Source organism: Miscanthus floridulus, chromosome 12, assembly GCF_019320115.1.
Source record: "Miscanthus floridulus cultivar M001 chromosome 12, ASM1932011v1, whole genome shotgun sequence".
In the NCBI taxonomy this organism is placed as follows: Eukaryota; Viridiplantae; Streptophyta; class Magnoliopsida; order Poales; family Poaceae; genus Miscanthus; species Miscanthus floridulus.
Window position 1 is genome coordinate 68,014,087 of NC_089591.1, and position 70,265 is coordinate 68,084,351.

General features: G+C 46.1%; 5 protein-coding genes, 2 long non-coding RNA genes and 5 pseudogenes across 7 annotated transcripts in view; 5 read left to right on the plus strand and 7 right to left on the minus strand.

Annotated features, from left to right (window-relative positions):
* The first annotated feature begins 7,693 nt into the window (after positions 1–7,693).
* LOC136497752 (pentatricopeptide repeat-containing protein At5g13770, chloroplastic-like) lies at positions 7,694–9,961 on the plus strand (annotated as a pseudogene).
* Positions 9,962–10,076: 115 nt separating this feature from the next.
* LOC136497753 (uncharacterized) lies at positions 10,077–12,799 on the minus strand. Its single transcript, XM_066493597.1, has one exon. The coding sequence runs from the start codon at positions 11,684–11,686 to the stop codon at positions 11,273–11,275; it is 414 nt and encodes a 137-aa protein (XP_066349694.1). The 5' UTR covers positions 11,687–12,799; the 3' UTR covers positions 10,077–11,272.
* A 2,913-nt stretch (positions 12,800–15,712) lies between these two features.
* Positions 15,713–17,001, minus strand: LOC136497351 (protein OXIDATIVE STRESS 3-like). The gene is made up of 2 exons (XM_066493149.1): positions 16,652–17,001; positions 15,713–16,513 (listed from the first exon to the last, which is right to left on the minus strand). Exons 1-2 carry the CDS (start codon positions 16,858–16,860, stop codon positions 16,216–16,218), a joined length of 507 nt encoding a protein of 168 aa, XP_066349246.1. The 5' UTR covers positions 16,861–17,001; the 3' UTR covers positions 15,713–16,215.
* Positions 17,002–17,544: 543 nt separating this feature from the next.
* On the minus strand, positions 17,545–18,894 carry LOC136497353 (uncharacterized). The gene is made up of 3 exons (XR_010769283.1): positions 18,389–18,894; positions 18,071–18,214; positions 17,545–17,721 (listed from the first exon to the last, which is right to left on the minus strand). It is a non-coding gene; the product is annotated as an uncharacterized lncRNA (long non-coding RNA).
* Positions 18,895–26,031: 7,137 nt separating this feature from the next.
* Positions 26,032–29,477, plus strand: LOC136497462 (expansin-A10-like). Its single transcript, XM_066493268.1, has 3 exons — positions 26,032–26,325; positions 26,605–26,920; positions 28,885–29,477. The coding sequence occupies exons 1-3, from the start codon at positions 26,175–26,177 to the stop codon at positions 29,192–29,194; spliced, it is 777 nt and encodes a 258-aa protein (XP_066349365.1). The 5' UTR covers positions 26,032–26,174; the 3' UTR covers positions 29,195–29,477.
* A 655-nt stretch (positions 29,478–30,132) lies between these two features.
* LOC136498455 (histone H4-like) lies at positions 30,133–30,664 on the minus strand (annotated as a pseudogene).
* Positions 30,665–47,915: 17,251 nt separating this feature from the next.
* On the plus strand, positions 47,916–50,197 carry LOC136497385 (pentatricopeptide repeat-containing protein At5g13770, chloroplastic-like; annotated as a pseudogene).
* Positions 50,198–52,224: 2,027 nt separating this feature from the next.
* Positions 52,225–52,986, plus strand: LOC136496053 (patatin-like protein 2; annotated as a pseudogene).
* A 3,967-nt stretch (positions 52,987–56,953) lies between these two features.
* Positions 56,954–58,242, minus strand: LOC136497380 (protein OXIDATIVE STRESS 3-like). Its single transcript, XM_066493171.1, has 2 exons — positions 57,893–58,242; positions 56,954–57,754 (listed from the first exon to the last, which is right to left on the minus strand). Exons 1-2 carry the CDS (start codon positions 58,099–58,101, stop codon positions 57,457–57,459), a joined length of 507 nt encoding a protein of 168 aa, XP_066349268.1. The 5' UTR covers positions 58,102–58,242; the 3' UTR covers positions 56,954–57,456.
* Positions 58,243–58,785: 543 nt separating this feature from the next.
* Positions 58,786–60,064, minus strand: LOC136497381 (uncharacterized). Its single transcript, XR_010769311.1, has 3 exons — positions 59,630–60,064; positions 59,312–59,455; positions 58,786–58,962 (listed from the first exon to the last, which is right to left on the minus strand). It is a non-coding gene; the product is annotated as an uncharacterized lncRNA (long non-coding RNA).
* Positions 60,065–65,421: 5,357 nt separating this feature from the next.
* LOC136497377 (expansin-A10-like) lies at positions 65,422–69,513 on the plus strand (annotated as a pseudogene).
* A 635-nt stretch (positions 69,514–70,148) lies between these two features.
* Positions 70,149–70,265, minus strand: part of LOC136497712 (histone H4) — a 590-nt gene continuing 473 nt past the window's right edge. The window contains exon 1 of the mRNA XM_066493559.1: positions 70,149–70,265. This exon is cut by the window's right edge and continues 473 nt beyond it. The gene's annotated coding sequence lies outside the window, so the exon portion shown is untranslated.

A 70,265-nucleotide genomic window follows, 5' to 3' on the forward strand; every position in this document is an offset into this window, starting at 1 on the left:
GGTGCTCGCGCGCAGCCGCTCGCCACTGGCTCCCACCCCGTCGGCCAGAATCGACCGGCCTAGGCCTCTCTACCCCTATGTTGTAAATGTATGTTTCAATTATTTTAGACGTTTCAGAGGCATGTTGCAATATTTTCATATGGACGTTGCAAAATTATATCGGGGGATGTTGCATATGTTGTGTCGGTGTTTTGTCATTCGACGAGTGAATTTATACGTGTGTCACGCTGCTCTAAGAAGACGATGGTAGCATCCAAAGACAATGAATTATACTGGTTCAGGCTAAAACCCTACGTCCAGTCTCAAAGAAAGATCGAGTGCGTGTTCCTCGGTTGAATACTCTGAAGTACTTACAATAGGGTATACAAGAAGAGTGAAAGAGTAGGAGAGTGGAGAGGGACTGTCCAAATGGAGTCTCGAGAGTTCATCCCCTTAGAAGGGTGCCCTGGCTGCCCTTGTATAGAGTCCGGGGTCAGGCCACATACAAAGAGATAGGTTCTCCCAACCGTGCAGTCGTGAGCCTGAGGAAGGGAGAAAAACTAGTAAACTTGGCTTGCAAAGAAGGCAGTCTTGTCTTGGCGTTGGAGCATGTCCCGGCGTGGCTGTCGTCATGGCCTTGTGCCCACGTCACGGTATGGTGTGACGTGATGCTACAGTGTCGGTCGTGATGGTACTGTTGGCACGGTGTTAGTTCGCCAGCTGTCATGTGCGACGTGGGCTTACCGTGGCCTTCGTCATCGTCTTTGTCCCTCTGGAGGTGTCAGTCCGGGAGCAAGTGGCTGCCCCCGGGTCATCGGTAGTCTTGTTGGTCATGGAGCCGGTGACCATGATCCGGAGTTTTGTGGTCGCGGCCTTCGTTGGCTTGGTTGGCCTTGGAAGTCAAGACCATAGTCGTGAGCCCCATCCCATAGTGGGTGGGACCGTACGCCTATCCCACTATTCCGTATTTGGACGGTGGTTCACCGTACCTGTCGTCACCGCTTGGCGGTCCTGTCTTGCCTACGGCATGGCGTAGGGATTGCGCCTGCTCCGAGTTGGATGTCCCCTTGGTCCTGGTGAACTATGCAGGCATGCCTATCCTTGTCAGAGACAGGTGTACTTGGTGCCACTCGGCCCCTCCTCATTCCTCCCAGTGGTCGGGACAGAGGAGAGGCCGTGTGGCATTATGCGATGTGTGGTGAAGGGAGAAGGGGGAGGTCGTGGCCGACTCCCTGTCTTAGCGCTAGGCCAAGGCCTGTGCAACTTAGTTGGGCCACGGTTGCTTGGGCTTGTACTAGCTTGGTCGGCGTGGGCCACCCGAGGGGCTAACTAATTGATGTCTTGAGATACCCGGGGTATTATAACCCCGATATGTTGCAAGTGTTTCAGATGCATGTTGAAACGTTTGTTCAAACTGTTTTATTTGTTTCCAGACGTATGTTGCAAGGGTTTTGGTCTGAATGTTGCATGGTGTTTTTTCCAAGTGTTCCGTACGCATGTTTCGAGTGTTTCAGCTGTTTTATATGTATGTTGCAAGTGTTTCATCTGGATGTTTTATAAGTAGATCTGGTGTTGCAGCTAGTGTTTCAGATGCATGTTTCATCTGCTTTTAGACGTATATTACAAGTATTGCATCCGGATGTTTCAAAAGTAGATCAGGTGTTGTATCTCTGTATTCGCTTTTTTGCTGCCTCACCTTCGCCTCGGTATCTCTTCCTCATCCTCCCGCAACCGGCTAGGCATCTGCCGCCTCTCCCCCTCTTCTAGATGCAGGCTTAGCCACCTACTGTATTGACCTGTTGTGGCTGCTGGCCTCGTGCATGCGCGTGAGAAGCGGAGGGGATGCGAGCGGGGGCTCCCGGGAGTAGTCGGGCGGTGCGGGTGGGTCCGGGCGGTGTGGGCCCCCACGTGGCGGGCGTGGGATGCAGGTGCGCGCGGGGAGACAGAGTGCAGGCACCGGCTCCGAACGCGGGCGTCCATCCGGACGTTCGGGCGCTAGGAGTGCCGTTTTTTTAAACTTGCACACCATGTTTCTTATGTGACCGTGTTGGACTCAATTGCCAACCGTTATTTTAAGCTTACAACGCTATTTTCTTTTGTTTTCCAAAAATGAAGGATCTAGGGATTTTTTTAAAAAAATTGTAAATTTTAGGTAGATGCTAAAAACCAAGCACATCATACTTTGTTTGCATTTAGCATCATATCATTTATAATGACCCCGTTCGCTTCGCTGAAAAAACAAGCTGAAACACTGTTCTGACTAATTTGTGGTGAGAGAAAATACTGTTCCTGCTGAAAAAAGCATGCTAAAAAGATGGATTATAAGAGAAGTAAGCAGGGCCAATTTTAATATTATTTTTCTCAAAATGTTATTATATTTAATTTTCAGTTAAACTGTTTTATATGCTACTTCCGTATAAGTGCATCGAGACTTTTCAGCTCTCTAGAATCATCAAGTGTGTTGGTGGTCACTATTGCAAAGATTCGGTCATCAAGTGATCGGAATAAATAGCGAATACACCAAAACTTATGTGCAAATTTATTTATTTTATTTACAACTAATAAGGCTCTCACATGCACGTGGAGAGTATTTGTACGTAGCGATGTACACGATGAAAATAATGCAGAAACAGGTTACATGGGGGAGGGGGTCAGCCAACCCTTCTTGGATCGGGTGGCTGTGCCCCGAGCCCAAACAAGCTCAGTCCAAGTTCAGCACGAGAAAACACGCTCATGAGATATCATATGTGTTCGATCAGCATTGTTCATTTCCAAAGGACGAGATGATCGTCACTTGATTCATGAATCCACAACGGCATGCAAAGAAACATAGACATGTCTGGCGCGTCTGCCGGGGACAATAAGGGGAGAGGACCTATCTCTTTAATTTCCTAGAGTTTTTTTCCAGTTGCTTAGGGTTCAGTCAAAATAAAATCTTCCAGCGAAATCAGATGATTTTCCATCGGGATTATGTTTCCTGCGAAGACTTCGATGATTGCGACGACGAGATCATCGTTGCAGTCTTCGCTTTCATCGGCAGGCGGCCAAGCTGTGGCCATTATCTGCAAGGAGAGAGGTGCTTCTAGGCGTCCCGAACGATGACAGCTACTCCGGGTTATCGATCTTATCGTCGTTGGTTGTGGAGAGGAATTCAAGATTGGAAGGTGATGAATCTGCATCCTATGCTGCTCCTGACGATGCAACTGTTGATATTCTTTCATCGACAGATGCGTTTTGAACTGGTTCCGAAATGTTGGATCTTGCGGCATGTCTAATGTTTTGGAGTTGGTCGATGGATTTGACATAAGGACTGCACTTTGGCTTCGGCGTTCAAGGGATGCCATTGGGAATAAGAAGATGGAAGAATCTAGATAGAATATTATGTATTTTTATTTCAGATTTTTCCATATATAATTTAGGGATGTACTGTGCTCTCCTACGTCACTATAAATAGGAGTGTAGCACCATTTCTTAAGACACACAAAGGAAAATTTAGTTTCAAACTCTCCACTTTACTTACTAGTAGTTAGAATAGTTTAGTTGGGAGATAGAGTGAGTTGAGCTTGCCTCAGTTTCACAAAGAGTGTTCGGAGTCTAGTATAACACCTTGTATATCCTTTTCTTTGTAAGACTTTGAGCTTCAATAGATTTATCTTCACTATTTGCCAACAAAAACAGATTGGTTAATATTATTTGATATAGTTACTATATATAATTGATAAAAAATGATACTTACACCAACTTTTGAGTAGAAATAATGCTTGTAAGAATCCTTGGCGTGTTTTCTATGGGATAACAGTTTGCATAATGCATTTCAAACTTACTCTGAACATTCACTTTCTGACATCCTCTATACAATATCATACACTTCAGCATCGAGATTGGATACTTTTATCTTCGAACGAGGAGTGATATAAGAACTACACTTCTATTTACTCGGGACCACAAGCCTCTTGGAACGATGAACTGCTAGTTTTGCACCTGGAAGAGTACTAAAAACCTTTATCACCATCTTCATTAGACAAGGAGTCAGAGTCATTTGATAGATCATTACTTTTTATAGAGAAAGAACTCCCACCAACTACTGAAACATCTAGATGCCATGGAAGAGGTCTTGCAAGAGGTGTCGGGCCAAGCAGAATCTGTCATTTCTTTCTGAATTCTTAATTGATCCTCTTTTGACATGTGGTAGGAAGAAATTGATGATATTGACGTTGAGAGGGTGGAGCAGTTAACGTCAGCAACAACTTGGTTTTAGCTGCCGCCAAAGAAAACCCTACCGACGACGAGTTCATGAGAGTAGCAGTGAAAGCAAGATTAAAACTTACAGCTGTTGTCCTCCAACCAGACTGAAGCCCTGGGTACATGGTTTTCTTTTTTTTAATCTGTGGTGTTGATTTTGTTATTGTGTTTCCTTTGAGGAATTTGTTAAAATTTGTTTCTGGAACTTGTTTCCTATACATTAATGTAGCGATATGGGCCTATCATCTCTATAATCCCCCAGCAGCTTTCTAGTTTCAGTTCAACATTGTTCTCCATGAAATGATAAAAAACAATTGTTCAAAACGATAAAATTAGAAAGTCCAAGTTACAATTTCATGGTGTTCTCTAGAAAGACTGATAGCAGTAATAGGAATAGCAGAATTTGAAGCTTCAGAGTCTCACAATCAGTCCAAGGTAAAGACACCGTATGGATACGGTCCTAATCAAAATATTATCATATTTGTTAAAGAAAATAGGACACAATATATTCTGTTAAAGAAGCTTACATTTTCAATATGGTCACAGATTAAACCTATCAAAATTGCAAGTAAATCAGGTGCTAGTAGAAACAACAGGACAAACGCATCAAAATTGCAAGTAAATCAGGTGTTGGTAGAAAAGACAAACACAACAATAAGTAAAGTGAAACATACATTTATAGGGACACCTCCATGGCATATAATGGCATCATGATTCTGATTTGAGAACTGAGGTACAAGTTGTTGTGAGCTCCAACAACACAAAGTAAATAAGTAAAAAATCTATATACAAATATGATGATTTAGCATGGAAAGAATAGAAATGGCAAAAACATATACCACATAATTGGCTTCTTGATGCATATCATTGGATACAACACGTGGAATCACATAATTCACTCCATCATTGGGACAAGTTGTACCAAACACCGTACCAACAGGACGCCTCATTTTAGCATCTTCAACAAAATTTCCCAAGTCATCTTCATCATGAAACAATCTAAATGAAGGTACACTTGGAGTATTAAAGTAGGGAGTCTTTTTAGTACAAGGTTTCTTAACAGTTGCTTTCCTGCTCAATCCAAGTTCAACACGAGAAAACACACACATGAGCTATCATATGTGTTCGATCAACGTCGTTCATTTCCGAAGGACGAGATGATCGTCACTTGGATTCATGAATCCACAACCACATGCAAAGAAACACAGACTTGTCCAACCAATGTCCATGAGATCATCCAAGGCGTCCATCTCTGCACACAACAAAAATGGATGGCTAGGGGCAGGGGAGCACTATGGAGGTAGTTCGACAATGCATAGGGTCGACCGACCCCACCTTGGTGTCCAATCCACCGTCACCGACCTCCTTAACTTTCAACCAACATCAGGAGACAATCTAGAGCATTGGGGAGCTAAGGTGACGTATCCCATGGTCGACAGACATGGCAAAGTCCCCTCACCCTTGTGGGCTCTCCTACTGTAAATAGGAGTGTAGCACCATTTCTTAAGACACACAAACGAGGATTTAGCTACAAGGTCTCCACTTTACTTAGTAGTAGTTAGAATAGTTTAGTTGGGAGTTAGAGTGAGTTCAACTTGGTTCTCAAAGAGTGTTCGAAGTATGGTATAACGCTTGTATATCCTTTTCTTGGTAAAACTTTGAGCTTCAATAGATTTATTTTCACTATTTGCCTTTGAATCAATTTTATCTTTTGAAATCTACATCATCCTAGTTTTATTACCTTTTGTTTTAGACCTTAGTTCGGCGAGCTCTTAGTTTAATTTATTCAATCTTTTTTTCTAGCATAGACCCTGTTTGCTTCGAATGTTCTAGTTCTAGTGTGGGATTATTACTCAATAGTGTAAAAACGTGGTGTTTAAACTTTTTTTACCTAGGATTGCATCTTGCCCCATAGATCATAGTGGTAGCCGACAGGTGGTGGCAATGCAGCCCAACCTATGCATTCCACCATGTTCCCATTAGTCTTGTCTAACACCATTCTCATCTCATTCCATTGTTACACAGTATAATGTCGTGAAGTGCTAAATTAAGTTTTGTCACATTTTAATAGAGAAGATCATAAGAATTTTTATACTCACTCGTTGTCCTCGACTGTGCTATACCACAACTTATCATTTCACTTAGTTTGTATCCCTTTGTGTCATATTGTCTCCTTTTTACCATTAACCTCTATTAGACCTTGGTTGTTAATTGAGATACATTTAAGAATCATAGCCACAGTTTTCTCGAGGATAAAAATACAACACCCTAGGCCTGAAAACTGCAAAGATATTTTTTTTTCTTGCATAACATGCTGCATCGTGTCCTGGGACTAACTGTAGAGGAACCTCTACCACACAATTGTGAATTGCGCGAGTTCATTCGGTAATACACAAAAGGTGAAAGCAGTGAAGTCCTCTAATCTAGCTGCAATGCAGATCACATGATATTTGCTTTTATGTAATTGCTTTTTGCTATTTATATGCACACGGCGCTTATGAAGCCTTAGGCCTTGTTTGGTTTCGCTCCGGAGGGCTCTGGCTCCGTCTACGCATATCATTGTGCATCACTGTACAGTCCTGTAGTAGCCATTGCAGCAGCTCCAGGCTCTGGCAATTTTGAACTGGGAATGGGAGGAGCTAGGAGGAGCCAGTGTTCGGAGGCTCCGACGCATCCTCCGCATTGGTGCTACAGTAGCCAGAGCCTAGCCCTTGAAACAGGCCTGAAAAACTGTAAAGATATTATTATGTAACCTGATTTTTTTTTGGATATTATGTGGTCATATTACAAAGCTGAATTCCGTCTGCTTCTGGATATTTAGCCTGTTCGGCTGGTGCTGAAACGACCGTATACGATCATGGATTATTACTGCTGGCTGGTTTAGTGTGAGAAAAAAATATTGTTCTGACTCAAAATTTACGATCGTTTACGATTAAGCGAACAAGCTTATTATGTTTCCACCTTTTCTTTTGGTTGGTAGGTAACCACAACATTGCCGGACCACTGACCTATGGCTCTCGAAAGAAGTTGGTTTTCCTCAAAAGTGCAGCAGCCAGCACCACGGCCCACGGGTGATAGTTTGGTATACGAAGACAAAGCTGTTGGTTGCTTTCTAATGTCTTTCAGTCCAATTTCGCCTCCTAACAGTTCAGATCTTTTCCCCTGCTTGCTCTGTGGCGTCACAAGTTTGTTTACTGGTGGCTGTCCTCCGTGCTCGAGCTAAGGATTTTACTCGAGCTACGCGGATCGAGCGAGCGTCTCCAGAATCCAAATGAGGCAGGCGATTTTTCACCGTATTTCGCCCAAAAACCGTGCTGCTTCCACTTGCAGGGTAACTGCGACTCCACGTAACAAAATGCTTTTGAATTTCCAGTGGCTCTCCTGAGCTTTCTGTCTGAACCCACGTGGCCACACCCTACCCATGCATAAGCATAAAAGAACGTTTCAACCAAGAGGGGCCAGCAGAGATAAGGTGCCCCGGGCGTAAACACAGTGGTTCTTCCGCTCCCAGCCTCTAGTTCTTCCTCCTCCAGAGTGATGGCCAAATGCTACTCAGATTGGCCCCCGATTCCGCCTCTCCATCCGTCGCGAAGAACGCCGCCGCAATCCCACGCCTCCCCGTGCACGATCAGGCGGTCCTTCGTGCTCCACTGCTCCAGGTCCTTGTGCTCCTCTCCTCGAGCCCACCAAGAACCTGCCTCGCCGATGAGTTCGAGGCCGTGCCGGCGACGCCGGTGTCGCCGCTGCCGGACGCCGCCCCGAAGCTGGGGATATCCAACAAGTTCATCCGAGGCCTCTGCTGGCAACCCGCAGACCGAGCAGCTGGCCTTTGAGGGCTACAGGAGGGCGCTGCTGCAGCCGGAGTTCCGGCTGGAGAAGAAGACGGCCAACGCGCTGACCCTGCAGCTGCTCAGGGACAAGCAGTGGGGCTCGCTGGAGCTGCTGGTCGAGGACTTCAGGGCCTACGGCGTGCTCCCGGAGAAGCGGACGTGCGCGCGCCTCGTCGCCTGCTGCATCAGGGCGAGGAGGTTCGGTCTCGCCGACGCCGTGCTCGGAGCCGTCGGAGCCGTCGGAGCCAAGAAGGGAGCCGCCGCTGCCATGGCCTTCAGCGCGGCCATGCAGGCGTACAACAGGCTGCACATGTACTCGAGCACGGTTCTGCTGTACGGGCGGGCGAGGGTGGCTCGCCTGCCGCTCAACGCCGACGCCTACCGCGCCGTGATGGCGGCGTGCGGCGCGCTGGGCGAGCCGGACATGGTGGCCTCGCTGTTGAAGCTGTACAGGTCCCACAAGTGGTACCCCTCCGACACCTGCGTGGAGACGTATGCCATCGTCTGCGACGCGCTGGGAAAGGCCGGCAGAGCCCTGGATGCTCTGCGGTGCCTGCGCGAGATGGAAGCGGATGGGCTCTCGCCCGACGCCGCCATCTACTCCTCCATCATCGGCGCCTTGGCAGACGCTCGAGAAAAGGCGGCGGTGGAGAACCTGTACCACGAAGCGTGGCACAGCAAGATGCTCGGAGACCCCGACATGTTCTTGAAGTTGACCATCATGCACGCCGAGGCTGGTCTGGTTGAGTCGACAATAGAGGTCGCGAAGGACATGAGGAAGATCGGCCTGAGGGTCACGGACTGCATCCTCTGTACTATCATCAGTGGCTTCGTGAAGAGGAGAGGCCTGAAACCAGCCATCAGAGCATATGACAAGCTGGTCTCCATAGGGTGTGAGCCTGGCCAGGTCACCTACGCATCAGTCATCAACGTGTACTGCCGGCTTGGGCGCAGCGACAGAGCAGAGGCCGTCTTCTCAGAGATGGTCGAGCGAGGCTTCGACAAGTGTGTGGTCGCCTATGGCAACATGATCTCGATGTATGGCAAGATCAGGAGAGCGTCGGAGGCCATGAGGCTGCTGGCCCTGATGAAGCAGAACGGGTGCGAGCCCAACGTCTTCGTGTACAACGCCCTGCTCGACATGCACGGCAGGCTGGGGAACTCGAAGCAGGCCGAGAAGATCTGGAAGGAGATGATGCGGCGCAAGGTCCGGCCTGACCGGATCAGCTACACGGCCATCATCCTCGCGAACAACCGGGCGGGGGAGCTGAACCGGTGCATGGAGCTGTACCACGAGTACAGGGAGACCGGAGGGAAGGTGGACAAGGTCATGGCTGGCCTCATGGTTGGGGTGCTCTCCAAGAGCAGCCGGTTCAACGAGCTCATCGAGCTGCTCAAGGACATGAACGGGACAAAGCTGGACCGGAGGCTGTACATGAGCGTCCTGAGAAGCCTCCGGGATGCCGGGACTGGAGGTTCATGTCAAGTGGCTCCAGAGTAACTTCACCTTCATGAAGGAGAAAACTTGATGCCAGGTGCCAGGAGTTCTTGCTGTGCATATTCAGCACCCAAGTAATATCGGGCGCCTGAAAAAGTATTGCTCTGTAAATGGAAACATAAAAAAACCAAAGGTAAATATTTGCTTGCCTCACTGCTCTCTTCCGAAGCTTGTATGCTATTGCTGCACATTTCCGACATTCAGTAGCTCAGGTGAATAGCGATGTAAATGTATTTTAAGGGATGCCAACTTTGTACCAGTAATGATCTGATTCCGAAATTCTTGAACAGATTACCTTGTTCAGTAGCTCTGCATGTCAGATTTACTGAAACTGTTGTACCATAGCCACTTTGGGCAAATGTAACTTTGTATCTATAATGAAAAAAAAATCATATTACTTTGGTACTGCTCCTATTTAAGTGCCGATACTCTATAGAACATTCACATGTTTTATCTCATGAATGTCATATCTACTACTCAGAGTAGCTCCTCTTCCTGCTGCTACTTGCCAGCAGCTTTCACTACCAAGAATAAGAAGCATCGCTTCTCTGTTCTCTCTGTCTAGCGATGATGAATGTTTTGACGAAACTGGAGGGGCCAAAGCCCCTACAGGGATTTATTAAAAACCAAACTTACAAGTTACAAGTTTACTAAATTAAAAAAACAACAACAACACTTCAAGAGACCCAAAAAGAGAGGAAGAAAATACAAGTACAAAAGAGGACTATAACAGATTCTGGATCCATAGGTCAAAGAGAGCTGAGTGTTTAGCCTTTGCCCTCAGAGTGAGCAACTTCATCTCTTTTCTGAAGGTCTCTTTCACAGAATGCAAGTTGGTTTGAATGTTGCTGAAAATTAGATCATTCCTCGCATTCTAAATGGCACAAGACAACAGGATTGCCACCATCATAAAGAACTTTGGGTGGGACTGATTTCTGATAGCTTGCAAAGCTTCTGGAAAAGGTATGTCTTCTTCTAGAGTTATATGGACCAAATTCCAACAACTTTTGGCGAAAGAGAAGGTGATGAACAAGTGGTGAGCAGTCCCAAATCCATTTGAACTCTTGATGAACTTGTTCATGTCCAATTAAGTCCAATCAAACTCAAGTAGGCCCTAGCAGCTGAGAAATTCCTGAATGGTGTATGATTATGGAGAACAAGAACCCAACCATAAAAAATAATCCTAAATTCTAGTAGCAGCTGCTAGTAAGTAGTAATCCAAGAGCCGGTGAGGCGGTGATCGGGACTCCGGCAGGCGGCAGCACTTTGCCCTGCTCCAACCAACATTTATCTTCATGTCTCAGTTGCCTTGGCTGAGCAGATTGCCGAAGAACTCCTAGCGCTTGTCAAAAAAACATGGCCGATTCGTCAAAACATGCACGTCGCCGTGCCGAAAGCCAGGCCACCGCCGTCCGGGGAGGACAAGACCACCACATCTTCACCGACGCCATCGCCTGCCTCCGTCCACGGCCGCCCCCGCTCCACGCCGCCATCAGCAACTCGCCACCGTGCCGATGGACGAGGCACTGGCCGTACCACGTGTGCGCGAGGGCGTGGACCGCGTCCCGGCACATGGGCATCTCGCGTAGCGGTGAGATGAGATCGAACGCCGCGACGCGCCCGTAGTGGCTGGCGAGGTGGAACACCCCGTACTGGTACGTCACGTCGATGGCGCTGAACGCTCCCGACGCGAAAGCGAGGGTCGTCCACGACATTTCCGCCGTTAGTTTGCAGAACACAGCCTCATCGGAGGCGAGAAGGACCATGACGGTGCAGTGTCGCCGTCGACGGACGGGTCCGACGACAAGGCCACCCTGCGCACCTCCGGCTCCGACAGCGGGCGGCGCAGGGCGCGGTAGGCGCAGTCCGCCCACCTCTCCCTAGCACCACTCTGCATGAAGCGAGTGCACTGCCACGTCTCGCCACGGCACGTCAGGGGCGGGAGCTGGATGCACACCCGTGTGGCCGGATTGAGCAGCCACACGTCAGGCCACCGCTCCAGGATGAACCACCCGTGCGACGAGCCGCAGCATCGCTTGCCTCTGGTCTCCGGCAGATCAAACTCGTGCACGGTCCCATCAGAGACGTCCAGGAACGCCCGGGTGCAGCTCTCGCCGCGGGGGTCGTACGGGAGCATCAGCTACGACGCCATGATTTGCACACCGCCCGGAGGCGGACGTAGTCCTTTGATGGCGGGCGTCCTCTTCGCGACCATGTCCAGCAGGTCGTCCGGCAGGTCTGCCCAACCTTGAGTCATGGCCATCGAAGGGTATGAGGTAGGCAGAGAAGCTGGGCATTCCATGCTTTCTTAGCTCAAAGTTAAGGAATCACCCCATTTCTTGCTGCTTGCTTTGGAGACTGAAGAATCAATAGATTTATTTTTGTAGCGTGATCAAACATTTTGAGAGACACTTTTTTTTTGGATAAATAACTTGTTCCCATGAAACTTACTTATAGGCGTCGATGACCATTGTTCTGATGACGACAGTGTTGAAGCTTGAAGCAAACGTGGGTATGCAGTGGAATTGAAGTGTAACATGGTGTTATCTGCAGAAAGAACACTAGAAAGTTCTTGCCTGGTCGATCGGACGAGCTGCCGATATTTCGAATCACATGTTTTTTCATGCGAAAAAAAACAGTTGACGGACCGAAATTCGTGTGCGGAAACAAGGATGGAGTTACCCACGGTCATTCGCTACTCTAAATTCCTCTGAAGAAAAGGCAGAGCTTCACTCGCCTTTGTTCCGCATTTTCCTCTTAAAGGCATGCATTCCAACCAATGGTGTAGCTTTTTTTTTCTCCTCCTTTCTTTAGTTGCAGTTTGAACTCTTGTGGAGTTGGAGCTTATGTGCTTGATTTGTATTGAACAGCCGTGTACTTTCTCCTCAGAGAGTAGAAGCTGGAACCTTGTTTCATTATCTTAAAAAAGTGTATATTTAGTATATAGCAAAAGCTATATAAAAAGGTTAAAATAACTTAGAATTTGGAATGGAGAGAGTAGATTTTTTTTTTTAGAGAATGGGAGGGGTTGTCCCCTACTGAGATTTTATTCAAATAGATGTTATGTGTTGTCTCAAATCAAAATAAATTAAATAGTGAACTACTTATGTTATGCGCATGAAAGTTTTGCCCTCAAGGAATGCAAAGAAATGTGATAGACTATCTCGTTTGATCAAAACAATTAGAGCATGGTTGATAATATATCATAATATATTGTTATATCTATTGTCGATCTAGTATTCCATACATATGATCCCTCCTCTCTAAGGCCCGTTTGGTCAGGCTCCGGCGGCTCCGGCTCCGGCCTGTCGGCTCCTGAGCGGCCGACACCCGGCTACTGTTCACCGGAGCCGTTTTTCTCTCTCATCCTTTCCTCTCTCACTGACACCACCGGAGCCGAAGAAGCTCGTTTTTCTGGCTCCGCGGCTCCAGCTCCTGTAGGTACCTGTCGGCTCCTAGGTGGCCGACACCCGGCTACAGTGTAGGAGCCGGAGCCCACGGGAGCCCGGCCAAACGGGGCCTAAATTAGAGTTCGCATTAGCTTTGTTATAAGTGAAACCACTTTTTCAAAATAAAACATATTGATGTATATAAATCCAAATGAATATACTATAAAAAATCTTTTATGAAGAATTTAATTAAAAAAAATTGTGTGCGTGCGCGTGCCAGACAGGTATACGCATATTTGAAGACTTAGTGAAGGGTTTGAGGACATTTCAAGTCAAGAAGAATGCTTGTGACTTATGTGCATCTTTGTCCTCTTGCCTTAAAGCTTGATCAACCAAAGAGTGAATGCTAGTTACTCTTAGAGTTTGTCGGCTCCTAGACGGCCTGGTGGAGGACTATGTGACCTTATCAGGTGAGTTATTTGTTGGAAGGATCCTTAGTATGAGACCCGCCAATCTGAAGTGGAGAATGAGTACTCCACTTGAGCCTCTCTGACTAAAGAGACCGAGTGCTCCAGTATGGACTAGAGGGTAATGGCAACTACTTAATACCATGGGAAAAATCTGATTATCGCTTGTCCGCCTCTTTATTTGAAGAATTTTACTTCCATTGCTTATCTTTTTTTATGTGCTTAAGACATTGTGTGAGTTTTTTGCTAGACTCGATTTTGTCTTAGTGATGGTTTCTTTCTTGCAAATTCCCAATAAGGACTCTTTGATAGTGTGTTCTAACTGGACACAACTTAGTGCGATGGCCCTGGGGATCTTCTTTAGTTTGCTTTAGTAGTTGTTCTAGGGCTAGTTCGTGCCTAGGGGGTGTAGTAGCTTTAATAGGCTGAGGTTTGTTGTTCAAATTTTTTAGAGCTGCAATTTAAACCCTCCTCTTAAAGTCATCTGATCCTTATAGTTAGGAATTACATACACATTTAATATAATGTGCTAAAGACATTTTATGACTAAAATTGCTTCCACACGGCCAGCAAACAACTTATCCTTGTTTATGGTGTTACGTCATATTTTTTTCCAAACTTGCAGACTACAACACGTGCTCACACTTTCTATTTCCATCTACAATTTGGTTCCATATAATTTAATGTTGCTCAGAAAATGGAGTGTTTTTTTTTGTGCGATTGAAGATGGAGGTTGTTGTTGAGTTCCTAAAGGACTTCTAAGAGTGTTTGGCCTACGTGTTCCCCAATTGATTAGTAGTGATCTGTGCATAATGGACTTCCACTGATTAGTAAATGAGACATTTATGTTTTATTATTTCTGGAAGACTTTAAGTAACTTTGTAATACTCTGAATTTATTTATTTCATGATATTAATATTGGTATTCTTATGGTGTACACAGTCTTTGTTCTTAAAACTGGATGTAACATGACGCGGCAGTGGCGGTTGCGCTTAACGGTCTACATGGTTTCACCAATCCTTGGAAGCAACAGTCTCTCCAAAGGCATTACTAAGATCTAAGGGCACATGGTAATTATGGTGGTTCGCACATCGGACGACACATAGTGGGGTTATATGTTGTTGTCTGACGTCAAAGTTGACACTTTTACTATAAGTGTGGTGGTACCCCGTGTGTCACCAAATGTTTGGTGCCTAGCTTCCTCCATTTCCCATTTATGTCTTCTCTCCCAAAACCTACCCCATAGGGAGGCCTTGGGCATTAAGGCCCTAGCATGACCATGGGTTCAGTGGTCAACGTAGAGTTGATGAAGATCAGAGAATTTCCTATTTATATCTTCTCTTCCAACATCTGACCCGTAGGGAGGCCTTGGATGTTAAAGCCCTAGCGTGAGAAGAAGCTCAAATGTCACCACAGAGTTGACAAAGATCAAGGCAAAATCTATGACAACGATTCCTTGAGTATCGTTCCAATGGAGGCATCTTTGATGTGCCTCCACATCCTACCTTTGTCGGAATCTCGAGGTGAAAACCAAGCTCAGTTCTTGCGCCTACAATGTCAATGTCATTAGATGCTAGTGTCATGACCTTTCCAAAGGCATCACTGTGATTTGGTGGTTCTTAGACAAGGGTTGTGTGTTCTGTGGGCACAAATGTGGTATTTGAGAAGTCCGAGCTGCTTCATCAAGGTGTTCGATGAGTAGTTTGTAGTGGTGCTTAGTCACAATTGGTGTTTGGTTGTTGCCCACTATGGGAAGTCGAAACTACTACGTGAATACAAGCTCGACAAAGATGAGTCCAGTCAAACACTGTTATTTGGGCTTTTCTTCGGTGTGGAGTAAGTAGTCGTGGTGGTGTTCTCAATTGTTCTGAGATTTTCCTAGTCATTGCACCTCTGATCATAGGTTGGGCAGGTCCCTTAAATGACACCATTCAATTATTTTTTAATTGATGTGGTATTTCTTTAGTTGTGGGTTTTGCAATTATATTTTAATTGGTATGGCATTTCTTTAGTTGTGGTCTTTGCGTTTTCCTACTTAAGAGATCTTCAAGAGTATTTTTATATCATTTCTAATTGATAGGAATGAGATTTTAGTAAAAGAAAATACTCTCCAATAACTTTTTTAATTAGATCTCTAAATCTTTTATTTCGGATTTTTCGCTAGACAAAGATGGGAAACGTGGCTAGATCTCTAGAGTCCGCACGAGATATACAGAAACTGTTTGGACGGTAGAAAGATATAAAAAAAACGATTTTATTCATGACTCATGATGATTTAGAGTGTGGGTTTAAGATAGACTCTCTAGGATCTAAGAGATGCTCTGAACCACGTAAATGTTTAGCTTTTTTGCCCTTCCTTCCGAAAGTTCAAGCAAAGCTCTTCTGGCCCTTGTTGGGGAGGAAAATGGGCTAAGCTCACTGCTCACCTTGTGTTTGTATACTTGTCAATAGTCAGTGCACCGTCACTAAAACCACTAAAACTATCAGCAGCACATTGATCAGGCGTGTTCTGAATGTAACATCTACAGGCTCCAACGAAATGCAGAGATGTGGAAAGGACAAATAGGAGATCACAGGAACGGAGTTATGGAAAGGACAAACCAATTTGATGCAAGCCGGATCAAATCCAGAAAAAAAAAACACCTTTGTAACATGTTAGCTCTCTTGCAAAATATTTACAGATGCAAGGTATCCACAATTCCACACGCGCCTAGTCCCCAAATCTCTTTTGGCCATTTCATTTTCAAGTTCCACGCAAACCAACAACCGTATTATGTGGCAGTGATTTTACTGGTAGGCGGGTGAATCCCCTATGCAAATAACAGGGGCTTCCCGGCCGCCGCCGGTCTCGCCGTTACAAGCGGCCGCGCTCGCACCAGTCTTCTCGCCGCCGAGCCGAGCGCCGGCTGCGTCAGCCGCGCCCTGGACACCTGCTTCTTGCCGGTCGCAGAGTTAGGACCGCGGTGCGCGTCCTTGAGGCCGACGCCGCAGCTCCGTGACGTCTTGAGCCGCTTCGCCGGCGGCTTGGGCAGGTCCTCGAGGCCACCCACGGCCGCCAGCGACGCGAAGGACTGCGACTTGCCGTCAAAGAACTTGGACAGGCCCCTCCTGCAGACACCGAAACAAAGTAGCGCGGCGTCGTCAGATCACAGCACCACACCCGCCGCCAAGACCAAAATCTTTGTAAGCCGGAAGGGACGCACGCGGCAGCAATGCCCGGCCGGCCGGCCACGCGTAAGTACGTACTTGATCGGGAGGTGCGTCATGAGGGAGGCCATCTCGAAGTGGCAGGTGGACCCGGACGAGCTGGCGTCGTCGGCGAGGTCGACCCCGTCCGACGACGACGACGTGGAACGCGCCGCGGAGGACTCGGACGGGCAGCCGATGTCCTCCTCCTGCTCCTCGAACCTGATCACCTCCTCCTTGCCGCGCGCGAACAGGACGTAGGCCTCCATTCCCGACTCCCAAGCAGATCACGCGAAAGAAAGAACGAACGAACGGTGGAACGATGAAGTGCGATGCTCTAAGTTAACGAATGCTGCGGGGCTGGAAGACGACGAAGACGAAAGCATGGGGATGGAATGGAGGAAGGAAGCCAGAGCTATAAAGGTAGCGGTGGCGGAGGGCGGGGGCAGGCGGATAAGAATGACGACGGGTAGCGGGAGATGCGCGCGGGAGAAGATAAACGAACCCGTCAGTCAGCTCGCGGGACCAAAAAAAAAGAAGGAAAAGTGTGGTATTATCTACAGCAGTCCATCTCGTTCTCATCCGTTCTACGGCGAGCGACACTGTCGTCCTCCGTTTTCTTTTTCCTGTCGGATCGGCCGGAGAGGATAAGGCCTCCACATCCGTTCTGCTGCTGCTGCTGCTGCTGGTCCTCCTCACTCTGGGCCCTGGCGTGCCGACCAGCCCCGGCCCGTCCTGCACGCTGCAGCAGGCCAGCAGCTGCCCTTGCTGACAATTTTGCCATCAGATCTCTTGCTTGCTAAATAAAATAAATAAAACGTTCGTGTCAGCTGCGAATGCTCGGATTGTGTTTTATTGAAAACGTTGTACCATATGGAGACGAAAAGGCTTGCATGTAACGTGATAACAACGTCGGTCTTCTTTCTTTTGTATGAAAGGGAGGGTTGCTTGTGAGTTACCATCAGTGTCCCCGTGGAGGCACCACACGGATGGTCGGTCGGCCGAGGAGCCCCCCGCCGTGCGTGCCAGATCAGCGAGGCATCAAGGCGCCAGCGGCAAGCTAAAAATACGGCCTGGCCTGCGGGGAGCAATGAGTCCATGAGTAATCGCAACGAGGAGCAGATGCGTGGCTCAGGCCTTCCACAGCGTGAGTGTTGCCTAATACTGTTCGTTTCTGCCGACTCACAGCGATCTTCGTTCAGTTCCTTCCTGCAGTGTGTAGCTTCACTTCCTACTGTTCTTAGTGGATCCCACAAGCAATAAACAATAGCACAACTACGTATGCTGCATGTGGCACTACACGAGAGAATCAATCTGCAATGAATAAAATACTTCTTTCGACGGTTTGGGCACCGACGCACGTACTTGCTTCGCTCCCTAATTTTCTGGCGTTGGCAGCACTCCCTGCAGTGTGAGAGGTGGTGCTTAAAAACTCTCTCTCCACTTGAAGCAGCACTCAGGCGATACACTGCAGAGGGCCTCAGAGCTGCCCGCTTGTCCACGTCAAGCAGCAGGCTGCTGATGTGGCTCCACTCATGCACACCTAACCCGCACATCGTTTTCGCCTTCAACCGCAGGATCGCGGGCGTCAAATGCTACTATATGGTGCGCTTTGTACTAATTCTGGTGCAAGTACGACGGTTGAAGCGGCATTTGATCAGACTTGGCTCGGGACAATAAATAAAGAACTTGGAAAATGAAGGGAAAACGTTTGCTCGTTGTCGAGCCCATGCTTGTTGGGTGTATGGGTCATAGTTATCGATTCCGTTCCGGTACCGCCCGGAATGGCCGGTATACCTCGTGCCGGCGTGCGGACCGGAACAGAAGAAGCTGCGTCCCGTACCGGTCAGGATACCGGGTGATTCCGGCCATCCGGGCGGGATTTGAGAGTTTTGTCGATACCGGTACCGTCCTGGAGGAGGATGACGGTCCAGCGCGAGTCCTGTTCTTGCGCTCCCGCTCCCGCTCCCGCTCCCGCCCCCGCTGATGCCGAACGACCAGGCACCATGGACGACTGCTCGAGAAGACAGTCTTGTTCCAGCACTCCGACCCCGCTAGCTTTTCTGCCTTGGTCGAGTAGTCGCGGCCACGCCAGCTTTCGTCCGGAGTTTTTTATTATGTGGAAACTCAGCACTCATGGCTGCCTTGCTGGTTGGAACCGGAGATCTAGAGGTAGGTGACGGCGGTGCTTGTTGAGTGTTCCTAAAGCCTGGACGTGTGGCTACATTAAATTCAATTGAATGAATGAGGTCGGTTCCATGTGGTGAGTTGGGTAAAAGCCCAATACATACCAGCAGGCCGGCCCAAGCTGCAGTTCTTCTATTTTCATTACTTGTGAGTGATTTCTGATATTTTCGAAACTTGTATATTCCAAAAATATATAAATTGATAAAAACTGGAATGGTACACCGGAATGCACCGGTATCGGAATATACAGTTCCAAGATCAAAACCGGAATGGCCACCGGAATGGAATTGACAAGTTAGTTATGGGCTGTAAACATTTCTGTCTTAGCATACGACGGAGCGGGTCGGGGCCACTATTCCACGAACGTTCACTCGTCCCGCATGGAGCGATAAAAAATCTGACAGTCGTCACTTTCTGTTTAAGGAAAAAATTCATTCCCGCAGCGCGCTTCACTTCTCATGCAGTCTAGCGCATCCGTGTTCCTCGTTTCTCTGGCTATGATGTAAGCCCAATGGTTGAAAAAAAGATTTATTTCAAATTGCTATAACTAATGAACGGTGTATCCATTTTTAATTCTGTCTGAACTGGTGCGTTCTACGCGACGAGTTGAACAAAACTAGACTCCACTTATATATGTTTCGAAGAATTTCATTCTAAGACAATTTATGTGTACTAACTTAGAACATATAACTTATGTCACATAACTTATATGAAAAACTTAGAAACACAAGAGTTATGAAACACAACTTATTTACAAAAAGTTATTAAACACAGAAGAACGAATTAACTTATAACTTATGCCAAAACTTACAAACACAAAGTTATTAATACACAAAAGAACAAATTAGTTTTTAACTTATACTAAAACTTATCAAGTTGTCGAAGGGTGTTACAGAGAATATTGATCGGCGGGCTAGAAAACAATGTCTTTGGCGAGAAAATGATGAGCAGAAGATAGGTGGAAATCTAGTAGCATGGCCAAATGTGATGAAGCCAAAAGAAAAAGGAGGGCCAGGAGTCATCAACCTCTGCCTACAGAATGATGCTTTGCTCATGAAGCATCTCGATAAGTTCTACAATAAGGCTGATGTCTTGGGTGCAACTCATCTGATTTAGATATTACACGACCAAAGTACCACATGCAGCGAGAGAAGTTGACTCCTTCTGGTGGAAGGATGTGTTCAGGCTAAACACCATCTATTTAGGCTCCGTTCGTTTCTCACGGAACCGCTCCCTGGAACCTTTCCTGGCCGGATTGTTTGCCATATTTACATAAGCTATCAGCAGCCGGAACGATTCCCGGGCCAATCCTTGCCTAAACGAACAGGGCCTTAGGTATAACCAAATGCACCATTGGAGATGGATCGACGGTTTGATTCTGGGAAGATTTATGGACAGATTCCATCTTGGCGCACACATACCCGAGGCTTGCCTCCTTTGCAAGATCAAATACCATGTCAGTTTACGAAGTTACGCAGGCACAAGATCTGGACACCTTATTTATACTACCTCTATCACAACAGGATTTGGAGGAGCTTGATGACCTGCAGAATCATTTGCAGGTTCTACCCTACGCAGCAGACATCCAAGATCAGTGGTCACCCATCTGGGAGAATGCCTACACGTCATGACGTTTTTATACATACATCTTTAGTAACGTGGAAGCCCACCAGATTTTCAAGGAAGTTTGGAAATCATGCTGCACTCCGAGGGTAAAGTTTTTTGCATGGCTCATACTGGTGGACCGTCTAAACATGAAGTCAATGCTCCGTCGGCGTCATTTGAACATACATGATGATGATCTATGTGTGATGTGTGGCTCAGGAGAGGAAGAAACCATCGAACATCTGTTCTTCACCCGTCCCTTCGCTTTGGATTGTTGGCAATCAATTCATATTAACTGGGACATGTCCATGGATCTTATGGACAGATTCAGCACGGCAAGGCAAGTTCACAATATGGATTTCTTCACAGAAGCCACTCTAATTGCAGTCTGGGAACTGTGGAAGCTAAGGAGTGACAAGATCTTTCAGAGGAGACAGCCAAGTAGATTCATTTGGCTTTGTAATTTTAAGAATCAATGTTTACTTCAATCGATTAGATTCAAAGAGGACCTTAGGTCATCCTTCTGCTTCTGGTCAGATGCTTTAAGTTAATTTTGTATTGTAAGTACCTCCTCCTCTTTTAATTTTATAAAAAGTTTTCACACTGTGGGGATCTCCCCCATAGTCTTTGACTTAAAAAAACTTATACCAAAACTTAAAAACACAAAAGCTATGAAAACACAACTTATGTGCTGTGGGGGTAGGTATTAACCCCTATACCCTTACGGCTAGGCTTGGGCCGGCCCAGATCAGAGGGTCCGGTCCACCAAAAGACGACGCGTGACCCGACCAACCTGTTCGGAGTCCCGCGCAAGGAGTCAAGACAGATTTGGCGATCAAGCAAGATCCTGGTCGGTTAGAATAGGAATCCTTATCCGGCCACCTATGGCAATTGTAACTGGCTAGGATTAGTTTCCAGATCTGTAACCCTGCCCCCCGGACTGTATAAGGCGGACAGGGGACCCCTCTAAAAAACATCTCTCATTGACATACAGCAATACAATCAGACGCGGGACGTAGGTATTACGCCTTCTTGGCGGCCGAACCTGGATAAAACCTCGTGTTTGTCTTGCGTTACCGTCTTGTTTGTGGCTTGCGCACCTGTCTGCCGACAATCTACTACCTTGGGCATACCCCTGGGTAGGCTGCCGACCATATTTCATCGATAGTGGCGCGCCAGGTAGGGGGTGTGCGTACTGCTCTCCAAGCGAACAAGACGGTCATCATCCCGGCTCCATGGCTACACCGAACGGCCTCACGTTCACCGTCGGTCAGATCACCTGGATCACCGACTCCGACGACTTCATCGCCATGACCACGGAGGAGGCGCGGATTCAATCTGTGTCGACCACTGCTTCACCTGCATCGGCTACGTCTCCGACCACGGTGGATACGGCTCCGACCACGGTGGATACGGCTCCGACCACGGTGGATACGGCTCCGACCACCGTGGATCTGACTCTGACCACGGTATATCTGACTCCGACCACGCCCGCGTCATCTTCAGCCACGCCGATCACCCGTCGTCCGCTTCTCCGCTACAAAGGGAAGCAGATCGACAACACCGACCTGCTTGACTCCATCGATCGGGTCGGCACCAAACTCGCTGAAACCCTAGCTCTGGTAAGTTCAATTCAAAGTCAACCTAATGAGCAGGTAACCGCTCCCCACAACAGATCTACCCGACCAGCTCGGGCCAGTCGTCCTGCACGACTTGGTACAGATCTCGTGGTCATATCTACTCCTGAAGGGTGCTCCGCTCGTCGCCGGCCAGCCTCCGCGACGGGTCTCTGGCTCTCCGAGTACGAAGCCTCGACGGAGAATTACCAGGCCCAGCCCTACGGCCTGCGAAACGCCACCTCCAACTATGTGTATAATATACAACGCCGCTCGGATCTGTGTTTTATACATCGACCTCGGCCGAAGCCACGCAACTTCGTCAACATGATCCGGATTGAGGATTATCAAGAAGGATCCGTCCACACAGTCCAAGAGGGTGACTCTAGTTCCTCGTCTGGCATCGCATCTAATGCCTCCGTCCACACTGAGCTCCAGCATCACGACGATGAAGGCGTCGAATACGATCTGAATATCCCAGACCACGCCCCGGGGTTCCCACAATTCCCGTCTTTCCCACCAAGGCGAGGGGATTTGATCAATGTTGTCAGTAATGATGAACCACCAGCAGTCGGCGAAACAGAACAAGAAAGGATTGCACGCGAAACACGCAATATTGACCAGTTTAATCGCCGACAAATCAAAGCCGAAGCAGAAGAGCAGGCACGACGCATAAGGGTCCAGCCACGCGACCTTAACAATGCCTTCGACAGGGTGAGGGACTCCAAGCACCCCCAAAGTTATCAAACACAACTAATGTATATAAGTTATTATATACAACTTGTGTACATAAGTTATTATAATAAATTATTCTATATAACTTCATAAGTTATATGTTATAAGTTATTTGTTATAAGTTAGTGCATATAATTTGCTATTAGAATATTTTTTTTTCCAAACATATACAAGTGTGATCTAGTTTTGTTCGTTTCGTCACGTAAAACACACCAATGCAGATGGAATTGAAAATGGATACACGGATTGAAAGTTAAAGCAATTTGAAATTAAATCTCTTGCTTTTTTAAACTGATGTCAGCAACATGCAGCGTTCGCCTGTACGCGTGCGTCAGACTCGGAGGCACCGTTGGATCGTTCGATGAACAGGAAACTGGTGAACGCCTGTTGGAATGGATTTGGGGGAGCGGGTTAGCGGGATCTGTCATGGAAGCCCCCGAAATGTTACCCAACGTTGTTTCCTGCCTAGGCTTCAAGCCCACCTGAAAACTAAGCTGGGTTTGCCGTTGCGCGGTGCGGTCCGCCCAGCCCTGGATCCATGGGCTAAAGTTTAACACACCTCTTTCAGTTGTTTTTAGCTCTCACGGATCCAAACAGGAGGGTTAAAAGTGGAGGCTAAATTTTAGCCCACCATTTTTCTATTAGCCCCTAAAAGGTGGGCTAAAGAGGATTAAAAGTGATCCTGTAGGGCAAACGACTCATATTTCCCTCACCTACCCCTTTGAGTCTTGTGCATGAGTATTAATTAGGGATAAATAAGTCATAGTAGGGTACGTAGCTAATCTTTAGCCCCTGGATCAAACAACCTATAGGCTTAGGGCTAATCTTTAGCCATGAGCTAAAGTTTAGCCCATGGATCCAAACAAGGCCTACCATACAGGCAAAACAAACGGGCTGATCCCGGACTGAGTGTGAGGGGCCCTCCGACGCACGGGCACGGTTCACGTTTCGCTTTGGCTGCTGCCATGACAACACGCGCTGTGCCAACATAGTGCACGCCGGCCGAGCCGCCGAATGCCAGATCGCGGCGGAGCACGCACGTTCTCCTGTTCCAAAATAAGTGCTCTTCTGGAGTTTAGGTGAAGAGATCAATGTTAGTGAGAAATTACATATATGTCTTTATAAAAATGTAATCATTATGTCTTAGGAAAAGAAAAGGTAGAAAAAAACAAGTGAAGTTAGTTTGTCTTATGTGTAGAGGTGTATTTATTTTGAAAAAAAATAAACTCTAGAAATACACTTGTTATGGGACGGAAGAAGTTAGCGTAGCCGGCAGGCACGGGCGCACCGCCGGGCACGTCTCGATCCGTGGAGCTCAGCTCACCACCTCCTGCATTTGCTTGCTGATCTCTCCCCGCGCGCGCCGCTCGATTCGCGCCGGTGCCTCTCTAGGGCCATTGAGTGGTGCAGGACACGTGGTGATGAGATCACGGCACAGGTTTGCTTCGTTCCATGACTGTTCCTTGTGTTAAGAATTGTCCTACAGTTCCTGTACCTCCATAGATTCCCCAGGATACATGGACTGATCGACACGCCGTAGCCACCGCGCCTGTACGACGCCCGACGCCAACACATGCACATTTAACACCGAGTCGTCGCACGCGGTGAATAACATGGGAGCAAAATCCCAGTCCACTCTGGCATTCGACGCCCCCATATCCAAATGCAAAAAATACATCGGGAGGGAGCGAGCACAGGCACGTTGACCAATCTTCAGGAAAATGCAGGCGTATCTTGTCATGATACGTCGAGCCACTGCTGCTCGCCTACAGAAGCGGATCTTGCTGCGCGCCATCGCCGTAGTTGACCGCAGCCGAAGCAGGCGACGGATCCGTCGAGATCGAAGCGGCTCCATCTCCATGAAATTTTCAAGGCGTTCGGCCGGTAAGGTCCCGGCTTGTTTCAGTCTGTTTCAGCTTATTCTCTTTTACAGAATACTATTTAATTATCCAAAACCATCTAAAATCTACTGTTTGTGCCTGGGCCTAATCAGGGCCTGGATGCGCGCGTCACGGAGAATCCCCAGGGTCACAAGGGGACAGAAACGAGAGGGGTCACACCACGTCACATGCGTACGAGCGCCGTGGCGCACTGGCGCTGGCGCCCGCCTGTGGAAGAAGTCCAACCTCTGTGTGTGTCCCCGCCATTATCGGTGGCCCGGCCAGAAGCTACCTGAAAGAAGGCAGGCGGCAGGCCCGTGGAATCAAAAATGTTCCGGTGGGTCGCTGGGATGGGAGAGCACCCTTGTTCCAGTTCCGGGCCTTCCTTCCCCGGTGCGCGCCTGGTTTATACATGCCTCCTCTGGTTCTTACCAGTACCAGTAAATAAGCCTCTAATTAGAGCGTTAGGGAAGTGAAGGTGAAACAGTGAAGGTTGTGTGATTGTCTCTGTGGAAAGAGATCCTCTGCCGTAATTTCACCACGACTTGTCAGTTGTCACTGACATACAAACACGCTAGGCATGAGTTTGAGTTCCATTGTCATTTACAGTATCACACTGCAGTTACGCAAGAGGAACTACATTCGTCTAGTGGTCACATATTCCGGTTGACATAACTCAACGTTTGCCAATCTCTTGGCCTAATATTGTTCCTTAGATGACATTAAGAGCAAATCAGTTTGACAATATGTAGTACACTCTGTAAAGCTATAATAAGAGTTCATGACTTTCAGCCTGTTCGTTTGCTCGTATACGATCGTAGATTATAAGCTGGAACAGCATTTTTCTCTCACATCAAACCAGCCAACAGTAAATAATCCACGATCGTTTACGGCATGCTCAACAGGCTGTTTGTATTGTGTTCAATCTACGCTACTAGTACCTGTGTACTGTATGCTCAAATGCGACTGTCTAAAGGACAACTAATAAAAATTGGAATGGATTTGTGCAGCACAACAAAGTTATGTCCATTTTTCCAACAACAAAAGGTAAATAAACGAATAAAATTTCTCTACAAACAAATGTTCTGAAATTAAGAACTCAACAAGAGCTAATCTGTGGAACCCAGCTTTCTGAATACGCAGTACATCTGTACGCGTCTACGGGGAACTGATTGATGTTTCACCCCTTCAATAAGCATAGACAAATCTAGGTTCATTAGTTAAACACCATTGCTGCATTGCATCCTTCCCTCCCATCCAGCCTTTTGATTCCTTTCTACGTCAACTCCTTTCCACTCACTATTCAGTCTATTTATTATCCACAGAAAACAAAAACATGCAAAGGCTAAGCACTTCAAAAGAACTCTCCACTAAAATACCCTTTAAAAACATCTATAAAAGCAGGAAGGCCCCAGAAACCTGCAAAAGTACCCAAGCTGAAAGCACCACACTTGCAGAGTTCCTCCTCAGTCCACACTTCTTCCTCCCCCACTCCCCAACTTCACCGAGGCATACCATACCGGCCCCAGCACCGGCACCGGCAGCGAGCAGTCGGGAGCCATGGCTCCGCCGCTCCTGCTCTTCCTCCTCCTCCTCCTCCCGGCCCTCTCCACCGGACACCAGCACCCGTCCTCCTACGGCTCCTCCGCGCTCTCCGAGTGGCGCCCCGCCAAGGCATCCTACTACGCCGCCGACCCCGAAGACGCCATCGGTACGCTTCCAAACTTGCCTGCCTCATTCATTGTTCACCCCCATCAACCGCAATTCTGCCAGCCGTCCTTGGGCATCTTTAATTCGTCGTATCAATGCTGCAAGCCCGCATAAAGATTTCTCCTTCAGGGTGCCCCTGGAACGAATTTTTCCCCCGAACCGCACGTTCGGTTACCGGAATTGTGCGTCCGTACGATTCTTGATTGATTCCGGCCGCATGGTGCTACCCGTATAAGCTTTTGTTCCTACCTAATTCTTTGCTCTGCTATGCGGCGTGCAGGTGGGGCGTGCGGGTTCGGGGATCTGGGGAAGCACGGGTACGGGATGGCGACGGTGGGGCTGAGCACGGCGCTGTTCGAGCGCGGCGCGGCGTGCGGCGGCTGCTACGAGGTCAAGTGCGTCGAGGATCTCAAGTACTGCCTCCCCGGCACCTCCATCGTCGTCACGGCCACCAACTTCTGCGCCCCAAACTACGGCCTCCCCGCCGACGCCGGCGGCCACTGCAACCCGCCCAACCACCATTTCCTCCTCCCCATCCAGTCGTTTGAGAAGATTGCACTCTGGAAGGCCGGCATCATGCCCATCCAGTACCGCCGGTACGTGCCACTGCTTCTTTTGCTGCTGCTAGATCTGAGATTTTTTCCCCCCCGTAATCCACTTTGTGTGAAACTGTGAAAGCGCTTGCTGACCTAGAATTGTGTTGGTTAGCGCAGTGTGGAACCCAAGAAAAGCTGAATTGCTAGTGTCCGCTGGTGAGGAGAGTGTAGAGGAGGTGGGGGTGGAAGTGGACCCTCTTTGTGTTGTCAACTTGTGTGAGTGTTTCAACCAGAGCCAGATACATCAGTTAGCATGACCCTTTGGGTTTTGGCTATCAACAAAATTACATGGTCCCTCAAAACAAAAGTTTACTCAGTACATGGTAGTGTGCATGAGTATTAGAGATCTATTTAATTGCTCTACTTCTGACCCAGGGCTGTGAAATTTCTAGGTTGGGTTAAAATAGAGCTTACTTATATGTCACCAGTGATAACAACATTTGTGGTGCCCAGTGGTTGCCATCCCAAATCCTTCTTCGTTCTTTCGTGCTATGTTTCTTGACCAGTTGAGTGGTCATTAGAACGTAGGATCAGTAGGATGAGTTGCACCAACACACCAAATTCAAAAACATAAAACAAATGCTCATAGCTGAGCTAGTCTCTGGGTTTCGCCAAAAACGAAGTCTACAGTACCAAATTTCCAAATTCGCGAACAACACAAAAAGCCTAAGTCAAAACTTCAATTCTGATATTCTGAGCAGCATTATTTGGAGAATATTATTTTCATGGGTTGCCTCTGATGAGTTGGGTGGGAGGCATACTATCATGTAAGCCAGAAAGAATGTGTACAAACAACATCTGAAACTTTGCGCACATGCATTTAAAAAAAAAACACAACCCCAGTTTTATTATATAAAAAAACAACGCACGGTCAGTTGCTTCCTTGGGAACCATGTCTACATGGGATGTCCCTTTTAGTGCTAATGACCTCGTTTAGATTGCTAAAAAATTACAAACCGGATGAATAGTACACTTTCGCTTATTTGATAAATATTGTTCCAATCGTGGACCAACTAGGCTGAAAAGATTCATCTCGTGATGTTCCGAACGAAACTGGGCAATTAGTTATTTGTTTTAGCTACATTAATACTCCATGCAAGCGTGCTAAAAATTGAGTGTGATGGAGTGAAAAAAACTTGATTTGATGGCATCTAACAATAGGCCGTAATTCCAAAGCCAGCCTGTGAATTAGTATACTGCTGTGCTACTTGTAGTTGTCCTTAACCTTGCTTTCTGTGTTTGTGGTAACATTTTATGATGATTGGCACTTGGTACGTCCTTTTCAGTCCTACAAACACTGTCTGAAAGATGACTGTTCGTATTAGTGCCAGTCGGGCCTGTTCGGCTTACCTAGAAAACGGCTGGTTCGGTTTGTTTTTTCAGCCGGAACAGTGTTTTCTCTGATAATAATTCAGCCAGAACAGTGTTTTTCAGCCAAGTTTCGGCAAGCCGAACGGGGGCACATGCATTCATAAATTAGTGAAGTACTAATCTGATATTTCAGCGCCATTGAGAAAATAATTTTATGAATTTACTTATATGTGCTGCCCAATACCTTTACAAATATTCTATTAATGTTCAATCAACATTATGTGAATCTAAGTTGACACTCTGCAGTGTAAGGTACATGTTGCTATGATTTCCTACTTGGCTTATTGATAAAATATGCTGCTATCAAATTTATTTCCTGAATGATCTATATTTCAGAGGACAATAGGCCTGAGGATATATGGCTGAAATCATCCACACTGTTGTGTCCTTAAGTTGTTTCAGACTTTTATTCCCAAAACACTAACAGTGTTTCCATACAAATATACACTTATATCCAACTGTTCTTTAACCCTGCAACATATTTTAATATAGGATACAGCTAACCAAAGCTGTATATAACATGTTAAAAAGAACGCAATAGCGACTGATGTCAGACTGAGCTTACATTGACATGTTTCCTTGCTTGTTTGCAGTGTTAAGTGCCTCCGTGAAGGTGGTGTCAGATTCTCTGTCAACGGTCAGCACTTCTTCTTTACAGTCCTAATCAGCAATGTTGGTGGCGCGGGTGATGTTAGATCTGTGAAGATCAAAGGAACAGAGTTAGGATGGCTCTCGATGGGCCGCAATTGGGGCCAGGTGTGGCACATCAACTGTGACATGAGGGGACAACCCCTGTCATTTGAGCTCAGCTCAAGCGATGGCAAGACACTGACCAGTTTCAACGTGGTGCCCAAGGATTGGGAGTATGGCAAGACATACACGGGGAAGCAGTTTCTTCTGTAGAGAATGAGTGCCACAAGATCAGCTTACAGTTTCTCATTTTTGTTCTGATCCTACGAGTTGGGCTGTGGTGTATATTCCTCTGCAGAACAAGGAATATCATTATTAGGAGAAAATTACTTAGTGCAGGGCCTCAGATAGTTACTCTGGCTCATAAATGCTTTTTCATGTACCCTTCATCACCCTCAGATAGTTGTTCTAAAGAGGCTTGATGTATCATTCAAAATAGAAGGCCGAATTTGGATGTCTCCGTTGTATTGCAATATTTTACCTGGCAAGCAATGATAAAGTGTATGCATTTCTGTACTTGCAACAAGGGCAGCAACTGCAACTCGTTTCTCTGTTTCATTTTGTTTACCACTCACAATGTCAGCTTATGCTAAACTCTGACACTGGTCTTTAGAGAATGTAGAATACATGAAACATATTACCAAATCCAGGCACTCATTTTCTCATTACAGATCCAACCTTGCAGATGGAATCATGAGGAGAATCCATTCTTCCATTATCAGTTTTCAGTTTGCCGCTCACCACCATACTCATTATTTTACATTGGCTTCATGGTTTCTTTGCTGACTCAAATGATGTTATTGAGTACAGGGCAGTGCTGTATTACAGGGGTGCGCCCATTATCAATTAACTAAGAAAACAAAAGCATGAAACAGGCAAATTGTAAGGCAAAGAAGCAAATAGCAAATTGCCCAAACTGAAGCGGAGCCTGAAACAACAAGCAGAGATTTGAGACAAACATTCACCAACCCAAACGAAGAGACCCAAGCAATCGCAAAACTTTTAATGCATCATACAGAGAATCCTTGCAGCTCTCTGAACAGAATAAAAATTGCAATCCAACACATCATAGATCTATAGGAGCATGAGCAGCACTGTATACATCTCAGACGAAGAATCCTGAAACTGAACAAAACACAGAACTAGAAATATTGAGGCTAGAACCGAGGGTTTTTCCATTGATAATGTCAACTAGATGTTACAGGAAATGGACTAGAAAACACCCGAAGCGTAGATAGAACACAATCACCACAGAATACAGCACCGATAAAGAGAGCACAGACTACACTAGACTAGGTACACAACACGACCGCCGCCGCCACCACATGCAGTTGGCCGCCAGATGAGGAACCGACCTAGCCGCCGAAGCCGTAGAGGGTGCGGCCCTGGCGCTTGAGCGCGTAGACGACGTCCATGGCGGTGACGGTCTTGCGGCGGGCGTGCTCGGTGTAGGTGACGGCGTCGCGGATGACGTTCTCGAGGAAGATCTTGAGCACGCCGCGGGTCTCCTCGTAGATGAGCCCGGAGATGCGCTTGACGCCGCCCCTCCTCGCCAGCCTCCGGATCGCCGGCTTGGTGATGCCCTGGATGTTGTCGCGCAGCACCTTGCGGATGGCGCTTGGCGCCACCCTTGCCCAACCCCTTGCCGCCCTTGCCGCGCCCCGACATCGCCGAAACCGAGAGCTGCGCAGCTGGAACTTGGAGTGCGGATCAGGAGGATGCGAGGAAGAGGAATTGAGTGCGTGGTTGCGGATTTGGGGTGGGAGGGGTATTTATCGGTGGGGTTTGGGAGGGAACGCGAAAGTTTTGAGGAGTGCGGGCGGGAGGTGGTTTGGGTCGATCCGTGGGACGGTGGAGCTGGCGCGTTGGATTGGGATCAGAGGGGAGGGATGCGGCGGGGGATGTTGGCACGGATCGGTGACGTGGCGGGGAGCGTCGTGGGGAAATGTTGGGATGGCGCTGGGATCCGAGAAGAGAGCAGAGGATTTTGGGCTGGACTGGACCAAAGCGATGTAAAGAAGACAAGCTCGTGGACCGACAGAACTGGGCCAGACTAGAGGAGTAGAATTCGGCAAAGTGGGCAACATGTTAGTTCTATCGAACGGCTCCTAAACACCTGAATCGAGACCGAACGCGAACGGCTCCTAAATTTTATCGAAAACCGATTTTCAGTTAATTTGATTCAGTTCCCCTTATGACCAAACAAACATGTGTTTAATCACAAATTATCATGAACATAGGGTTGGCTCACTACTAAACGCTTTTAGATAGTTTTTTTTCCGAATACGTAAGAGCATTTTCTTTTTTGGGTGATGAATACACAAGAGCGTTGTGTATCATTATATTAAGAAGAAAGAGTCGTTGATTTACAAGAAGACTGCCTTTCAGACGGCCGGGTTACAAGAAACGCTACATTTTGCTTACACAACGTGGTGCTGGCACAGGCGGAATAACAATAGGTGCTGGCACCATAATATCTTGTATTGTTGGTGCAGCGACAGCCCACTATGGTAGGAGATCAATGAGGAGATTGTTAGGTTGATCTCTAATTCCAAACTGGGTCCAACGGCTCAGTTGGGCCTTTGATCCGCTGTCCTGATCGGGGGCGTCCAGCCCACTATGACTGGAGGGCCCCTGTCACACTGCGCAATAAATAGAGGTGGGGACCGGCGGCTCAAGTCACGAGGTTCGCCTGAGCCGAGCTTCCCACCGACAAACTCTAAACCCGATCTAGAGGGCGCGCAACTAGTGACGGGAAGCCACCAGCCGCGCCGCCACCGGACTGCGTCACCGCGACCACTGCACTGCGCCGCCAGCCAGTCTTCCCCGACCGTCGTTGCCCTAGCCCAGACATCGACTCCATGGCAGACGCGAGCAGATCTTCCTCCACTGCGGTGTCAGGTTTGACACGTCCATCTTCTACCTCTCCCTTTCTCTCGTTCTACCTACTGTTACTGCACTAGTAGACGTTCTAGGATTCATGATACTATTCAACAGCAAGTACCCCGCTAGATCTATGCTTCTAATGATCCTATAGGTATAACAGATTGAGGTTAACGTTGTCCAGGGATGTCTCAGAGGATCAAATACTCAGAAATGGTGGGTATCGAGAGACCCCGTGAGAACGCTTTTGGATAGTTATAGCTAAAGTCCAAGAGGGTGAACTTCACTTTGTTTGTTTTAGACTGCTTCACAAACTCTGCTCCATAAAAAACTGGAGTTGGTGGAGCACAACTCCACTATTTTTCCTCGAATATAGTGTGTGGAGCTAAAACCGTTTGGCTAAAAAACGTGGAACGGGGCAGTCCCAAACACCCCCCTTAGTACTGACTTAGATTTCAAAAACTTCCTCCACGTTTTGATTTTTTTAAATACATTAGTTTTTACTATGTACCTAGATAAATATATAACAAAAATTATGTATATAGAGAAGCCAAAACATCATATAATTTTAAATAGAGTGAGTATAAGTCTATTTAGTTTTGTCCCGAGGCAAAATATTCTATCTTTGTCCATTAGGAACTAAATATATATATAAATAGATAACCTGAACTTGATGTTAATAGATTCAACATGAAACATTACTAGAAAATAAGTGATTCTTTTGGTTCTACATAGTATATTCTTAAAGATATTAGGGTAACTTCATCTGATTGAAAAAAGGACCCCTTTTCTTTGAAATGTGCCTTATAGGAGATATAGAGGTAAAAACCACTCTCCATAAAATTGAAAAAATGATCCTATTTCCCTAAATTTTTGCATCGATTGAGAAAAATTATTTCTCAGTCCCCTTTAGAAAGAGGGTTTTAAAAAGTTTGTTAGTTGTGAACTCTTATTTTGTAATGTCGTTGTTTGATGTTATAAATTTTGAATTGAGATCGTGTTGGCTGTTATTACATATTGGCTAATAACTTTTCATTTGTGAGTGAGGATAACTTATTAAGTGTTAATTGTGCCTACATCCCTGTGTTAGGATATAGGAGAGACATTATCTACTCTAATATGATGCATTTTCATCCCTATAACCAGCCAAGCAAGCTAGCCGTTGAAAGGTCCTAATGGCTAGAGGGTGGGGTGAATAGCCTATTGAAAATTTCTACAACAACACTTAGCAAATATGTTAGACAATTAAACGACGAAGCGAGTGTTGCACTAGCCTACTAAAAGAGCAAGCCACATACCATAATTCTAGTGACTATGACCACAAAGCATATAATTTGCTAAGTCACTACACTAAGTTAGTGAGCTCTCAAAACTAATTATACTAAAGAGCTTAGCTATACTAAGAATGTAATACAAGAGAGGTGATGATGTTTATATCGACGTGTCGAGGAGTGTGTGTAGGGTCGAGATGGCAGACTAGAGGGGGGGTGAATAGTCCTTTCTAAAATTAATCGTGTCGGCTAACCGAAACAAGTACGGAATTAGAACTATCGGTCTAGCCAAGACTACACCCCTCTATCTATGTTCTCTAGCACCTTCCAAAGATACTAATTAAGCAACAAAGGTGCCGGGCTAGCTAGAGCTCACCTAACCAATTTTAGAAACAAGGTCACACAAACCTATGCCACTAATACTTTAAGCAATAAGGGAGTTCCTACACATGCTAGTAAGCAAAAGCATAAAGCCACCTAATGATCACTAACAATGCTCAATAACAAGGCAACCAATGCTAAATTAGAGAGCACAATTACTTAGCTACACAAACTAAACAATGCGACTAACAAGGTTACACAAACCAAATTAGCCACTACAAGAGAGCTACTTCTATGCTACACAAGCAAGAAGATAACTAGTAAGCTACATAAGCTAACTAATTACAAGAGCAACTACACAAGCACAATGTATATGAAAGTAATTACAAGCTTGTGTAACGAGGATGCAAACCAACAGAAAGAACAAGCTTGACATGGTGATTTTTCTCCCGAGGTTCACGTGTTTGCCAACACGCTACGTCCCCGTTGTGTCGACCGCTCACTTGGTGGTTCAGCGGCTAATTGGCATCACCCGCCAAGCCCACACATTGGGCACCGCAAGAACCTACCCTGAAAGTGAGGGTAGCTCAATGACACGCTGAAAGGTCCTTGTTTGGTTTTGGTAATTGAGTGACAACTTAGGTAGACTAATTGTGTTTATGTGAGATACACAGGTGATTAGTCCACAGGTACATGTGTATGAGCAACATATGCCATGGAGGTGAAAATGGCTTGGAGATGTTGCAAAGCTCACACATGTGATGATGAAGGAGCTTATTGCACATGAGACATGACATTGAGTCATGTGATCAAGGTGGAGAAGATCAAGACAAGACTTGGCTTGATGGACCGGTTGCAAGCGTGAAGGGCAAGTCGAAGGCTTTGGAGTGATGGACCGCGTGGCGGTGAAGCTTGAGCAAGACTTGGTGCCGATGGACGATGGCAACGGTGAAGAGCAAGTAGAGTCAAGATCGATGAACCAATATGATCATGTGATGATATGAAGTGGATCATATCATTGTTGATCGTATTGGTGCATGTGTTGCATCAACATTGGAGGAGATGGAATGGAATGTGCAAGGCAAAGGTATAACCTAGGGTATTTCATTTCACCGGTCATAGGTGTGTAGAGAAGTTTATGACCGGGTTTAGGATAGATGGCCGTACTATCAAGAGGGGCAAACTTGTTTGCATATCGGTCATCTAGTGCCACTCGAGTGATCTAACTTTGCATTGTCGCTAGGATCGAGTGGCGTGGCAAGTTGAGTGGCTAACATCCTTTGGGAAATGATTGTGAAAATGCTAACACACATACACATGGTGGTGTACACTTGGTGGTGTTGGCACATTTACAAAGGCGGTGGTGTTTGTAGGGTGGTGTACACTTGTCTATTTTCTATTGCGCCGGATGCAAATTCTTGTAGTTAGCACACTTGAGCAAGGGTGAAGAGAATGGAGAAGATGCTGGCGTCGGTCAACTGACCGGACGCTGGATCTGCATGCACTGGACGCTGGCAGGCTACGTTCGGTCAGGCTGACGTACGGTGATGCAGAAGCTGGAGTGTGACCGGACGCTGGCTGCGTCCGATCGCGTTCGACCGGACGCGTCCGGTCATGCTCGGGAGCTTACTGGAAACAACCGGACGCTGGGGGTTCTGCGTCCGGTTAGTTGAGTGCTGCTGTGTCTGGTCAGGTCAAGTGACCGTTGGAATCGGGACACGTGGTCGTCTGCGAGCGACCGGACGCTGAGGTCCAGCGTCCGGTCAACACGACCGGAGCGTCCGGTCGGCCCGACCGTTGCCCAGTGAAGGGGTAACGGCTAGTTTAGCCCTTGGGGCTATAAATAGAAGTGGCCTTCGGCCATGGCTAGTGTGGAGCACCTCAAGGGACTTAGTGTCCATGCTTGTGAGTGCTTGGGAGCCCTCCATCACACATATACTTGATAGTGATCATTCGATTATGTGAGTGAGCGATTCTAGTGCGATTACATAGTGAGGTTGCATCGAGTGGCACTAGGTGATCGAGTTGCAAGCCGGTGGTGCTTATTACTCTTGGAGGTTGCCACCTCCTAGATGGCTTGGTGGTGGTCTCCGTCGAAGCGCGCAAGAAGCTTGTGCGGCGCTCTAGAGAAGAGCTTGTGAGGGGCATTGTGCTCGCCCCGCGGGAGCCACGAAGAGCAACTCTAGTAAAGCGTGTCATTGAGCTACCCTCACTCAAGGAGTAGGTTCTTGCGGCGCCCGACGTGCGGGCTTAGCGGGTGATGCTAATTAGCCACCGAACCACCAAGTGAGCGGTCGACACAACGGGGACTAGCGTGTTGGCAAACACGTGAACCTCGGGAGAAAAATCATCGTGTCAACCTTGTTCTTCCCGTTGGTTTGCATCCCCATTACACAAGCTTGCAATTACTTTTATACATATTAAGCTTGTGTAGTTGCTCTTGTAATTAGATAGCTTGCGTAGCTTGCTAATTACCTTCTTGCTTGTGTAGCATAGAAGTAGCTCCCTTGCGTGGCTAATTTGGTTTTAGTAACCTTGTTAGTCACATTGCTTAGTTTGTGTAGCTAAGTATTTGCGCTCTCTAATTAGGCATTGGTTGCCTTATTATTGAGCATTGCTAGTGAGCTTAGTTAGCTTTGTGCTTTTGCTTACTAGCATGTGTAGGAGCTCCCTTATCACTTAAAGTACTAGTGGCATAGGTTTGTGTAACCTTGCTCCTAGAATTGTTTAGGAGAGCTCTAGCTAGCCCGTCACCTTTATTGCTTAATTGTTATCTTTGCTAGATGCTAGTAAACATATATAGTGGGGTGTAGTCTTGGCTAGACCGTTAGTTTAAATTCCGCATTTGTATCGGTTAGCCGACGCGATTAAGTTTTAGAAAAGACTATTCACCCCCCCTCTAGTCACTATCTCGACCCTTCACACGCTCAACTAGAGTTGCTTTTTGTGGCTCCCGCGGGGCGAGTACAATGCCCCTCACAAAGCTCTTCTCCGGAGCACCGCACAAACTTCTTGCAGGCTTCAATGGAGACCACCACCAAGCCATCTAGGAGGTGGCAACCTCCAAGAGTAACAAGCACCACTGGCTTGCAACTCGATCACCTAGTTCCACTCGATGCAACCTCACGATGCAATCGTACTAGAATCGCTCTCTCACACAATCGAATGATCACTATCAAATATATGTGAGATGGAGGGCTCCCAAGCACTACTACACAAGCCACCAAGGCTCTAGTGTGCTCAGCTGCCAACCCAAGGCCGACCATGGCTTCTATTTATAACCCCACGAACAAATAGAGCCATTACCCCTTCACTGGACAAAAGTCGGGACGATCGAACGCTCCGGTCATATCGACCGGACGCTGGACCTCAGCGTTCGGTCACGTGATACTCGCCACGTGTCCCCTCCTTCAAACGTTGTTCATCCAATCTCAACGGTCATCTGACGACCGAACGCAACAACTTCAACTGATCGGACATTGAGTCTCCAGCGTCTGATCGTTTTCAGTAAGGTTCTAGAAACAACATTTCACGACCGGACGCATCCGGTCGATCGTGATTGGACGCAGCACCAGTGTCCGGTCACTCTCCAGCTTCTCTATTCTGCCTGCATCATCATACGTCACCCTGGCCGGACGCACACAGCCAGCGTCCGGTCAAAGACCGACGCCTACACGCTCTCTGCCTCCACTGACCGAACGCCGGACCCCAGCGTCCGGTCACCATGTGACCAGCGTCCGGTCCACTCGGTGAGACCCTGTCTTTTCTATATAGGGCGCCGGTGGAGTTCCTAACCCTTCTCGCCTCCATTTCATCACCGAGTTGATCCACATCAACTCCAACTTCATCTCCTTTGTAAATGTGCCAACACCACCATGTGTATGTGTGTTAGCATTTTCACAATCATCTTCCAAAGGATTAGCCACTCAACTTGCCACGCCACTCAATCCTAGCGACAATGTAAAGTTAGATCACTCGAGTGGTACTAGATGACCGATATGCAAATAAGTTTGCCCCTCTTGATAGTACAGTCATCTATCCTAAACCTGGTCATCAACTTCTCTACACACCTATGACTGGTGAAATAAAATGCTCTAGGTTATACCTTTGCCTTGCGCATTCTATTCCATCTCCTCCAATGTCGATGCAACACATGCACCAACATGATCGACAATGATATGATCCACTTCATATCATCATGTGATCATATTGGTTTATCGATCTTGACTTCACTTGTTTTTCACCATTGCCTTTGTCCATCGGCGCTAAGTTTTGCTCAAGCTTCACCGCCACACGGTCCATTGCTCCAAAGCCTCTGACTTGCCCTTTACGCTTGCAACCAATCCATCAAGCCAAGTCTTGTCTTGATCTTCTCCACCTTGATCACATGACTCAATGTCATGTCTCATATGCAATGAACTCCTTCATCATCACATGTGTGAGCTTTGCAACATCTCCAAGCCATTTTCACCTTCATGGCATATATTGCTCACACACATGTTCCTGTGGACTAATCACTTATGTATCTTACATAAACACAATTAGTTCACCTAGGTTGTCACTCAGTTACTAAAGCCACACAAGGACCTTTCAATCTCCCCATTTTTGTAATTGATGACAACTCTGCAAAGATATGGAACTTAAGCTCTTTTGAATTTATGTTGCTTGCCCAAGCAATTTTACCATGTGAAAATGATTTTAGGACAAGTACCACAAACTCAAGATAGTAGTATTAGCTCCCCCTACATATGTGCTAGAGTGTTTAATTTGAAGGTCGCACATATGCATAGATTAAAATTGTGGGAGAGTAATTACTACAAAATGATGCTAAGGTGTATAGAATAAACCTTTGAAGCGTGTTCCAATCGAAGTTGCGCCTTTAAGTTCATCCTTAGCACCATGGTTAGCTAGATATCACTTGGAAATAAAAGCACTATATACCTTATGAGATCAACATTAAAAGCAAGGTACTAGCATTACTTAAAAAACATATCAAGTGTCTAGCTATCATCCTATGCATGCTAGTTATCAAATCATCATTCAAGTTCTACAACTAGCATACACCATACAAGCATGCATATTGAATTTGAAAGCTTATGTAATGCAAGCAAGCACATGAATATGCACATATCAAATGCAATCAATCAAAGTTCATGAGCTTGCTCCCCCAACTTGTGTGCTTCTCTTGTCTAAAAATTTTTGATCCATCTCTTTTTTTCAATGTTGCTCCCTCTTTATCCATATCCATGTCCAACCTCTACTTCTTTGAGCTTTTATATCTTATCTCTCCCCCTTGTATAATCTCAATCTCAAAGCTTTCATATCTTTGTATAATCTCTCCCCCTTTGTCACTAATTTCCATAAAAGGTGAGCTTCTCATTGATGCAAAGGTATACGTTTGGGGTAGATGGTTGAGGCTTGAATCTTGCATTTTTATAGACATCACTTGATTGTTGGAATGACACCACTTGTAACTCATACCACTTGTATCTTGTGTAAGGCTTCTTGAGATACCATACATAGAATCTTTGATCTTGATATCAATTTATGTGACACCTCCCCCTATGTGATAGCATAGATCATCCATTTGATACACTTGAGCTCTTGTAGGTGAGGGATGTATTCTTCACTTGATGATCACTTAAAGTTGAGGATCACTTATGGAACCATTTTCTTGCATGATTGATATTATGTGTAGATATGATATCACTTGAAAGAATCTTCTAGTATGGAACCACTTGTTGGATTTATCAATAAAAATCATTTCTTGAACATTTGCTATCTTCATGAGTACCACTTATAGGATATCACTTGTGAGTTGATCTAGATATTACTTGTAGATTCTTGATGAAATACTTGAGTCTAGATACCACTTGTAACAAACCAACTAGATACACATTTGCATTGTTGTCTTGTGCTTATACTTTTATCACTATCATGAGCTTCTATGGTTAGCTTAAACTAAATTGATTTGTCTAAGCTTTCAAGTCCGGTTTGAACCAATGACAAGCTTCTTCACACCTCTTGCAAGGGTTATCTTACCAATATTGTACTTAGTCACTTGTTAGCAATCCAAATTAGATCAAGTACTTGGGATCACTAGCTCATGAACAAATTCATATACTAACCACTAGATCAAGTAATAATTCAAGCAATAGTGGTAGGTTATGAATTTAAATATTTCATTTGTTATGCATGATCCTATAAAGCATGTACTATATGCACTAACCACATACTAGTAAGGGATGAAATAATCATACACATTACAATGATACCTTTGCTATGTTGGAGTAGAGGATAGTCACATAGATTCCAATTCATTACTCCAATAGCAATATGAAGTCTAATTATAAGCTTGGTGAAGACCAATAGATACCATGTTGAATTCTATTCTTCACCCATATGAAATGAATACCACTTATGATCAAGTGCACTTTCTTGTTGTGGTTGGCTTGCTTCATCTTTTGATCAATGCTTGCATGAGAGCATCAATTTGAGAATACCACTTGAAATATCATGACTAGCTCTCTTTTAGATGTTGCTTACTTTTCTTGATCAACCCTTTTGATTGCTTCAACTAAGCATCTCAAATGTTCCTCGGATCACCACTTCCATGTTAGCCTTCCAAGTACCATACTTGGTTCACCTACACATAGGCGGCAAGTCCCTACACTAGAGAGAAGTGACCTCTCTCTAAAAATCATTCTTGATACTCACTTGAAATGACTTAATTGATTGATCCAAGTGATGGACTTAACTTGGTGAGTAACCTTCATTCCTTCTTTAAGTCCTTTTCTTTCTTCTTCTTTAAGTCCTTTCTTTCTACCAAATGATTTCCTAATAGTCACTAGAACTTAAACTTCAACTTCATCTTAAGTTTAATCTTGATCTTTCAATTTGAGTACCGAATGTGTGCAAAGTACACTCCACAATCAAATAGCCTTATACTCTTTGCTTGTCATGCTTCTAGATCATCTCAAAATCAAACTTAGGTACCTCAAATACTTATAAACATGTTTCCAACTTGAGGACCTTTCAATCAAAGTGACTCTAGATCAATCCAACATTTGTCACTTTTCTGACAGATTTTATACCTTTCAAAGAAATAAGCATATCTCCCAAAATACAAATCCAAATACCACTAAATTTGGTGGAGGTGTGCAATACTAAGTTACCTAGCAGCTTGTAAAAATTTTAGCTTCATTTGACTTCTAGATCGCTATCAGATTTCAATTCTTCCACCACTGCTACATGCTGAAAATAGCTGCACTATAGCTAACAAGATCCATTCTAAAACTAAAGCATTTCTTATCCAACTATCATGAAAATTGTACAGCATCTTATACCATAAGTCTAGAGAATGTACACTAATTTTTATGCCAATCCAATAAGTGTTGATTACTCAAACATGGCTAAGATCATAGCTCACTTAGATTTTCAATATAGGATAGATTTCAATCACTTGAGCTATACTTCATCAAATATGAATCAAACTTGAAACTAACTCATTTGAATACTTTCACAAGACATAAATCCATTCAATCCACTTACTAAATATCATCTTATGAACTTATCCAGCACAAATCAATCCAAACTTGACTGCTAATTAATTATCCATTCAATCATCTCATAGCAAGCAACATTGCATATTTATCCAATTCAATCAACTCATATGCACCCAAATGAAATGATCAATAAGAGATATACCTTGGTTAGCTCATGATCATCCAACTAGCAAGTTTCAACTCAGGCCTTCGTTGGCTTGGTTGGCCTTGGAAGTCAAGACCAGTAGTCTTGAGCCCCATTCCATAGTGGGTGGGATCGGTACGCCCGTCCCGTCGTTCCGTATTTGGACGATGGTTCACCGTACCTGTCATCACCACTTGGCGGTCCTGTCTTGCCTGCGGCGTGGCGCAGGGATGGCGCCTGCTCTGAGATGGAATTGTCCCCTCGGGTCCTGGCGGACTGTGCAGGCATGCCTATCCTTGTCAGAGACAGGTGTACTTGGTGCCACTCGGCCCCTCCTCATTCCTCCCAGTGGTCGGGACAGAGGAGAGGCCGTTTGGCATTATGCGATGTGTGGTGAAGGGAGAAAGGGGGAGGTCGTGGCCGACTCCCTGTCTTAGCGCTAGGGCCAAGGCCTGTGCAACTTAGTTGGGCCACGGTTGCTTGGGCTTGTACTAGCTTGGTCGGCGTGGGCCACCCGAGGGGCTAACTAATTGATGTCTTGAGATACCCGGGGTATTATAACCCCGATATGTTGCAAGTGTTTCAGATGCATGTTGAAACGTTTGTTCAAACTGTTTTATTTGTTTCCAGACGTATGTTGCAAGGGTTTTGGTCTGAATGTTGCATGGTGTTTTTTCCAAGTGTTCCGTACGCATGTTTCGAGTGTTTCAGCTGTTTTATATGTATGTTGCAAGTGTGTCATCTGGATGTTTTATAAGTAGATCTGGTGTTGCAGCTAGTGTTTCAGATGCATGTTTCATCTGCTTTTAGACGTATATTACAAGTATTGCATCCGGATGTTTCAAAAGTAGATCAGGTGTTGTATCTCTGTATTCGCTTTTTTGCTGCCCTCACCTTCGCCTCGGTATCTCTTCCTCATCCTCCCGCAACCGGCTAGGCATCTGCCGCCTCTCCCCCTCTTCTAGATGCAGGCTTAGCCACCTACTGTATGACCTGTTGTGGCTGCATGGCCTCCGTGCTATGCGCGTGAGAAAGCGGGAGGGATGCGAGCGGGGGGCTCCCTGGAGTAGTCCGGGCGGTGCGGGGTTGGTCCCCGGGGGGGCGGTGTTGGGCCCCCCACTGTGGCGGGCGTGGGATGCAGGTGCGCCGGGGCAGCAAGAGTGCAGGCACGGCCTCCGAACGCGGGCGTCCATCCTGGACGTTTCGGGGGAGTGAGCCTAGGAGTGCCGTTTTTTTAAACTTGCACACCATGTTTCTTATGTACCGTGTTGGACTCAATTGCCAACCGTTATTTTAAGCTTACAACGCTATTTTCTTTTGTTTTCCAAAATGAAGGATCTAGGGATTTTTTATAAAAAAATTTAAATTTAGGTAGATGCTAAAACCAAGGACATCATACTTTGTTTGCATTTAGCATCATATCATTTATAATGCCCCGTTCGCTTCGCGGAAAAAACAAGCTGAAATACTGTTCGGACTAATTTGTGGTGAGAGAAAATACTGTTCCTGCTGAAAAAAGCATGCTAAAAAGATGGATTATAAGAGAAGTAAGCAGGGCAATTTTATATTATTTTTTCTCAAAATGTTATTATATTTAATTTTCAGTTAAACTGTTTTATATGCTACTTCCGTATAAGTGCATCGAGACTTTTCAGCTCTCTAGAATCATCAAGTGTGTTGGTGGTCACTATTGCAAAGATTCGGTCATCAAGTGATCGGAATAAATAGCGAATACACCAAAACTTATGTGCAAATTTATTTATTTTATTTACAACTAATAAGGCTTCTCACATGCACGTGGAGAGTATTTGTACGTAGCGATGTACACGATGAAAATAATGCAGAAACAGTTACATGGGGGAGGGGGGTCAGCCAAACCCTTCTTGGATCGGGTGGCTGTGCCCCGAGCCCAAACAAGCTCAGTCCAAGTTCAGCACGAGAAAACACGCTCATGAGATATCATATGTGTTCGATCAAGCATTGTTCATTTCAAAGGACGAGATGATCGTCACTTGGATTCACTGAATCCACAACGGCATGCAAAGAAACATAGACATGTCTGGCGCGTCTGCCGGGACAATAAGGGGAGAGGACCTATCTCTTTAATTTCCTAGAGTTTTTTTCCAGTTGCTTAGGGTTCAGTCAAAATAAAATCTTCCAGCGAAATCAGATATTTTCCATCGGGATTATGTTTCCGGCGAAGACTTCGATGATTGCGACGACGAGATCATCGTTGCAGTCTTCGCTTTCATCGGCAGGCGGCCAAGCTGTGGCCATTATCTGCAAAGGAGAGAGGTGCTTCTAGGCGTCCCGAACGATGACAGCTACTCCGGGTTATCGATCTCATTGTCGTTGGTTGTGGAGAGGAATTCAAGATTGGAAGGTGATGAATCTGCATCCTATGCTGCTCCTACGATGCAACTGTTGATATTCTTTCATCGACAGATGCGTTTTGAACTGGTTCCGAAATGCTGGATCTTGCGGCATGTCTAATGTTTTGGAGTTGGTCGTTGGATTTTGCATAAGGACTGCACTTTGGCTTCGGCGTTCGAGGGATGCCATTGGGAAGAAGAAGATGTAAGAATCTGGATAGAATATTATGTATTTTTATTTTAGATTTTTCATATATAATTTGAGGATGTACTGTGCTCTCCTACGTCACTATAAATAGGAGTGTAGCACCATTTCTTAAGACACAGAAAGGAAAATTTAGTTTCAAACTCTCCACTTTACTTACTAGTAGTTAGAATAGTTTAGTTGGGAGTTAGAGTGAGTTGAGCTTGCCTCAGTTTCACAAAGAGTGTTCGGAGTCTAGTATAACACCTGTATATCCTTTTCTTCGTAAGACTTTGAGCTTCAATAGATTTATCATCACTATTTGCCAACAAAAACAGATTGGTTAATATTATTTGATATAGTTACTATATATATAATTGATAAAAAAATGATACTTACACCAACTTTTGAGTAGAAATAATGCTTGTAAGAATCCTTGGGGTGTTTTCTATGGGATAACAGTTTGCATAATGCATTTCAAACTTACTTTGAATATTCACTTTCTGACATCCTCTATACAATATCATACACTTCATATCGAGATTGGATACTTTTATCTTCGAATGAGGAGTGATATAAGAACTACACTTCTATTTACTTGGGACCACAAGCCTCTTGGAACGATGAACTGCTAGTTTTGCACCAGAAGAGTACTAAAAACCTTTATCACCATCTTCATTAGACAAGGAGTCAGAGTCATTTGATAGATCATTACTTTTTATAGAGAAAGAACTCCCACCAGCTACTGAAACATCTAGATGTCATGGAAGAGGTCTTGCAAGAGGTGTCGGGCCAAGCAGAATCTGTCATTTCTTTCTGAATTCTTAATTGATCCTCTTTTGACATGTGGTAGGAAGAAATTGATGATATTGACATTGAGAGAGTGGAGCAGTTAACATCATCAACAACTTGCTTTAGCTGCCGCCAAAGAAAACCCTACTGACGACGAGTTCATGAGAGTAGCAGTGAAAGCAAGATTAAAACTTACAACTGTTGTCCTCCAACCAGACTGAAGCCCTGGGTACATGGTTTTCTTTTTTTTAATCTGTGGTGTTGATTTTGTTATTGTGTTTCCTTTCAGGAATTTGTTAAATTTTGTTTCTGGAACTTGTTTCCTATACATTAATGTAGCGATATGGGTCTATCATCTCTATAATCCCCCAACGGCTTTCTAGTTTCAGTTCAACATTGTTCTCCATGAAATGATAAAATACAAATGTTCAAAACGATAAAATTAGAAAGTCCAAGTTACAATTTCATGGTGTTCTCTAGAAAGTCTGATAGCAGAAATAGGAATAGCAGAATTTGAAGCTTCAGAGTCTCAGAATCAGTCCAAGGTAAAGACGCCGTGTGGATACGGTCCTAATCAAAATATTATCATATTTGTTAAAGAAATTAGGACACAAGATATTCTATTAAAGAAGCTTACATTTTCAATATGGTCACAGATTAAACCTATCAAAATTGCAAGTAAATCAGGTGCTAGTAGAAAGAACAGGACAAACGCATCAAAATTGCAAGTAAATCAGGTGTTGGTAGAAATAACAAGACAAACACAACAATAAGTAAAGTGAAACATATATTTATAGGGACACCTCCATGGCATATAATAGCATCATGATTCTGATTTGAGAACTGAGGTACAAGTTGTTGTGAGCTCCAGCAACACAAAGTAAATAAGTAAAAAAATCTATATACAAATATGATGATTTAGCATGGAAAGAATAGAAATGGCAAAAACATATACCACATAATTGGCTTCTTGATGCATATCATTGGATATAACACGTGGAATCACATAATTCACTCCATCATTGGGACAAGTTGTACCAAATACCGTACCAATAGGACGCCTCATTTTAGCATCATCAACAAAATTTCCCAAGTCATCTTCATCATGAAACAATCTAAATGAAGGTACACTGAGTATTAAAGTAGGGAGTCTTTTTAGTACAAGATTTCTTAAGAGTTGCTTTCCTGCTCAATCCAAGTTCAACACGAGAAAACACACACATGAGCTATCATATGTGTTCGATCAACGTCGTTCCTTTCCGAAGGACGAGATGATCGTCACTTGGATTCATGAATCCACAACCGCATGCAAAGAAACACAGACCTGTCCAACCAATGTCCATGAGATCATCCAAGGCGTCCATCTCTGCACACAACAAGAATGGATGGCTAGGGGCAGGGGAGCACTATGGAGGTAGTTCGACAATGCATAGGGTCGACTGACATGGAAAAGTCCCCTCACCCCTGTGGGCTCTCCTACATCACTGTAAATAGGAGTGTAGCACCATTTCTTAAGACACACAAAGGAAGATTTAGCTACAAGGTCTCCACTTTACTTAGTAGTAGTTAGAATAGTTTAGTTGGGAGTTAGAGTGAGTTCAGCTTGGTTCTCAAAGAGTGTTCGGAGTATGGTATAACACTTGTATATCCTTTTCTTGGTAAAACTTTGAGCTTCAATAGATTTATTTTCACTATTTGCCTTTGAATCAATTTTATCTTTTGAAATCTACATCATCCTAGTTGTATTACCTTTTGTTTTAGACCTTAGTTCGGCCAGCTCTTAGTTTAATTTATTCAATCTTTTTTTCTAGCATAGACCCTGTTTGCTTCAAAGTTCCAGTTCTAGTGTGGGATTATTACTCAATAGTGTAAAAACGTGGTGTTTAAACTTTTTTGTACCTAGGATTGCATCTTGCCCCATAGATCATAGTGGTAGTCGACAGGTGGTGGCAATGCAGCCCAACCTATGCATTCCACCATGTTCCCATTAGTCTTGTTTAACACCATTCTCATCTCTTTCCATTGTTACACAGTCTAATGTCGTGAAGTGCTAAATTAAGTTTTGTCACATTTTAATAGAGAAGATCATAAGAATTTTTATACTCACTCGTTGTCCTCGACTGTGCTATACCACAACTTATCATTTCACTTAGTTTGTATCCCTTTGTGTCATATTGTCTCCTTTTTACCATTAATCTCTATTAGACCTTGGTTGTTAATTGAGATACATTTAAGAATCATAGCCACAGTTTTCTCAAGGATAAAAATACAACACCCTAGGCCTGAAAAGTGCAAAGATATTTTTTTTGCATAACATGCTGCATCGTGTCCTGGGACTAACTGTAGAGGAACCTCTACCACACAATTGTGAATTGCGCGAGTTCATTCGGTAGTACACAAAAGGTGAAAGCAGTGAAGTCCTCTAATCTAGCTGCAATGCAGATCACATGATATTTGCTTTATGTAATTGCTTTTTGCTATTTATATGCACACGGCGCTTATGAAGCCTTAGGCCTTGTTTGGTTTCGCTCCGTAGGGCTCTGGCTCCGTCTGTGCATATCATGTGCATCAATGTACAGTCCTGTAGCAGCCATTGCAGCAGCTCCAGCTCTGGCAATTTTGAACTGGGAATGGGAGGAGCTGGAGGAGCCAGTGTTCGGAGGCTCCGACGCCACCTCCGCACTGGTGCTACAGTAGCAAGAGCCTAGCCCTTGAAACAGGCCTGAAAACTACAACGATATTATTATGTAACCTGATTTTTTTGGATATTATGTGGTCATATTACAAAGCTGAATTCCGTCTGCTTCTGGATATTTAGCCTGTTCGGCTGGTGCTGAAACGACCGTATACGATCATGGATTATTACTGCTGGCTGGTTTAGTGTGAGAAAAAATATTGTTCTGACTCAAAATTTACGATCGTTTACGATTAAGCGAACAAGCTTATTATGTTTCCACCTTTTCTTTTGGTTGGTAGGTAACCACAACATTGCCGGACCACTGACCTATGGCTCTCGAAAGAAGTTGGTTTTCCTCAAAAGTGCAGCAGCCAGCACCACGGCCCACGGGTGATAGTTTGGTATACGAAGACAAAGCTGTTGGTTGCTTTCTAATGTCTTTCAGTCCAATTTCGCCTCGTAACAGTTTAGATCTTTACCCCTGCTTGCTCTGTGGCGTCACAAGTTTGTTTACTGGTGGCTGTCCGTGCTCGAGCTACGCGGATCGAGCGAGCGTCTCCAGAATCCAAATGAGGCAGGCGATTTTTCACCGTATTTCGCCCAAAAACCGTGCTGCTTCCACTTGCAGGGTAACTGCGACTCCACGTAACAAAATGCTTTTGAATTTCCAGTGGCTCTCCTGAGCTTTCTGTCTGAACCCACGTGGCCACACCCTACCCATGCATAAGCATAACAGAACGTTTCAACCAAGAGGGGCCAGCAGAGATAAGGTGCCCCGGGCGTAAACACAGTGGTTCTTCCGCTCCCAGCCTCTAGTTCTTCCTCCTCCAGAGTGATGGCCAAATGCTACTCAGATTGGCCCCCGATTCCGCCTCTCCATCCGTCGCGAAGAACGCCGCCGCAATCCCACGCCTCCCCGTGCACGATCAGGCGGTCCTTCGTGCTCCACTGCTCCAGGTCCTGTGCTCCTCTCCTCGAGCCCACCAAGAACCTGCTCGCCGATGAGTTCGAGGCCGTGCCGGCGACGCCGGTGTCGCCGCTGCCGGACGCCGCCCCGAAGCTGGGGATATCCAACAAGTTCATCCGAGGCCTCTGCGGCAACCCGCAGACCGAGCAGCTGGCCTTTGAGGGCTACAGGAGGGCGCTGCTGCAGCCGGAGTTCCGGCTGGAGAAGAAGACGGCCAACGCGCTGACCCTGCAGCTGCTCAGGGACAAGCAGTGGGGCTCGCTGGAGCTGCTGGTCGAGGACTTCAGGGCCTACGGCGTGCTCCCGGAGAAGCGGACGTGCGCGCGCCTCGTCGCCTGCTGCATCAGGGCGAGGAGGTTCGGCCTCGCCGACGCCGTGCTCGGAGCCGTCGAAGCCAAGAAGGGAGCCGCCGCTGCCATGGCCTTCAGCGCGGCCATGCAGGCGTACAACAGGCTGCACATGTACTCGAGCACGGTGCTGCTGTACGGGCGGGCGAGGGTGGCTCGCCTGCCGCTCAACGCCGACGCCTACCGCGCCGTGATGGCGGCGTGCGGCGCGCTGGGCGAGCCGGACATGGTGGCCTCGCTGTTGAAGCTGTACAGGTCCCACAAGTGGTACCCCTTCCGACACCTGCGTGGAGACGTATGCCATCGTCTGCGACGCGCTGGGAAAGGCCGGCAGAGCCCTGGATGCTCTGCGGTGCCTGCGCGAGATGGAAGCGGATGGGCTCTCGCCCGACGCCGCCATCTACTCCTCCATCATCGGCGCCTTGGCAGACGCTCGAGAAAAGGCGGCGGTGGAGAACCTGTACCACGAAGCGTGGCACAGCAAGATGCTCGGAGACCCCGACATGTTCTTGAAGTTGACCATCATGCACGCCGAGGCTGGTCTGGTTGAGTCGACAATAGAGGTCGCGAAGGACATGAGGAAGATCGGCCTGAGGGTCACGGACTGCATCCTCTGTACTATCATCAGTGGCTTCGTGAAGAGGAGAGGCCTGAAACCAGCCATCAGAGCATATGACAAGCTGGTCTCCATAGGGTGTGAGCCTGGCCAGGTCACCTACGCATCAGTCATCAACGTGTACTGCCGGCTTGGGCGCAGCGACAGAGCAGAGGCCGTCTTCTCAGAGATGGTCGAGCGAGGCTTCGACAAGTGTGTGGTCGCCTATGGCAACATGATCTCGATGTATGGCAAGATCAGGAGAGCGTCGGAGGCCATGAGGCTGCTGGCCCTGATGAAGCAGAACGGGTGCGAGCCCAACGTCTTCGTGTACAACGCCCTGCTCGACATGCACGGCAGGCTGGGGAACTCGAAGCAGGCCGAGAAGATCTGGAAGGAGATGATGCGGCGCAAGGTCCGGCCTGACCGGATCAGCTACACGGCCATCATCCTCGCGAACAACCGGGCGGGGGAGCTGAACCGGTGCATGGAGCTGTACCACGAGTACAGGGAGACCGGAGGGAAGGTGGACAAGGTCATGGCTGGCCTCATGGTTGGGGTGCTCTCCAAGAGCAGCCGGTTCAACGAGCTCATCGAGCTGCTCAAGGACATGAACGGGACAAAGCTGGACCGGAGGCTGTACATGAGCGTCCTGAGAAGCCTCCGGGATGCCGGGCTGGAGGTTCATGTCAAGTGGCTCCAGAGTAACTTCACCTTCATGAAGGAGAAAACTTGATGCCAGGTGCCAGGAGTTCTTGCTGTGCATATTCAGCACCCAAGTAATATCGGGCGCCTGAAAAAGTATTGCTCTGTAAATGGAAACATAAAAAAACCAAAGGTAAATATTTGCTTGCCTCACTGCTCTCTTCCGAAGCTTGTATGCTATTGCTGCACATTTCCGACATTCAGTAGCTCAGGTGAATAGCGATGTAAATGTATTTTAAGGGATGCCAACTTTGTACCAGTAATGATCTGATTCCGAAATTCTTGAACAGATTACCTTGTTCAGTAGCTCTGCATGTCAGATTTACTGAAACTGTTGTACCATAGCCACTTTGGGCAAATGTAACTTTGTATCTATAATGAAAAAAAAAATCATATTACTTTGGTACTGCTCCTATTTAAGTGCCGATACTCTATAGAACATTCACATGTTTTATCTCATGAATGTCATATCTACTACTCAGAGTAGCTCCTCTTCCTGCTGCTACTTGCCAGCAGCTTTCACTACCAAGAATAAGAAGCATCGCTTCTCTGTTCTCTCTGTCTAGCGATGATGAATGTTTTGACGAAACTGGAGGGGCCAAAGCCCCTACAGGGATTTATTAAAAACCAAACTTACAAGTTACAAGTTTACTAAATTAAAAAAACAACAACAACACTTCAAGAGACCCAAAAAGAGAGGAAGAAAATACAAGTACAAAAGAGGACTATAACAGATTCTGGATCCATAGGTCAAAGAGAGCTGAGTGTTTAGCCTTTGCCCTCAGAGTGAGCAACTTCATCTCTTTTCTGAAGGTCTCTTTCACAGAATGCAAGTTGGTTTGAATGTTGCTGAAAATTAGATCATTCCTCGCATTCTAAATGGCACAAGACAACAGGATTGCCACCATCATAAAGAACTTTGGGTGGGACTGATTTCTGATAGCTTGCAAAGCTTCTGGAAAAGGTATGTCTTCTTCTAGAGTTATATGGACCAAATTCCAACAACTTTTGGCGAAAGAGAAGGTGATGAACAAGTGGTGAGCAGTCCCAAATCCATTTGAACTCTTGATGAACTTGTTCATGTCCAATTAAGTCCAATCAAACTCAAGTAGGCCCTAGCAGCTGAGAAATTCCTGAATGGTGTATGATTATGGAGAACAAGAACCCAACCATAAAAAATAATCCTAAATTCTAGTAGCAGCTGCTAGTAAGTAGTAATCCAAGAGCCGGTGAGGCGGTGATCGGGACTCCGGCAGGCGGCAGCACTTTGCCCTGCTCCAACCAACATTTATCTTCATGTCTCAGTTGCCTTGGCTGAGCAGATTGCCGAAGAACTCCTAGCGCTTGTCAAAAAAACATGGCCGATTCGTCAAAACATGCACGTCGCCGTGCCGAAAGCCAGGCCACCGCCGTCCGGGGAGGACAAGACCACCACATCTTCACCGACGCCATCGCCTGCCTCCGTCCACGGCCGCCCCCGCTCCACGCCGCCATCAGCAACTCGCCACCGTGCCGATGGACGAGGCACTGGCCGTACCACGTGTGCGCGAGGGCGTGGACCGCGTCCCGGCACATGGGCATCTCGCGTAGCGGTGAGATGAGATCGAACGCCGCGACGCGCCCGTAGTGGCTGGCGAGGTGGAACACCCCGTACTGGTACGTCACGTCGATGGCGCTGAACGCTCCCGACGCGAAAGCGAGGGTCGTCCACGACATTTCCGCCGTTAGTTTGCAGAACACAGCCTCATCGGAGGCGAGAAGGACCATGACGGTGCAGTGTCGCCGTCGACGGACGGGTCCGACGACAAGGCCACCCTGCGCACCTCCGGCTCCGACAGCGGGCGGCGCAGGGCGCGGTAGGCGCAGTCCGCCCACCTCTCCCTAGCACCACTCTGCATGAAGCGAGTGCACTGCCACGTCTCGCCACGGCACGTCAGGGGCGGGAGCTGGATGCACACCCGTGTGGCCGGATTGAGCAGCCACACGTCAGGCCACCGCTCCAGGATGAACCACCCGTGCGACGAGCCGCAGCATCGCTTGCCTCTGGTCTCCGGCAGATCAAACTCGTGCACGGTCCCATCAGAGACGTCCAGGAACGCCCGGGTGCAGCTCTCGCCGCGGGGGTCGTACGGGAGCATCAGCTACGACGCCATGATTTGCACACCGCCCGGAGGCGGACGTAGTCCTTTGATGGCGGGCGTCCTCTTCGCGACCATGTCCAGCAGGTCGTCCGGCAGGTCTGCCCAACCTTGAGTCATGGCCATCGAAGGGTATGAGGTAGGCAGAGAAGCTGGGCATTCCATGCTTTCTTAGCTCAAAGTTAAGGAATCACCCCATTTCTTGCTGCTTGCTTTGGAGACTGAAGAATCAATAGATTTATTTTTGTAGCGTGATCAAACATTTTGAGAGACACTTTTTTTTTGGATAAATAACTTGTTCCCATGAAACTTACATCTGCATCAGCACGTCGGTGGCGCCGACCTAGTTCCCGGCGCACTTCTTCAAGACCGAGGCCGCCGACGGCAGGTCCCGGGAGTACCACCTCGTCGACGGCGGCATCGCGGCCAACAACCCCACCATGGTCGCCATATATCCATGCTCACCAAGGAGGGTGCACCGTCGGAACCTGGACTTCAACGTCGGTAGGCCGACCGAGTACACGAACTACCTCGTCATCTCCGTCGGCACTGGGTCGGCAAAGCAGGCGGAGAAGTACACCGTTGAGCAGTGCGCGAAATGGGGCCTCATTCAGTGGCTGTACAACGGTGGCTTCACGCCGATCATAGACATCTTCTCACATGCCAGTTCCGACATGGTTGACATCCATGCACCCGTGCTCTTTCAGGCCCTCCACTGTGAGAAGAACTACCTTCGCATTCAGGTATGATACGTTTGTAGGATATACTAAAGCATATATATTCTGTTCTTGGTATAAAATCGACGATGATCGATGCTATCGTATTTATGTAGGATGATACTTTGACTGGGGACGCATCGTCAGTGGACATCGCGACCAAGGAGAACATGGAGTCTCTGATCGGGATCGGCCAGCTGCTCAAGAAGCCAGTGGCGAGTGAACATCGACACTGGGTGTACGAGTCCTGTTCCGGTGAGGGCACAAATGCAGAGGCGCTTGCTCACTTCGCCAAAACAACTCTCTGACGAGCGCATGCTACGCAAGAGCAATATCAACTCCAACTAGCTCTCAAGTATCAATTACAGACTGGCAGTGGAATTCCACACAAGGATCTTCAGATTGCAGAGTGGTCATTATATACACAGACTAGTAGTATGCCTCAGATAGATGCATTGCATGGTAGCTAGTCGTTTGTTATTTTTATCTACTTCTTTCTTCCTCCTTTTTCCCTTTAACTTGACAACAGCTTCTGGTTTATCTTTTCCCATCGCCTCACTTCAACAGCTAACGGTAGTTGCTCACGGAACTGACGGGAATCACTTATAGGCGTCGATGACCATTGTTCTGATGACGACAGTGTTGAAGCTTGAAGCAAACGTGGGTATGCAGTGGAATTGAAGTGTAACATGGTGTTATCTGCAGAAAGAACACTAGAAAGTTCTTGCCTGGTCGATCGGACGAGCTGCCGATATTTCGAATCACATGTTTTTTCATGCGAAAAAAAACAGTTGACGGACCGAAATTCGTGTGCGGAAACAAGGATGGAGTTACCCACGGTCATTCGCTACTCTAAATTCCTCTGAAGAAAAGGCAGAGCTTCACTCGCCTTTGTTCCGCATTTTCCTCTTAAAGGCATGCATTCCAACCAATGGTGTAGCTTTTTTTTTCTCCTCCTTTCTTTAGTTGCAGTTTGAACTCTTGTGGAGTTGGAGCTTATGTGCTTGATTTGTATTGAACAGCCGTGTACTTTCTCCTCAGAGAGTAGAAGCTGGAACCTTGTTTCATTATCTTAAAAAAGTGTATATTTAGTATATAGCAAAAGCTATATAAAAAGGTTAAAATAACTTAGAATTTGGAATGGAGAGAGTAGATTTTTTTTTTTAGAGAATGGGAGGGGTTGTCCCCTACTGAGATTTTATTCAAATAGATGTTATGTGTTGTCTCAAATCAAAATAAATTAAATAGTGAACTACTTATGTTATGCGCATGAAAGTTTTGCCCTCAAGGAATGCAAAGAAATGTGATAGACTATCTCGTTTGATCAAAACAATTAGAGCATGGTTGATAATATATCATAATATATTGTTATATCTATTGTCGATCTAGTATTCCATACATATGATCCCTCCTCTCTAAGGCCCGTTTGGTCAGGCTCCGGCGGCTCCGGCTCCGGCCTGTCGGCTCCTGAGCGGCCGACACCCGGCTACTGTTCACCGGAGCCGTTTTTCTCTCTCATCCTTTCCTCTCTCACTGACACCACCGGAGCCGAAGAAGCTCGTTTTTCTGGCTCCGCGGCTCCAGCTCCTGTAGGTACCTGTCGGCTCCTAGGTGGCCGACACCCGGCTACAGTGTAGGAGCCGGAGCCCACGGGAGCCCGGCCAAACGGGGCCTAAATTAGAGTTCGCATTAGCTTTGTTATAAGTGAAACCACTTTTTCAAAATAAAACATATTGATGTATATAAATCCAAATGAATATACTATAAAAAATCTTTTATGAAGAATTTAATTAAAAAAAATTGTGTGCGTGCGCGTGCCAGACAGGTATACGCATATTTGAAGACTTAGTGAAGGGTTTGAGGACATTTCAAGTCAAGAAGAATGCTTGTGACTTATGTGCATCTTTGTCCTCTTGCCTTAAAGCTTGATCAACCAAAGAGTGAATGCTAGTTACTCTTAGAGTTTGTCGGCTCCTAGACGGCCTGGTGGAGGACTATGTGACCTTATCAGGTGAGTTATTTGTTGGAAGGATCCTTAGTATGAGACCCGCCAATCTGAAGTGGAGAATGAGTACTCCACTTGAGCCTCTCTGACTAAAGAGACCGAGTGCTCCAGTATGGACTAGAGGGTAATGGCAACTACTTAATACCATGGGAAAAATCTGATTATCGCTTGTCCGCCTCTTTATTTGAAGAATTTTACTTCCATTGCTTATCTTTTTTTATGTGCTTAAGACATTGTGTGAGTTTTTTGCTAGACTCGATTTTGTCTTAGTGATGGTTTCTTTCTTGCAAATTCCCAATAAGGACTCTTTGATAGTGTGTTCTAACTGGACACAACTTAGTGCGATGGCCCTGGGGATCTTCTTTAGTTTGCTTTAGTAGTTGTTCTAGGGCTAGTTCGTGCCTAGGGGGTGTAGTAGCTTTAATAGGCTGAGGTTTGTTGTTCAAATTTTTTAGAGCTGCAATTTAAACCCTCCTCTTAAAGTCATCTGATCCTTATAGTTAGGAATTACATACACATTTAATATAATGTGCTAAAGACATTTTATGACTAAAATTGCTTCCACACGGCCAGCAAACAACTTATCCTTGTTTATGGTGTTACGTCATATTTTTTTCCAAACTTGCAGACTACAACACGTGCTCACACTTTCTATTTCCATCTACAATTTGGTTCCATATAATTTAATGTTGCTCAGAAAATGGAGTGTTTTTTTTTTGTGCGATTGAAGATGGAGGTTGTTGTTGAGTTCCTAAAGGACTTCTAAGAGTGTTTGGCCTACGTGTTCCCCAATTGATTAGTAGTGATCTGTGCATAATGGACTTCCACTGATTAGTAAATGAGACATTTATGTTTTATTATTTCTGGAAGACTTTAAGTAACTTTGTAATACTCTGAATTTATTTATTTCATGATATTAATATTGGTATTCTTATGGTGTACACGTCTTTGTTCTTAAAACTGGATGTAACATGACGCGGCAGTGGCGGTTGCGCTTAACGGTCTACATGGTTTCACCAATCCTTGGAAGCAACAGTCTCTCCAAAGGCATTACTAAGATCTAAGGGCACATGGTAATTATGGTGGTTCGCACATCGGACGACACATAGTGGGGTTATATGTTGTTGTCTGACGTCAAAGTTGACACTTTTACTATAAGTGTGGTGGTACCCCGTGTGTCACCAAATGTTTGGTGCCTAGCTTCCTCCATTTCCCATTTATGTCTTCTCTCCCAAAACCTACCCCATAGGGAGGCCTTGGGCATTAAGGCCCTAGCATGACCATGGGTTCAGTGGTCAACGTAGAGTTGATGAAGATCAGAGAATTTCCTATTTATATCTTCTCTTCCAACATCTGACCCGTAGGGAGGCCTTGGATGTTAAAGCCCTAGCGTGAGAAGAAGCTCAAATGTCACCACAGAGTTGACAAAGATCAAGGCAAAATCTATGACAACGATTCCTTGAGTATCGTTCCAATGGAGGCATCTTTGATGTGCCTCCACATCCTACCTTTGTCGGAATCTCGAGGTGAAAACCAAGCTCAGTTCTTGCGCCTACAATGTCAATGTCATTAGATGCTAGTGTCATGACCTTTCCAAAGGCATCACTGTGATTTGGTGGTTCTTAGACAAGGGTTGTGTGTTCTGTGGGCACAAATGTGGTATTTGAGAAGTCCGAGCTGCTTCATCAAGGTGTTCGATGAGTAGTTTGTAGTGGTGCTTAGTCACAATTGGTGTTTGGTTGTTGCCCACTATGGGAAGTCGAAACTACTACGTGAATACAAGCTCGACAAAGATGAGTCCAGTCAAACACTGTTATTTGGGCTTTTCTTCGGTGTGGAGTAAGTAGTCGTGGTGGTGTTCTCAATTGTTCTGAGATTTTCCTAGTCATTGCACCTCTGATCATAGGTTGGGCAGGTCCCTTAAATGACACCATTCAATTATTTTTTAATTGATGTGGTATTTCTTTAGTTGTGGGTTTTGCAATTATATTTTAATTGGTATGGCATTTCTTTAGTTGTGGTCTTTGCGTTTTCCTACTTAAGAGATCTTCAAGAGTATTTTTATATCATTTCTAATTGATAGGAATGAGATTTTAGTAAAAGAAAATACTCTCCAATAACTTTTTTAATTAGATCTCTAAATCTTTTATTTCGGATTTTTCGCTAGACAAAGATGGGAAACGTGGCTAGATCTCTAGAGTCCGCACGAGATATACAGAAACTGTTTGGACGGTAGAAAGATATAAAAAAAACGATTTTATTCATGACTCATGATGATTTAGAGTGTGGGTTTAAGATAGACTCTCTAGGATCTAAGAGATGCTCTGAACCACGTAAATGTTTAGCTTTTTTGCCCTTCCTTCCGAAAGTTCAAGCAAAGCTCTTCTGGCCCTTGTTGGGGAGGAAAATGGGCTAAGCTCACTGCTCACCTTGTGTTTGTATACTTGTCAATAGTCAGTGCACCGTCACTAAAACCACTAAAACTATCAGCAGCACATTGATCAGGCGTGTTCTGAATGTAACATCTACAGGCTCCAACGAAATGCAGAGATGTGGAAAGGACAAATAGGAGATCACAGGAACGGAGTTATGGAAAGGACAAACCAATTTGATGCAAGCCGGATCAAATCCAGAAAAAAAAAACACCTTTGTAACATGTTAGCTCTCTTGCAAAATATTTACAGATGCAAGGTATCCACAATTCCACACGCGCCTAGTCCCCAAATCTCTTTTGGCCATTTCATTTTCAAGTTCCACGCAAACCAACAACCGTATTATGTGGCAGTGATTTTACTGGTAGGCGGGTGAATCCCCTATGCAAATAACAGGGGCTTCCCGGCCGCCGCCGGTCTCGCCGTTACAAGCGGCCGCGCTCGCACCAGTCTTCTCGCCGCCGAGCCGAGCGCCGGCTGCGTCAGCCGCGCCCTGGACACCTGCTTCTTGCCGGTCGCAGAGTTAGGACCGCGGTGCGCGTCCTTGAGGCCGACGCCGCAGCTCCGTGACGTCTTGAGCCGCTTCGCCGGCGGCTTGGGCAGGTCCTCGAGGCCACCCACGGCCGCCAGCGACGCGAAGGACTGCGACTTGCCGTCAAAGAACTTGGACAGGCCCCTCCTGCAGACACCGAAACAAAGTAGCGCGGCGTCGTCAGATCACAGCACCACACCCGCCGCCAAGACCAAAATCTTTGTAAGCCGGAAGGGACGCACGCGGCAGCAATGCCCGGCCGGCCGGCCACGCGTAAGTACGTACTTGATCGGGAGGTGCGTCATGAGGGAGGCCATCTCGAAGTGGCAGGTGGACCCGGACGAGCTGGCGTCGTCGGCGAGGTCGACCCCGTCCGACGACGACGACGTGGAACGCGCCGCGGAGGACTCGGACGGGCAGCCGATGTCCTCCTCCTGCTCCTCGAACCTGATCACCTCCTCCTTGCCGCGCGCGAACAGGACGTAGGCCTCCATTCCCGACTCCCAAGCAGATCACGCGAAAGAAAGAACGAACGAACGGTGGAACGATGAAGTGCGATGCTCTAAGTTAACGAATGCTGCGGGGCTGGAAGACGACGAAGACGAAAGCATGGGGATGGAATGGAGGAAGGAAGCCAGAGCTATAAAGGTAGCGGTGGCGGAGGGCGGGGGCAGGCGGATAAGAATGACGACGGGTAGCGGGAGATGCGCGCGGGAGAAGATAAACGAACCCGTCAGTCAGCTCGCGGGACCAAAAAAAAAGAAGGAAAAGTGTGGTATTATCTACAGCAGTCCATCTCGTTCTCATCCGTTCTACGGCGAGCGACACTGTCGTCCTCCGTTTTCTTTTTCCTGTCGGATCGGCCGGAGAGGATAAGGCCTCCACATCCGTTCTGCTGCTGCTGCTGCTGCTGGTCCTCCTCACTCTGGGCCCTGGCGTGCCGACCAGCCCCGGCCCGTCCTGCACGCTGCAGCAGGCCAGCAGCTGCCCTTGCTGACAATTTTGCCATCAGATCTCTTGCTTGCTAAATAAAATAAATAAAACGTTCGTGTCAGCTGCGAATGCTCGGATTGTGTTTTATTGAAAACGTTGTACCATATGGAGACGAAAAGGCTTGCATGTAACGTGATAACAACGTCGGTCTTCTTTCTTTTGTATGAAAGGGAGGGTTGCTTGTGAGTTACCATCAGTGTCCCCGTGGAGGCACCACACGGATGGTCGGTCGGCCGAGGAGCCCCCCGCCGTGCGTGCCAGATCAGCGAGGCATCAAGGCGCCAGCGGCAAGCTAAAAATACGGCCTGGCCTGCGGGGAGCAATGAGTCCATGAGTAATCGCAACGAGGAGCAGATGCGTGGCTCAGGCCTTCCACAGCGTGAGTGTTGCCTAATACTGTTCGTTTCTGCCGACTCACAGCGATCTTCGTTCAGTTCCTTCCTGCAGTGTGTAGCTTCACTTCCTACTGTTCTTAGTGGATCCCACAAGCAATAAACAATAGCACAACTACGTATGCTGCATGTGGCACTACACGAGAGAATCAATCTGCAATGAATAAAATACTTCTTTCGACGGTTTGGGCACCGACGCACGTACTTGCTTCGCTCCCTAATTTTCTGGCGTTGGCAGCACTCCCTGCAGTGTGAGAGGTGGTGCTTAAAAACTCTCTCTCCACTTGAAGCAGCACTCAGGCGATACACTGCAGAGGGCCTCAGAGCTGCCCGCTTGTCCACGTCAAGCAGCAGGCTGCTGATGTGGCTCCACTCATGCACACCTAACCCGCACATCGTTTTCGCCTTCAACCGCAGGATCGCGGGCGTCAAATGCTACTATATGGTGCGCTTTGTACTAATTCTGGTGCAAGTACGACGGTTGAAGCGGCATTTGATCAGACTTGGCTCGGGACAATAAATAAAGAACTTGGAAAATGAAGGGAAAACGTTTGCTCGTTGTCGAGCCCATGCTTGTTGGGTGTATGGGTCATAGTTATCGATTCCGTTCCGGTACCGCCCGGAATGGCCGGTATACCTCGTGCCGGCGTGCGGACCGGAACAGAAGAAGCTGCGTCCCGTACCGGTCAGGATACCGGGTGATTCCGGCCATCCGGGCGGGATTTGAGAGTTTTGTCGATACCGGTACCGTCCTGGAGGAGGATGACGGTCCAGCGCGAGTCCTGTTCTTGCGCTCCCGCTCCCGCTCCCGCTCCCGCCCCCGCTGATGCCGAACGACCAGGCACCATGGACGACTGCTCGAGAAGACAGTCTTGTTCCAGCACTCCGACCCCGCTAGCTTTTCTGCCTTGGTCGAGTAGTCGCGGCCACGCCAGCTTTCGTCCGGAGTTTTTTATTATGTGGAAACTCAGCACTCATGGCTGCCTTGCTGGTTGGAACCGGAGATCTAGAGGTAGGTGACGGCGGTGCTTGTTGAGTGTTCCTAAAGCCTGGACGTGTGGCTACATTAAATTCAATTGAATGAATGAGGTCGGTTCCATGTGGTGAGTTGGGTAAAAGCCCAATACATACCAGCAGGCCGGCCCAAGCTGCAGTTCTTCTATTTTCATTACTTGTGAGTGATTTCTGATATTTTCGAAACTTGTATATTCCAAAAATATATAAATTGATAAAAACTGGAATGGTACACCGGAATGCACCGGTATCGGAATATACAGTTCCAAGATCAAAACCGGAATGGCCACCGGAATGGAATTGACAAGTTAGTTATGGGCTGTAAACATTTCTGTCTTAGCATACGACGGAGCGGGTCGGGGCCACTATTCCACGAACGTTCACTCGTCCCGCATGGAGCGATAAAAAATCTGACAGTCGTCACTTTCTGTTTAAGGAAAAAAATTCATTCCCGCAGCGCGCTTCACTTCTCATGCAGTCTAGCGCATCCGTGTTCCTCGTTTCTCTGGCTATGATGTAAGCCCAATGGTTGAAAAAAAGATTTATTTCAAATTGCTATAACTAATGAACGGTGTATCCATTTTTAATTCTGTCTGAACTGGTGCGTTCTACGCGACGAGTTGAACAAAACTAGACTCCACTTATATATGTTTCGAAGAATTTCATTCTAAGACAATTTATGTGTACTAACTTAGAATATATAACTTATGTCACATAACTTACACGAAAAACTTAGAAAACACAAGAGTTATGAAACATAACTTATTTATAAAAAGTTAATAAACACAAAAGAACGAATTAACTTATAACTTATGCCAAAACTTACAAACACAAAGTTATTAATACACAAAAGAACAAATTAGTTTTTAACTTATACTAAAACTTATCAAGTTGCCGAAGGGTGTTATACAGAATATTGATCGGCGGGCTAGAAAACAATGTCTTTGGCGAGAAAATGATGAACAGAAGATAGGTGGAAATCTAGTAGCATGGCCAAATGTGATGAAGCCAAAAGAAAAAGGAGGGCTAGGAGTCATCAACCTCCGCCTACAGAATGATGCTTTGCTCATGAAGCATCTCGATAAGTTCTACAATAAGGCTGATGTCTCTTGGGTGCAACTCATCTGATTTAGATATTACACGGCCAAAGTACCACATGCAGCGAGAGAAGTTGACTCCTTCTGGTGGAAGGATGTATTCAGGCTAAACACCATCTATTGGGGTATAACCAAATGCACCATTGGAGATGGATCGACAGTATGATTCTGGGAAGATTTATGGACAGATTCCATCTTGGCGCACACATACCCGAGGCTTGCCTCCTTTGCAAGATCAAATACCATATCAGTTTACGAAGTTATGCAGGCACAAGATCTGGACACCTTATTTATACTACCTCTATCACAACAGGATTTGGAGGAGCTTGATGACCTGCAGAATCATTTGCAGGTTCTACCCTACGCAGCAGACATCCAAGATCAGTGGTCACCCATCTGGGAGAATGCCTACACGTCACGACGTTTTTATACATACATCTTTAGTAACGTGGAAGCCCACCAGATTTTCAAGGAAGTTTGGAAATCATGCTGCACTCCGAGGGTAAAGTTTTTTGCATGGCTCATACTGGTGGACCGTCTAAACATGAAGTCAATGCTCCGTCGGCGTCATTTGAACATACATGATGATGATCTATGTGTGATGTGTGGCTCAGGAGAGGAAGAAACCATCGAGCATCTGTTCTTCACCCGTCCCTTCGCTTTGGACTGTTGGCAATCAATTCATATTAACTGGGACATGTCCATGGATCTTATGGACAGATTCAGCACGGCAAGGCAAGTTCACAATATGGATTTCTTCACAGAAGCCACTCTAATTGCAGTCTGGGAACTGTGGAAGCTAAGGAATGATAAGATCTTTCAGAGGAGACAGCCAAGTAGATCCATTTGGCTTTGTAATTTTAAGAATCAATGTTTACTTCAATCGGTTAGATTCAAGGAGGACCTTAGGTCATCCTTCTGCTTTTGGTTAGATACTTTTAGTTAATTTTGTATTGTAAGTACCTCCTCCTCTTTTAATTTTATAAAAAGTTTTCACGTTCTGGGGATCTCCCCCTAGTCTTTGACTTAAAAAACTTATACCAAAACTTAGAAACACAAAAGCTATGAAAACACAACCTATGTACAAAAAGTTACCAAACACAACTAGTGTATATAAGTTATTCTATACAACTTGTGTACATAAGTTATTATGATAAGTTATTCTATATAACTTTATAAGTTATATGTTATACGTTATTTGCTATAAGTTAGTGCATATAATTTACTATTAGAATTTTTTTTCCAAACATATACAGGTGTGATCTAGTTTTGTTCGTTTCGTCACGTAAAACACACCGATGCAGACGTGATTGAAAATGGATACACCGTTTGAAAGTTATAGCAATTTGAAATTAAATCTTTTGCTTTTTTAAACTGATGTCAGCAACATGCAGCGTTCGCCTGTACGCGTGCGTCAGACTCGGAGGCACCGTTGGATCGTTCGATGAACAGGAAACTGGTGAACGCCAGTTGGAATGGATTTGGGGGAGCGGGTTAGCGGGATCTGTCATGGAAGCCCCCGAAATGCTGCCCAACGTTGTTTCCTGCCTAGGCTTCAAGCCCACCTGAAAACTAAGCTGGGTTTGCCGTTGCGCGGCGCGATCCGCCCAGCCGTGAGCTAAAGTTTAATCCACCTCTTTTAGTTACTTTTAGCCCTCACCGATCTAAATAGGATGGCTAAAAGTGAAGGTTAAACTTTAGCCCATTTCTTTTCTATTAGCCCCTAAAAGGTGGGCTAAAGAGAATTAAAAGTGATCCCGTGGGGCAAAAGACGCATATTACCCTCACCTACCCCTTTAAGTCCTGTGCATGAGTATTAATTAGGGGCAAATAGATTATGGTGGGGTACATAGCTAATCTTTAACCCCTGGATCAAATAGCCCATAGGCTTGGGGCTAATCTTTAGCCATGAGCTAAAGTTTAGCCCATTGATCCAAACAGGGCCTACCATACAGGCAAAAACAAATGGGCTGATCCCGGACTGAGGGTGAGGGGCCCTCCGACGCACGGGCACGATTCGCTTTTCGCTTTGGCTGCTGCCATGACAACCGCGCCGCGGCCAGCATAGTGCACGCCAGGCGAGCCGCCGAATGCCAGATCGCGGCGGAGCACGCACGTACTTCTTCTGTTCCAAAACAAGTGCACTTCTAGAGTTTAGGTAAAGAGATATGTTAGTGAGAAATTACATATATGCCCTTATAAATGTGTAATCATTATGCTTTGGAAAAAGAGAAAGTAGAAAAAGACAAGTGAAGTTAGTTTGTCTTATGTATGGAGGTGTATTTATTTTGAAAAAAAAATTAAACTCTAGAAATACACTTGTTATGGGACGAAAGAAGTTAGCGTAGCCGGCAGGCACGGGTGCACCGCCGGGCACGTCTCGACCGTCTCGATCCGTGGAGCTCAGCTCACCACCTCCTGCATTTGCTTGATGATCTCTCCCCGTGCGCGCCGCTTGATTCGCGCCGGTGCCTCTCTAGGGCCTCGTTCTGTTCGGCTTACCTTTGATTTTTTTTTTAATCGGAACAGTATTTTTCTCTCACAACAATTCAGCCAGAACAGTATTTTTTCGTCAGTTTTAATCAAAGTTTCACACCAGCGAACGAGCCATTGAGTGGTGCAGGACACGTGATGATGAGATCACGGCACAGGTTTGCTTCGTTCCATGACTGTTCCTTGTGTTAAGAATTGTCCTACAGTTCCTGTACCTCCATAGATTCCCCAGGATAGATGGACTGATCGACACGCCGTAGCCACCGTCCCTGTACGACGCCCGACGCCAACACATGCACATTTAACACCGAGTCGTCGCACGCGGTGAATAACATGGGAGCAAAATCCCAGTCCACTCTGGCATTCGACGCCCCCATATCCAAATGCAAAAAATACATCGGGAGGGAGCGAGCACAGGCACGTTGACCAATCTTCAGGAAAATGCAGGCGTATCTTGTCATGATACGTCGAGCCACTGCTGCTCGCCTACAGAAGCGGATCTTGCTGCGCGCCATCGCCGTAGTTGACCGCAGCCGAAGCCGGCGACGGATCCGTCCAGATCGAAGTGGCTCCATCTCCATGAAATTTAGAAGCAGCAATGGCCGCGTGCCTGGGCCTAATCAGGGCCTGGATGCGCGCGTCACGGAGAATCCCCAGGGTCACAAGGGGACAGAAACGAGAGGGGTCACACCACGTCACATGCGTACGAGCGCCGTGGCGCACTGGCGCTGGCGCCCGCCTGTGGTCTGTGGAAGGAAGTCCAACCTCTGTGTGTGTCCCCGCCATTATCGATGGCCCGGCCAGAAGCTACCTGAAAGAAGGCAGGCGGCAGGCCCGTGGAATCAAAAATGTTCCGGTGGGTCGCTGGGATGGGAGAGCACCCTTGTTCCAGTTCCGGGCCTTCCTTCCCCGGTGCGCGCCTGGTTTATACATGCCTCCTCTGGTTCTTACCAGTACCAGTAAATAAGCCTCTAATTAGAGCGTTAGGGAAGTGAAGGTGAAACAGTGAAGGTTGTGCAATTGTCTCTGTGGAAAGAGATCCTCTGCCGTAATTTCACCGTGACTTGTCAGTTGTCACTGACATACAAACACGCTAGGCATGAGTTTGAGTTCCATTGTCATTTACAGTATCACACTGTGCAGTTACGCAAGAGGAACTACATTCGTCTAGTGGTCACATATTCCGGTTGACATAACTCAACGTTTGCCAATCTCTTGGCCTAATATTGTTCCTTAGATGACATTAAGAGCAAATCAGTTTGACAATATGTAGTACACTCTGTAAAGCTATAATAAGAGTTCATGACTTTGTATTGTGTTCAATCTATGGTACTAGTACCTGTGCACTGTATGCTCAAATGCGACTGTCTAAAGGACAACTAATAAAAAATTGGAATGGATTTGTGCAGCACAACAAAGTTATGTCCATTTTTCCGACAACAAAAGGTAAATAAACGAATAAAATTTCTCTACAAACAAATGTTCTGAAATTAACTCAACAAGAGCTAATCTGTGGAACCCGGCTTTCTGAATTCGCAGTACATCTGTACGCGTCTACGGGGAACTGATTGATGTTTCACCCCTTCAATAAGCATAGACAAATCTAGGTTCATTAGTTAAACACCATTGCTGCATTGCATCCTTCCCTCCCATCCAGCCTTTTGATTCCTTTCTACGTCAACTCCTTTCCACTCACTATTCAGTCTATTTATTATCCACAGAAAACAAAAACATGCAAAGGCTAAGCACTTCAAAAGAACTCTCCACTAAAATACCCTTTAAAAACATCTATAAAAGCAGGAAGGCCCCAGAAACCTGCAAAAGTACCCAAGCTGAAAGCACCACACTTGCTGAGTTCCTCCTCAGTCCACACTCCTTCCTCCCCCACTCCCCAGCTTCACCGAGGCATACCATACCGGCCCCGGCACCGGCACCGGCAGCGAGCAGTCGGGAGCCATGGCTCCGCCGCTCCTGCTCTTCCTCCTCCTCCTCCTCCCGGCCCTCTCCACCGGACACCAGCACCCGTCCTCCTACGGCTCCTCCGCGCTCTCCGAGTGGCGCCCCGCCAAGGCATCCTACTACGCCGCCGACCCCGAAGACGCCATCGGTACGCTTCCAAACTTGCCTGCCTCATTCATTGTTCACCCCCATCAACCGCAATTCTGCCAGCCGTCCTTGGGCATCTTTAATTCGTCGTATCAATGCTGCAAGCCCGCATAAAGATTTCTCCTTCAGGGTGCCCCTGGAACGAATTTTTCCCCCGAACCGCACGTTCGGTTACCGGAATTGTGCGTCCGTACGATTCTTGATTGATTCCGGCCGCATGGTGCTACCCGTATAAGCTTTTGTTCCTACCTAATTCTTTGCTCTGCTATGCGGCGTGCAGGTGGGGCGTGCGGGTTCGGGGATCTGGGGAAGCACGGGTACGGGATTGGCGACGGTGGGGCTGAGCACGGCGCTGTTCGAGCGCGGCGCGGCGTGCGGCGGCTGCTACGAGGTCAAGTGCGTCGAGGATCTCAAGTACTGCCTCCCCGGCACCTCCATCGTCGTCACGGCCACCAACTTCTGCGCCCCAAACTACGGCCTCCCCGCCGACGCCGGCGGCCACTGCAACCCGCCCAACCACCATTTCCTCCTCCCCATCCAGTCGTTTGAGAAGATTGCGCTCTGGAAGGCCGGCATCATGCCCATCCAGTACCGCCGGTACGTGCCACTGCTTCTTTTGCTGCTGCTAGATCTGAGATTTTTCCCCCCCCGTAATCCACTTTGTGTGAAACTGTGAAAGCGCTTGCTGACCTAGAATTGTGTTGGTTAGCGCAGTGTGGAACCCAAGAAAAGCTGAATTGCTAGTGTCCGCTGGTGAGGAAAGTGTAGAGGTGGGAGTGGAAGTGGACCCTCTTTGTGTTGTAACTTGTTTGAGCTGTTTCAACCAGAGCCAGATACATCAGTTAGCATGACCCTTTGGGTTTTGGCTATCAACAAAATTACATGGTCCCTCGAAACAAAAGTTTACTCAGTACATGGTAGTGTGCATGAGTATTAGAGATCTATTTAATTGCTCTACTTCTGATCCAGGGCTGTGAAATTTCTAGGTTGGGTTAAAATAGAGCTTACTTATATGTCACCAGTGATAACAACATTTGTGGTGCCCAGTGGTTGCCATCCCAAATCCTTCTTCGTTCTTTCGTGCTATGTTTCTTGACCAGTTGAGTGGTCATTAGAACGTAGAATCAGTAGGATGAGTTGCACCAACACACCAAATTCAAAAACATAAAACAAATGCTCATAGCTGAGCTAGTCTCTGGGTTTCAGCGGCGGCTTCTCCCTAGGACGGTCGGCTTGCTACAGTAACAGCGGGTCTGCTACAGTAACATCAGATTGCTACAGTGCCTGCTGTTTTGGATTTTCACCTTTTTCCGGTAATTTTTTTAAAAATCATAGAAAAATCTAATTTTATTGGACTCCACGTGAGTAGATCTACACAGTGAATATATAATACGGTATGCTTTAGTACAATTTTTTTTTTAGCCTTAGATTAATTGGAAAATCTAATTTTGTTTGTAATTGAATTTTTTTTTAGCCTTAGATTAATTGGAAAATCTAATTTTTTTAGCAGACCTGATGTTACTGTAGCAAAGCCGCCGCTGAAAACCACCCAGGGGGTAAAATAGACGGTTTTAGAAAGTTCATGGGGTAAAACAAATGGTTTCATAGTTGGGGGTTGAAGTAGACCAAGTATGAAAGGTGGGGGGTTAAGTACACTTTTTCCGTTTCGCCAAATCTAAGTGCTTGTTTAGTTCCCAAAAAGTTTTCCAAAAGGTACTACAGTAGCCATCGCATCGAATCTTGCGATACGTGCATGAAGCATTAAATGTAGATGAAAAAAAACTAATTGCACAGTTTGGTTGGAAATTGCGAGACGAACGTTTTGAGCCTAATTAGTACATGATTGAACACTAATTGTCAAATAAAAACGAAAGTGCTACAGTAGCCAAATTTCCAAAATTCGCTAACTAACACAGCCTAAGTCAAAACTTCAGAATTCTGATAATTCTGAGCAGCATTATGTGAGAAATATTATTTTCAATTGGTTGCCTCTGAGGAGTGGCATAACTATCATGGTAGCCAGAAAGAAATGTGTCAACAACATCTGCACCTTTGCACAGGCATTTAACAACCCACAGTTTTATTATATAAAAAAACAACGCACAGTTCATTTGCTTCCTTGGGAACATGGCTACATGGGATGTCCCTTTAGTGCTAAGTAGGCCTCGTTTAGATTGCGAAAAAATTTCAAACCGATGAATAGTAGCACTTTCGTCTTATTTGATAAATATTGTCCAATCGTGGACCAACTAGGCTTAAAAGATTCATCTCGTGATTTCGAACTAAACTGTGCAATTAGTTATTTTTTTTAGCTACATTTAATACTCCATGCAAGCGGCTAAAAATTGATGTGATGGAGTGAAAAAACTTGGAATTTGGATGGCATCTAAACAAGGCCGTAATTCCAAAGCCAGCCTGTGAATTAGTATACTGCTGTGCTACTTGTAGTTGTCCTTAACCTTGCTTTCTGTGTTTGTGGTAACATTTTATGATGATTGGCACTTGGTACGTCCTTTTCAGTCCTACAAACACTGTCTGAAAGATGACTGTTCGTATTAGTGCCAGTCGGGCCTGTTCGGCTTACCTAGAAAACGGCTGGTTCGGTTTGTTTTTTCAGCCGGAACAGTGTTTTCTCTGATAATAATTCAGCCAGAACAGTGTTTTTCAGCCAAGTTTCGGCAAGCCGAACGGGGGCACATGCATTCATAAATTAGTGAAGTACTAATCTGATATTTCAGCGCCATTGAGAAAATAATTTTATGAATTTACTTATATGTGCTGCCCAATACCTTTACAAATATTCTATTAATGTTCAATCAACATTATGTGAATCTAAGTTGACACTCTGCAGTGTAAGGTACATGTTGCTATGATTTCCTACTTGGCTTATTGATAAAATATGCTGCTATCAAATTTATTTCCTGAATGATCTATATTTCAGAGGACAATAGGCCTGAGGATATATGGCTGAAATCATCCACACTGTTGTGTCCTTAAGTTGTTTCAGACTTTTATTCCCAAAACACTAACAGTGTTTCCATACAAATATACACTTATATCCAACTGTTCTTTAACCCTGCAACATATTTTAATATAGGATACAGCTAACAAAAGCTGTATATAACATGTTAAAAAGAACGCAATAGCGACTGATGTCAGACTGAGCTTACATTGACATGTTTCCTTGCTTGTTTGCAGTGTTAAGTGCCTCCGTGAAGGTGGTGTCAGATTCTCTGTCAACGGTCAGCACTTCTTCTTTACAGTCCTAATCAGCAATGTTGGTGGCGCGGGTGATGTTAGATCTGTGAAGATCAAAGGAACAGAGTTAGGATGGCTCTCGATGGGCCGCAATTGGGGCCAGGTGTGGCACATCAACTGTGACATGAGGGGACAACCCCTGTCATTTGAGCTCAGCTCAAGCGATGGCAAGACACTGACCAGTTTCAACGTGGTGCCCAAGGATTGGGAGTATGGCAAGACATACACGGGGAAGCAGTTTCTTCTGTAGAGAATGAGTGCCACAAGATCAGCTTACAGTTTCTCATTTTTGTTCTGATCCTACGAGTTGGGCTGTGGTGTATATTCCTCTGCAGAACAAGGAATATCATTATTAGGAGAAAATTACTTAGTGCAGGGCCTCAGATAGTTACTCTGGCTCATAAATGCTTTTTCATGTACCCTTCATCACCCTCAGATAGTTGTTCTAAAGAGGCTTGATGTATCATTCAAAATAGAAGGCCGAATTTGGATGTCTCCGTTGTATTGCAATATTTTACCTGGCAAGCAATGATAAAGTGTCTGCATTTCTGTACTTGCAACAAGGGCAGCAACTGCAACTCGTTTCTCTGTTTCATTTTGTTTACCACTCACAATGTCAGCTTATGCTAAACTCTGACACTGGTCTTTAGAGAATGTAGAATACATGAAACATATTACCAAATCCAGGCACTCATTTTCTCATTACAGATCCAACCTTGCAGATGGAATCATGAGGAGAATCCATTCTTCCATTATCAGTTTTCAGTTTGCCGCTCACCACCATACTCATTATTTTACATTGGCTTCATGGTTTCTTTGCTGACTCAAATGATGTTATTGAGTACAGGGCAGTGCTGTATTACAGGGGTGCGCCCATTATCAATTAACTAAGAAAACAAAAGCATGAAACAGGCAAATTGTAAGGCAAAGAAGCAAATAGCAAATTGCCCAAACTGAAGCGGAGCCTGAAACAACAAGCAGAGATTTGAGACAAACATTCACCAACCCAAACGAAGAGACCCAAGCAATCGCAAAACTTTTAATGCATCATACAGAGAATCCTTGCAGCTCTCTGAACAGAATAAAAATTGCAATCCAACACATCATAGATCTATAGGAGCATGAGCAGCACTGTATACATCTCAGACGAAGAATCCTGAAACTGAACAAAACACAGAACTAGAAATATTGAGGCTAGAACCGAGGGTTTTTCCATTGATAATGTCAACTAGATGTTACAGGAAATGGACTAGAAAACACCCGAAGCGTAGATAGAACACAATCACCACAGAATACAGCACCGAT

Coding starts and splice junctions, on each gene's coding strand:
- LOC136497753 (XM_066493597.1), bottom strand. CDS start 11,686: ATGCTCCCGTACGACCCCCGCGGCGAGAGCTGCACCCGGGCGTTCCTG.
- LOC136497351 (XM_066493149.1), bottom strand. CDS start 16,860: ATGGAGGCCTACGTCCTGTTCGCGCGCGGCAAGGAGGAGGTGATCAGG. Junction 16,514..16,651: donor ATGACGCACCTCCCGATCAA/GTACGTACTTAC, acceptor CGGTGTCTGCAG/GAGGGGCCTGTCCAAGTTCT.
- LOC136497462 (XM_066493268.1), top strand. CDS start 26,175: ATGGCTCCGCCGCTCCTGCTCTTCCTCCTCCTCCTCCTCCCGGCCCTC. Junction 26,326..26,604: donor CGACCCCGAAGACGCCATCG/GTACGCTTCCAA, acceptor TGCGGCGTGCAG/GTGGGGCGTGCGGGTTCGGG. Junction 26,921..28,884: donor ATGCCCATCCAGTACCGCCG/GTACGTGCCACT, acceptor GCTTGTTTGCAG/TGTTAAGTGCCTCCGTGAAG.
- LOC136497380 (XM_066493171.1), bottom strand. CDS start 58,101: ATGGAGGCCTACGTCCTGTTCGCGCGCGGCAAGGAGGAGGTGATCAGG. Junction 57,755..57,892: donor ATGACGCACCTCCCGATCAA/GTACGTACTTAC, acceptor CGGTGTCTGCAG/GAGGGGCCTGTCCAAGTTCT.